This window comes from Cupressus sempervirens, chromosome 11 (genome assembly GCF_028749045.1).
Source record: "Cupressus sempervirens isolate cs-2001-9-10 chromosome 11, ASM2874904v1, whole genome shotgun sequence".
Lineage (NCBI taxonomy): Eukaryota > Viridiplantae > Streptophyta > Pinopsida > Cupressales > Cupressaceae > Cupressus > Cupressus sempervirens.
Window position 1 is genome coordinate 21,567,720 of NC_143128.1, and position 72,089 is coordinate 21,639,808.

Genomic DNA, 72,089 nt, shown 5'->3' on the forward strand with positions numbered 1-72,089 from the left:
CCTATGCATAGAGATGTTCCTTTGTCCTAGTATGACCATTGCTGGATGTCTTCACTTGGTACTTTGGGTTCTGAAGTATGCTTTCTTATAATTAATGCTTTCATTGGAATGCTTGTCTATCATGTTTAGATGATGTTAGTTATTGTCGTATTTCCTTATTATGATGATTAGCATATGATAGGTGATGTTATCTACTTTGTAGGATTATCTTATGCATTACTTCTAGCATGTTAGATTTCCTTATGCTTATATTGTACCATGTTTTAGTAGTGACATCCCTATTATGATAGTACAAACAATTTGATCGGTGGCTTGGGATGTTATATGTGGAGGATGGCTAGGGCTCATGATGGTCTTATGATGCTATTGATGGTTGGGAGGAACCACATATTTGGTTTGTTTGTACTGCTCATTGCAATTTTATTTCTATTCATTGTGATGTTATTACTGTTTGCTATGATGTTTCTTTCTATACTCTGTGATGTTTCCCTTATGTTCTTTCCCTTTTCTATATGGTTTAGATGGATAGATGTTCCTATTTCTTGTTTCATGGTATCTTTTTTTTATGCACTTGAGTGTTCGTTCCTCGATCTATGTGGTTCCGGTAATCCCCGGTGTGGAGGTTTGATTTCCTATTTTCCTCTTTTTTTTGTCCTTAAGAGTTCTTTTCTTATTTTCTTGGGTGACCATGTGTTAACATGAGGTGATCAAATAATGTGTCACACACCCATTAGAGTTCTATCGTGTGATACTAGAAAGTATCGCACTCCTCTAGAAGAAATATCATATGATATTTCACAGTATTGCACCCCCTTGGAAGAACAATCATACAACACTTGTGGAGTATCACATGCCATTTTGAGGAGTGTCACCCAAACTTTGAAAGTGCTACCCTCATTCTTGGTTAATGTCGTGCGATACTAGAAAGTATCACCTAGTGCTAATTTAAAGTATCACCTGGGTTTTGCATAAACCTATCTGGGCAGATAGTGGGCCTTTATGGTTTGACCCAGACTTTTTGTGAAGTTTTTTTGCTACCCTCTTAGGTTCTCTTTAATCCCTTGGCTTTGCATTTTGAATTCAAATTGTTTCAATTTGAATTTAGTTGTGTGTCTTCCATAGTTATTTGTTTGGTAGTGGCGTTTGGACATATGTTGGTTGCTCAGATTGTTGGTGAAGTCTTCCGTTGCAATCTTTGTGATCCATGTATGATGTTGTCATGTGCATTCATACTTGTGAAAAAAGTAATCTTGGCTTGAATTGAATCCTTATTATAAGGATCTTCGGGCATGGCATTATAGTAATGAAATATCTTGTGTCATACATGTGTTGAATGTTATTTACTCTCAAGTTATGAATGTATGTGCTTAATTTAGGATTTCAGTTTACATGCATAGATTGTGAGATGGATGCGTGGTGAATGATTTTAAGGTTGAAGTTTTAACTACTAATTCATCCCCCCCCCCCCTTAGAGTTTACTTTACCTACTATATTTCCAACAATTGGTATTAGAGTTTAGTTCTTTGGAAAGTAAAGCCTTGCAACTTTGAGGAAACATCTTAAAAATGGAAGTCTACAAGATGAGAAGGATTATTTAGAACTAGATGATTAAAATACAACTTGCCCTACATAAGCTGAATGAAGCAAGAGATGATTTAAAAAGATCATTGAAAAGAAGGAAATAGATAGCTATTGAAGAGAATGATGCACATTACCAAGAAATTGACACTACTAAATTATTTGTAGATGGAAATATAAGTGAATTCGACACAGCAAATTCATATCTGATGGAAAATAATGCAACCCTAACCTAAGAGGTCACAAATCTCAAGATAGAAAAAGAAGTCCAATTGGTATTGCTATGTGAGGTCATTGAGTAGAAAAAGAAAGATCAAGAGGAAAAAGTCATGATTGAAGATGACAAAAGGATATTGACCAACAATCTGGAAGAGAAAATATCAGAGATGAATAGGATTGCTCACATGCAATTGGAAACATTGAGTCAAATGATGATAACAAATAATGAATTGAATGGAAAATGTATTGAGATCACAACATTCAAGTTTTAGAATAAACAACTAAGAAATGATTTCAAAAGAGAAAAGGAGTTTGTTGAAAGCTTTAATAGACCTAGTGAAGCTATCAAGTATTTTGAACAATTGATAAGATCTCCTAGATCAAATAGTGATACTACTAGATTAAGGTATACCAAAACTAAGGAAAGCAAATCTAAAAGAGATGAGGAGAAAAGTAACAAAGGTAAGAACTCTGAACCTACTTGTCATAATTGTGGTAATATAGGTCATATTGCAAATGTTTGTAGGAGGAAGACTATGAATCAGAATCCTAAGTAGAAGTTCATGGGTCACTGCCACAAATGCAACAAATAAGGACATCAAGCACATGGATGTAGAACCAAGACCATAAGCACATAAATATTTAAAGGATACTGCTATAACTGGAAAAAGTATGGGCATAGAGCATATGCATGTAGATCCAAGCCCAAATGGTCATCAAATAAGAAGACAAAGGTAAAACACAATGACAACTCCTATAATTGGGATTATAATACTAGGTATAGTTGTCACTATTGTCAAGAGTGTGGACATATTGTTGAAAAATTGCATAAGAACACATTTCAGAAGTGACTACAAAAGATGGTTGAATCAAACTACATGTTTTAGTTGCCTAAAGACTAGTCACATAAGCATGACGTGTCTAATAAGGTCAAAGGCACCAAGCAGTGAGTTCTACAAAGAGAAAGGAAAGGTTAATGTTGAGAATGTTAGAGATGAGATGAAAAAGACATGGAAGAGAAAGGAAGATTGTAGAACATCAAGTTCAAATGGGATCACTTCACTCAATGGGTTAGGTGATCACACCACTTCCAATTAACCAATTAAGAGGTATGTGTGAGACTATTATTTAAAAGATATACTATACATCAGTTCTGAGGATTTAGTTTTGAAAAGATTATATTTTCATGAAGAAAGATGTAAAGTTTTGTTTAGAATTTGGAAGAGATCTTAAAGTTATGTTAGTTTTCATGTTACTGCCGAGCATGGAAATTTTCACTATGGTTGCTAAGTGAAATATAGTTGATGCCGAGCTATCACAAGTGATAGTGTTGACAGAGCTCATAGCGGTTTCCAAGTGTAAAGGAAACTACGTGGAAATTTAGTGAGTTGAAATTTCTATACAAGCTGAGATTACAACTGTGTAAGCACTGAGCATTAATTGTGAAGTTTTAAGGTCTATTTGATCAATTTTTGACTCATTTGACATCATTCAAAACTACAAAGAGCAAAAAGAGATAAAGGTGAATTGAAGAGATCATTCCAAGAATTTGCAGAGCAAATTGAACCACCATTGGACACCATTCAATAGATTTGAGAAGGTATTTATCATGTACTGAGCTAGGTTGTTTGAATTTGTGCAAACCCTAGGTATTGAATATGGCATCTAGTTCTTTTACTACTATGGTCAAAGAGGGAAAGGAAGTTTTAAATGTTCAACTTATAAGCATTTAAATAAATCAACGTAATTTGGAGGTGATTACCAACATTTCTTATAAAAAAGATCCATTTGGTGTGTTATCCATGATACCACAAGTCTTGAACATTATCAATAGGAGCCGAGCAAAGTGAAACACAATGGGTGCCAAGTCATGTTGAAACCCTTCAAGTGCCGAGTAGACAGTTGGCAGCGCAATAAGCATTAATTACTCTATTTTAAAGGGTACATAAATTTGATTTTTGATCATTTTCCCACCATTCAAATGAGAAGCAAAGCCGAGAAGAGTAGAGAAGATCAAGGTCAGCTCAAAATCCATTTGTGAAGATTTCAACAATGATTCAAGACAAGTTTCATCGATTTGAGGTATTTTACTTAAGTGCCGAGCTACGTAGAATTTATAAACTTGTTTAAATCATAAACCCTAGTTTGGAAAACAATGGTATCTGGGTCAGGAACCACTAAGGGTAGAGAGAGTCATCAGATATAGCTGGTCAGCAATGAAGTTAAACAACCTGAATTCAAGCCCATTCCAGAAGTAGCATACAAGAATGATCCTGCTGGTGCATTATCAGTTATTCCGGATAAAGTTGTTATGGTCCAAGATGTTTGTAGATGTTATAACTACAAAATTGGAGCCATAGGAGATTTAGAGATCTACAATGCATATGAAAATCTATGTGAGAACAAAAGACTGAAAGATGAGTTCTCAATAATAGAAAGAAAAGGACTAACTAAAACCCTAGAATTTTTGATTGTTTTCAAAACTGAATGGGTACAGATAGTTTTCAGCAGAATAAATGATGGAGCCTTTTGGTTAGAGTTAGGGACAGAAAAATTCACCAAGAAAACTATTCATAGGGTTACTGGTATTCCAACCCTAGATCGGCCAAAGACCCTGCGAAGTGACAAAAGGGAAGTAATAGAGAAAAACACAAGTGCTAAATGGAATAATAGAGGAATGACTATTGAAACAGTCATAGATCCCCTACTAGATTATGTTGTGAGAATCATTTCACAGAAATTCTATCAATCAAGCAGGTTAAACAGTGTACCTTGTATAGCAGTTGATGTTGCATACAAGATAATTAAAAAGGTTCACACTTATGATCTAGTGGAGCTCATGTTTCAACAGATTAATGAAAATCTGGGAGCTATAAGGAAGAGCAAGGGAGCTCAGTGCAAATTTGGATTAGTTTTGGTGTGCATATTTTTCTATCTGATGAAAGAATTTCCTTCTGTGGGTAAGGTAAGATGGAGTCCAGACAAAACAATTGTTGAACAAATCAATGGATACATTGAACAGATGGGTGAAAATTTTGATGCCCAAATGACTAGTTACTTTGAGGACTTCAAAAAGTCCATGAAACAAAGAATGAGGATTCCAATCTCATTGACTGAGAAATATGAAAATGACATTTGTTTTCTTGTAGATATAGATTATACCTATATACAAGCAGTTATATCTAGAGTAAGATGGCTTAGGCCACTAGGTTATGAACTTGATATTGATCAAGCTTCTGTAGCGATAACATCCTTCCTTGCAGAAGAAGTTGATAAAAATGCAAAATCTTTTGGAACCTATGACATTGTTAAATCAAGGGTGATAACAGATTTGAATACTACTTTTGTAGTAAAGAAGAAAGAAAAAATGGTGAGACAAATCAAGAGAAAATTTGGTGTTGAAGAAGAAGGAACAACAGAAGAGGAAGGAGAAGGCATTAAAGAAGAGGGAGATAAACCTCAAGGTCTGACTCAAGGGTTAGGAGAAGATAAAGAGGAAAGTGCTGAGGAAGAGGAAGCCGAGGAAGCACAAGTTAAAAGAAAAGCCACAACTCCTCCTGCTACTCAATCCAAGGGAAAGAAAGTAGCTGCTCCTGCACCAAAGAGACCTACCACAAGGGTTGCAGCACAAAAAGACCAAGAGGAGGCAAAAGGAAAAAAGAAAGACTCAAAGAAGACTGCTACTGAGTCTAAGAAAAGAAAATTTATTGCCTAGCCTGAAACAGATGAGGAGAAGATAGAGTCAGAGGACAACAGTCAATTTCAAGTGGTAAGACACAAACCTCAGACTGCTGTTGATAAGTTATGTTCAAAAATTAGGAATGATGATTTGAAAGGTTTAAAGAACTTGAATTTTTCTAAGCTCACCAAAGAAGAGAAAAATAAATTAGAGGAATCTGTGTATGCTATGATGGCTGAATATAAGCACACACCTCTAGAATTAGATGAATCAATGCCGAAAGAATTGTATAAAATTGTAGAGGATAAATGGCATTTTTGTTTACAAATGGAAAAGGAGATAAGGGAGTCAACATTAGCTAGATTTTTGCTTGATTTGACTAGAGATCAAGTAACAAATGCAGTAAAAAGGCATAATAATAGATTCACTCCCAAGCATAGAGCATTAAGCATATTACAGAATAAAATTGAAGAGGTAGTTACTAAATCCACAAGATTGTGGAAAATAGTTTACAAGAAAATAGAAGATGTTTATAATGAAGAATTTAAGGCAGAGGCAAGTGCCAAGATAAGAGAAAAGAAGATGTCAGGAACCAAGGAAAAAGAGAAGGAACAAGTGGAGAAGAAAAGTGAAGAAGAAAAGGAAGAAAAGGCACATACAGAGGAGAAAGAGGAAGAGAAAGATTCAACTGAGCCACAAGATCAAAGTATGCAAGACACACAGGTATCTCCTCCTAGTCCTCCTCATGCTACCATCACACCTGTAGATAATATAAAAATAAAATATGTTACAGACACTTCAAATCCAAACATCAATCCATTAATTGCAGAGGATTTAGAAATCCTTGACCAATCATCACTAGTAGCAAAATTAAGTTCAAATCCTGTATTGGTCAGTGTTGATGAATTACACAATCCAGAAGTTAAAACAAAGATAGTCAAGGTAAAAGCACAAGTTCCACCCTCGACCATACAAACTACTGGTATTCTATTTCTTCCACCACCACCTCCACCAAGTGTAGTCACTTATACACTTCAAATGCCAAGTATAGAAGCAAGGAAAATAAAAGAAACATCTAAACAACCAACAATTTCAACCCCACCTAGCGATCATAAAAGGGATACTCAAGCTGAAGAAAAAGATGAAACAAAGAAGAAGGAGGAGTCTACAATAAAAACATTGGTTGCATTACCAAAATTTGGTACTCCAACACAAACTCTTCAGCAGCTGAGCATAGATGGGTTACAGCTACAAATCAGGACGCCAAGCTCGAGCTCATCAAAAGCAGTTAGGAAACTTCACTATGGAGTTCCTAAGCTTGATGAAGAAATAAAGATCCCATATTATGAATCTAGCACTCTTAGTGAAGAGAAGATCAATGAAATTTAGAGTACATTGGATAGAAGAAGGAGACAACAAGCATTAAGAAAAGAACACAAGCATAAGCTTACCTTGAATGAAATCAAAGACATATTCATAGAAGCTTTCTGCTTACAGTCTCTAGATGAGTCAAGACCAATTATAGAGCAACTATGTGATATAGTTTACCAGGTGACTAGTGAAGACCAGGAAACAAATGCCAGATTGCTCGAATGGTCAAAAAGGAAGTTCCAAGGCAAGGTAAATAATAAAATATTTGGTGATATAGCACTGTCACAAGAAGAACTGGCAAAGAAAATTAAAATAGTTAAAACTATACTAGGAAACATCTTTTCCCTGTACAACAAGTTGTGTGATTTTTCCACATTCACACAGGACACTATCTAGAAAATACTGAGCTTGGAGAATAATCTGAAGATTTCTAGCATGCAACTCCCCACAAATCCAGCTTAGAGTGAGAAGCATTTTTCCCAATCACTTCACACACAAAGAGAGTTAGCTATCTTAGCAGTAGAGGAGGCAACTGCAAAAGCTAAATTGATGCAAATTCAATCCTCAATAACTCCTCATTTGGAACTACTTCACAAGGAGTAGATAAATGTAGAGACAGTCCTCAAGAAAGACCCCAATCTTTCTTCATATGATGGACTTGTACACCTAGCAGCAGAGATTGCCATCTAGCATAAGACATTAGATGTCGCACTAGCAAATTTGGATGTAGCTCTGAAGGTACTCCTTGAAGTAAATAGTATATTTTTGGCCAAGTATGGCATTTCCTTGTAAGGCCCTTGACATAAGTGTCAAAAAGGGGGAGAATAAGTATGGGGAATGATAAGAAGAGATTAAGTATGGGGGAGTTAAGTACATGAATGAAATGATAAGTATGATAAAAGGGGGAGATAGCAAATTTTGGGAGCAAATTTTGAGATAGCAAATTTTGATCAGTCAGAATGCAAAAATGGGACAAAACTCACTGAGTGTACATATAGGATCAACTAACAAGGAGACATAAGGATCTTAGTTAAGTGTTTTTGCCACTCATGTCAAAGGGGGAGATTGTTAGCTTAAAGAATAAATTTGACAACTAATTTTCAATACACTTAACCATTTTTCCACTAAACAATGCCGAGTGTTAACAAGTGCTGAGTAACAGTAGGTGCTGAGTGTTAACAAGTGCCGAGTAACAGTAGCTGCCTAGTGATACAGTTTTGTTTAGGTGCTGAGCTATCTAGGAAACAACATGTGCCGAGCATCAGCAATGCTTCAAGAGTTGAGTGACTCATAATATCAACATAAGAGTTTTTAATTGCACAAACTATGATGCAAATAGTTTTTGCAGTTGACATAAGATAAATCTTGAAAGATATAGAGATAAGAATGAATCTTTTACATTTCCTATGCAATTTGCATGCAACCAATTGGAAAACTTGGAAAGGCATGCAACCAATCAGCAAAAGACAAGTATTGAGCGGGAAATTGAGATTCAATGTGGATCATAGATCTATATCTAACCCTAAATCCTCAAATGTCTTTATAAGGAAGACAAAATTTCATTGTAAAAATATATATGAGTGGAAATATAAGGGTACACAAGGAAATCTATTTTCAGAAGTGAGGATTATCAGATCACAAAAGGATCAAGATCAGAGAAAGCGGAATAGGTGCCTGCATTCAACAATCAAGGATTGTAATCTATTAGGTTCATTATACCTAATACTTTCTAGCAATTGTATTAGAATGAAAATCCTATGGTGATAGGTTAGCTTAACAGCTATTTCGTAGATCCTTTAATTAGGTGATTAAATCCTTTAATAGGGTGACACTTCATGTTAAGTGTTTGAAATCCTTTAACCAAGTCACTATTGACACAGTGTAAAGCCTTTAATAGGGCAGACCATTAGAAGTGGTTGAACAATATTGCTGCAGTAATTTTTGTGGGTATCATCCCCACCCCAGTTTTACCTTATTATTCTTGGAGGGTTTCTAGGTTACCAAATTCTAGTGTTATGAGTTGTTGATGCATGTGTTTAGTTTCATGTTTACTTGATGTATTTACATGCATGCAATTTACTTTCAGTTAAAAGTTTTATTGGCTAAAGTGTGGTACTTATGATTCACACCCCCCCCCCCCTTCTCATAAGTACTCTTTCCATATTTGAACATTCCAACAAAACTATGTGAAAATGGGTTACTAAAGGAAGAATACAAGATTATAGCAAGAAAATGGTCAACTTGTGCCCTAGAATTTCCAAACATCTTTAAGACAAAATGGATTAAGATCTTCTTAAGTAGAATTCATGATAATTCTATATAGTTAGAGAATGGACTTATCAAGATCACTAAGAAGATTGTGTAAAGGGTAATAGGGTATCCAACCTTAGACAAACCTAAAACTATGAGAAGTGATGATAAGGAGGTCATTGAGAAAAACATAGGAGCAGTGTGGAAAAAAAGAGGAATGACAATTGATACCATCATAGATCCCCTAATTGCTTTTGCAGTAAGGGTTATTTCACACAAATTCTTTCAATCAAGTAGATTAAACAATGTACCATATATTGTTGTTGATGTAGGCTACAAGATAGTGAAGAAGTATCACACTTATGACCTTTCCAAGCTGTAGTTGCAATAATTATCTGAAAACTTGGGAGCCATAAGGAAAACCAAGAGTGCACAATGCAAGTTTGGATCAATACTTGTATGTATATTTTTCTATGTGTAGAACACATTTCCTTCCTTTGGAAAAGTTTCTTGGAAGTCAAATACATCCATTGCAATACAAATAGGTAAATTCATTGAGCAAATGAGAGAGAACTTTGAGTCTATTATGACTAGTTATTTTGAAGACTTTAGGAATTCTATGAAACAAAGACATAGGATTCTAGTGTCACTAGTTGAGAAAACATTTCAATGATGTTTAGTTTCTAGTTGATACTGACCTCACATACATTTAAGCTATAGTTCTAAGGGTAATATGGTAAAGACCTCTGGGATATGAGATTAATGTGGATGAGGCATCTACAACAATTACAACTTTTCTTGCAGAAGAAGTAGATAGTAGGGATATTGCCTTTGGAAATTATGATGTTGCCAAATCAAAGATAACAATGGACTTGAATACAAAATCAGTGATAAGAAAGAAAAACAAAATTTTTAAGAAGCTAAAAGAAAAATTTGGTGAAGGAGCAAAGGAAGATGAAGAAGTTCCTCTTCAAGCACCACTGGCCTAGACACAAGGTCAAGGAGAAGATCAAGATGAAGAGGAAGCCGAGCTTGAAGAAGGTGCTAAGGGAGAAGAAGGCAATGAAGCTCCTTTAGCCACAAAGAAGAAGAGAAAAGCTAAAGCTCCAGTAGTCAGCAAACTAAACAAGGTTCTAAAACCTAAGCCTATAGTACCATCTACTAGAACTAGCACAAGAGCTATTACTAAGAAAGCTCAAGAAGTGGTGAAGCCCAAAGAAACAAAGGCTACAAAAGCTATACAAGTTGATGAGTCTGAAAAGAAACAAAGGATAAAGTACATTACTCCAATCAAATTAGATGAGGAGAGGACAAAATTTAATGATAATAGCCAATTCCAAATGGTAAGTCACAGTCCTTTTGATTTGGATAATCTATGTGAAAATATAAAGGATAATGCAGATTTGAGTGGATTTTCACATATTGAATTTGATAAGCTTGGAAAGTTAGACATGGATAAGGTAGAAGAGTCAATATATGCCATGATGGCAACATTTAAGATAACTTCGATTGAGGTTACCAAATCTCTACCAAAGCATTTATATGATAGATGTTGGGTAAAAATGTGTTTCAAATTAACTTAAGATTTGGTCTTACTTTGGATGTTTAGTTTACTCCTATTGAATGTCAATTTGGTGTCATACATTGTTGAAAGATATTGGGGCAATTTACCGAAGGGATGAAGATAATGAGTTAAGTGGGGATGCAATGCAAGTCAAAGAAAATATCTAAATTTGAACTACACAAACCAAATAGGTATGAATGAATACTATAAGTAAAACAACACATCACATGAAAGCATACTCTGTATATAATGAAGATTTTATTCTTAAAAACACTATCAACCTCATTTATGATTAAATCATTAAAGTAATCATACATCTATCTTAATCACTACACTTAAATTCCATAAGAGATATAACTGAAGATTAATACTAACATAGGAATTGAGGCTTTAGTAATATAGTTTTGAAGAATGAAAAGTGATAGGGAATGGGATGCGGTAGGAACTATGTAAAACATAGTGTTTTACGATAGGAGGTAAGAAGAATTATGGTAGGAGCTTGGTAGTTATGTGAGGTGGAGCAAGAATTTGTGACAAGAAGTTATTTTATCTGTAATATAGCTAATGAGTTTATGATAGATTATGGAATTGTGGCAATTGAGTGTGCTATAATGATGAGTAATGACATAAAAATGAGTGAATGACTGTAGTATATTCAGAGTAGAGAAAGGAAATTATAAACAATGAAGTCCCATGTTTTAATCATAATGAAAAAGGAATAATTCAATTTCTTGCATGCAATAGTATTCACTCTAATTAATAATCACAGATTCATAATTCAATGAAAGAAATTGTACAACAAATATAAAACAAACATCTATAACTAAAATGATCTCACCAAGTTTCCCAAGAGGGGGCCCTTCCTCAAGTTCATGTGGTGAGAACTAAACTAACACACACTGCTACAAAGATTCCATGTTTCTAATATCAAGAACTCAAAGAGATAGTTTTAATAGAGATTTTTCATATATCACACCTTCATTCTATTTGTGATTTTAACAATTGCTTATATAGGTTCAAATTATCTAACTAATTAATAACTAAGCTATAATGGCCGATGGCCGTCATCCTAAACATAGATGAATCCAAATTATAGTTTTGGCTGCTAGCCACACATATTTGACTACAAAACAACTTGTCCAGAATAACATAAGGCCTTAAATTGATCTATTCAAACATTCAAAACTAATTTCCCAAAATAACATAGCAAAACTACAGCCTCCAAACTACTTCTTTAACTAGGTAGCTAGCTCCATATCCATTCATGCATCCTTAGTTCCTGTAGCAACATCAATAAAAATATATCATTTTCATATAATTTACAGCTTTTAGGAATTATTCTTCCAACTTTAAAGAGGTACCAAATATTCTACTTTCCTATCAATAATTTGGCAAAACGGTAGTTTCATGACAAAGAAGTGAGAGATGTAAGTGGTAAAAGGCTAATGAAAATATAGCACTATTAGGACTCATCAATAGAGCTAAGCAAAGATGGAAATATTGTCTCATAACAGAAAGAAATATAAGAAAAACTACACTTGCAAGAGTGATGTAGATTTGGATAAATCTAAGATGGAAAAGGCCATTAAGAAGTATGCATGAAGATTTTCTCCAAAGTACCGAGAATTTCATATTTTACAAAATAAAATTGAAGATGTTGTGCAATAGAGTACTAAAATTTGGAAAGTAATTTATTTGCTGATAACACCTAAGGCAATAGAGTAGATACCCATTGTGGTTAGTCATGAAAAGGATGGACAATAAGTGACTAAGGTTACTATAGTTGATACTAAGAAAGATTCACATGTAGAAGACACTAAGATAAATGTAGATGCACATGTAACAATTGAAGATGAGCAACAAATAGAACAAAGTATACTAGATATATAGATGCCAAGTGCTAATCCACAACATGTGACACAAGCAGACAGTGAAATAGTAAAGATCAAGGATGTTTTTGACGATATGACTTAGAACATTAATCCCCTAATAGAGAAGGACGTGCAAAAAATATTGCGAGAGACCACCACCAAGGCACAATTATGCAGTCATCCAAGATTGGTGAGTGTAGATGAACTTAAGAAGGTAGAGAAGACATTTATAGAGGTGGAAATACAAGACATATCAAAAAATCATCAATTTACTATGTTACAACCTACATTACCCATTGTAGTGTGTCAAAGAAAAGAGACATCAATGACAAATATCCACAAATTGGTACACACTGTATCAGTACCACAAGTTGCAATAGAAACACAGGATGGAACACAAGTTCAAATAGGTTAGGTGGATACTCCTATACCTACAACACAAGTTCAAGGTGTAATTGAAATTAAAAGACAAGAAGAGAAGAGGAGTGAAGAATTAGAACTAACAACAAAGCCTAAAGAACAATTAGCGATACAAACATTGGTTGCTTTTGTAGCAACTACTACTCCTCCAGGTCAAGTACTTCAAAGGCCAAGTGTAGAAGCTACACCACTATAGTCATCAAGGCCTAGTTTGAGTACATCCAAGGTAGATGAGGTTACATCATTTGGTCATGTCAACTTGGATGAATTGGTTGTTCTGCCAAAATTTGACCTTGCAACAATCACTATTGAAGAAATGGACATATTACAATATGCACTTACAAGGAAAAAGCAACAAGAACTACTTAGAAGGGAACTTGGGCAAAAGTAAGCATTGTAAGACATGAAGGATATATTTCTTGATGCATTTAGGCTACTAGCACCTACAAAAGACAAGCCTATCATGGAGCAGTTGGTAAACATTGTAGAACAAATCAGTGATGCAGACCTAGATTCCAATGTAAAATTACTTGAATGGTGTAAGAGAAAATTTCAAGGAAATGTAAATGAAAAGATATCAAGTACTATTTCACTTCATCAGGTTGAGTTAGAAACCAAGATTGATAGTGTAAAGAAAGTATTAGAGAATATTTTCTCACTTTACACTAAGTTGTGTGATACTACTCTATTCGCAAAAGAAGTGCAGTGCCACACTAAAAATTTGAAGGGAGACATGAAAAACAAAGGTACAACTCTAGCTCATTCTCTAGCTCAGAGTTAGAAGAACTTTAGGAATTTGATGAATTCCCAAGGTTAGTTGGCAGCTCTGCATGCTCAAGATGCAAATATTCAAGCTACATTGATCAACATCCAATCTATGTTGACCGCACACATGGAAATAATTCACAAGGAGCTAGCCTTTGCATAGACTATAATGCAGAATGATCCCCATCTTTCTATACCAAATCAAATCATTGGAGGTAGCTTGTGACAATTGGGATGCAGCTCTGAAGATCATACTTGAGGTCCACAAAAATTTCTTGGATTTTGAGGTATGACTAATGAGTCATAAGTTTTGCAAAATTTTGAAGTTTTGAAATTTTGTATGTAAATTGATATTGTCCAAGTTATTCTTGAAAGACTAAGGTTATTCATGCATGACCAAGTTTTTTTCCACTCATGTCAAAGGAGAAGATTGTTAATCTCTTATTGATTTTGACATATGAGTGACAATATACTTAAATTCATTTACTTAGTTTCGCAACCTTAACTTTAGGTTACCCTTATGATGAAGGGTGCTCCCCTTAATATCATAAACTCATAATAGAAACAAAGAAACAATAGCAAATGCAAGAAAAAAAATGGACTTCTTATTTGAGTTGCAAATGTAGAATTACAAAATTCACAAGTACAATGTTCTAACCCACATGGTTGCCTTCATTACAGTAATCTGCAAGAAAAGCTACAAACTATCACCTAGAATTGTTCTAGACAATGTTTGGGCCTTTCTTAAATAGGAAATTTTATGCTGCCTGGGAAGGTTCTAGACATTGAAACTTAATACTTAGGGCCGACAGACCCTAATAATACATGTACAGTTGGCCAAATATATCTTTGACAATTATTTTAGATATTTTAGATAGCTCGAATTTGAAAGGCCATAACTCACGAACTGTTGCTCCAATTGACTACTATAACCATTTCTTAGAAATGCTAGCACCTTTCCATCGATTTTTTAGACCTCATCTAGGCACTCTAAGGCCTCCAATGGTGAGCCTAACGATTTTTTTGGAAATGTTTCCACCAAAAATCTGCAATAACTTCTCTGATAATTAAGTTGGAGCAATGAGATTTTTATGGTAGGCTTATAGCTCTAAAATGAACCTTCATATTGAAAATGAGAACATTCCAAGCTCATATGAGAAACTTACTAAAAATAACAAGTTTCCATAAATAGTAACCACCCTATGTACTAGTCCTTATTAAAATTAAAAAGACTGAAATGAAAATATTTTTGAGTGATGCAAGATTTCTCTTACACCCAGGATGCTCCTGCATCACCTTAACTACCTGTGACCTTATGATTAATGATTTTTTCTACTTTACCATATTAACCTTAGGTCATCTTTAACCACTCATGACCATGTAATCACTAGCTTTCATTGCTTTTTCATGCTAACTCTCTATTTCATTTAACCCCTTGTGACCATGCGATGATCGTTGATATACTAAGATTTGACAACTGGGAAGATACATCTCTAAGGGCTGTTATAATTCCATCCTAAAACACCATCCAGTGATCTGAGCTTCATTTGATGATTTTTAATTAATGTCTAAGCCATTTGACTTCTCAACTTTGCAATGTAGACAAACAAATTAAATATAAACCATTGATTCGATTTCACAAAAGGTCACACCACCTTTAACCGAGTTGTTTCATTATTTCTAAGGATTTATCACTTCTATAGTTGATTCAACTTCTTTGATTTTCATGATGTTCTTGTGATCTGCACCTTGGACCTAAGCTTTGATCCATATGTTTTTAGTTTCCATCTATTATGAATGCAATGTGATCTTCTTTCAAATGTATCATGCTTTCAATGAAATACTTGATCATAGAGTTAGGGTTTTTGAACAATTTTCTTCTCATTTGGGTAATGCATAAACTTACCCTCACTTTCTTAATCACCTAATATGATTTTGACACAAGGAGGAGGTGAATAACTTGGCCTAGGGCATATCCAACTATCCAAATCAACCCTCAAGAGTGAACACAGTGGAAAACAAAAGAACAACACCAAGGAGGGAGAGAAAAAAATATTTATTATTGATTCATCAACTGATCAACATACATGCCTAGTTGTAAGGCCTTCTAGGTTATCACTGCATACAGTCAAATCTAGAAAGTTTGTATTCTAATCATCTAATTCTCCTTCTTTCTTAAAAAATGCCTAAAAAATCAATCTTAGAAGTCTTTAAATACTAGCCAAAATGGCTTACAGAAGATTCTAGAACAAGAAAGGCCACAAGTTAGCCTGATGTAAATAACAACTAATAAACTCTTACATGTGTAGCCACAAGTTGGCTCATATTAGATATTAACTACCTATACAAAATTTAAATGTCAGAAAAGTTAGCCCAAATTGGAACCAGACATAGACTACTCGATAAATGAAAGCTTTTCAAAAGTGGCACTCAACATCCACAAAAACTTGGCATCCAAAGGAATCACTTGGCAACAACTACAAACTTGACATCCTCCAACACTTGGCAACCACAAAGGACTTGGCAACCAAGAGAAATCTCTTGGAAACCAAAGGAACTTAGCAACCAAAGAAATCACTTGGAAACCAAAGGAACTTGACAACAATTAGAAATTGGTAGTAACTAGAACTTGGTAGCAACTAAGACTTGATAGAGACTAAAACTCGGTAGCAACTAAGACTTGGTAGAAACTAAAACTCAGTAGCAATTGGCAAAAAGATAAAAAGTGTAGGATTACAAGAAAACCGAGGATGCTCCTGCATCAGACAACTAGGGTTGGAGAAATGATTCTCTTGAATCATGCAAGTGTCACAACTTGAGTCGTATCCAAATCAGATTTAGAAATCCATGTAGCATCTTCAACTGGTTTATTTTTCCACTTCACCAAATATTCATAATAATCTCTTCCTCTTGTGCTTTTGCCAACTCTCTGATTCAATATTTGTTCAAATTCTTCAATTTACTTCTTAGGATAATCATCAGGCACAACAACTTCATCATTTGATTCATGATACTTATATAAATCAGCAACATTGAAAATAGGAGATATATCCATGTCATTAGGTAACTCAACTTCATAAGCATTACCACTATCAAACTTCTTGAAGATTTTACAAGGTCCAAACTTCTTCATCTCCAACTTACTGTATGTTCCAATAGGAAATCATCCTTTTTCCAAATGAACCATCACTTCATCACCAACTTTAAAACCATTATGTCTTCTATACGTATTAGCATTCTCCTTATACTTCTAATTACTTTGTTCTAACCTCAACTTCACTTCCTTATGTAAAGACTCCATAAAATTAGCAAATGCTTCCCCTGCAACACTTCTCTTTTCTTCACCAACAACATCCCTCAAATCTGATACTCCTCTAGGCTGCATTGTAGTAACAATCTCAAAAGGTTTCTTCCCTATACTTCTATTCACAAAATTATTATATGAAAACTCAACTTATGCCAATACCATGTCCCAATTACTTTGTTTATCTATAACAAAACATCTCAGCAAATTACCCAAGATTCTATTCACAACCTTTGCCTATCCATCTATTTGTGGATGGAATGTAGAACTAAAAATTAACTTAGTACCCATCTTCTTCCAAAAAGTCTTCCAAAAATAACCAAAAAACTTACTATCTCTGTCAGAAATAATGTTTTTTGGTAATCCATGCAATCTTACAATCTCTTTAAAGAAAAGTTCAGCAACATGTACAACATCTAATATCTTCTTACATGGTATAAAATGAGCCATTTTAGAAAATCTATCCACCATAACAAATATAGAATCATACCCCTTCACTATCTTCGACAGTCCAAGAACAAAATCCATACTGATGTCACTTTAAGGTTTCTTAGGAACAACAATAGGTGTATACAAACTAGTGTTCTGACTTACCCCTTTTGTAACTTGACAAGCTCCACAACTCTTCACAAATTTTTGAACATCCTTATACATTTGTGGCCAATAATACTTCTCCTTCAACAAAATCAATGTCTTATCGATTCCAAAATGTCTAGCCAATCCACCACTATGCTTTTCATTGATCAAATTAACTCTCATAGAACTTCTAGGGATAAACAACTGAATTCCTTTGAATCATATAGCTTCTTGAATGAAGTATTCATCATACTTACTTTTGTGATTTTTTAAATTTGGTTCTTTGCACTCTCTCCATGCCTTAGAAAAATTATGGTTAGTATCATAAAACTCCTTCATTTAATCAAAACAAAGAACTTCAATCTTCATTTTAGTCAACAAAGAATGTCTTCTTCTCAATGCATTAGCAACTCTGTTAGTAACTCCACTCTTATGCTTAATGACAAATGTGAAATTCTACAAGTACTCAACCCAATTCATATGTTTCTGATTCAATTTATGTTGACTTCCCAAGTACTATAAATATTTATGATCAGTATACAGTACAAACTCCTTAGGAATCAAATAATGTCTCCAATTCTTCAAGGTTTGAACAATAGAATAGAATTCTTGATCATACATAGAATACTTCCTTTTAGCATCATTCAACTTCTGACTAAAGAAAGCTACAAGTTTTCCTTCTTGACTCAATACAACTCCTTGTAGGACCAGAAAATAGACTAAATACATAAAATACTATGAGAAATCACAAAACCCAATAATCATATGCTAGCACCCTCTAGTCTACCATGAAAGCTAAACTAATAAAGAAAGCAATAGAAACCCCCTCTTTTGTTTGTAGCTCCCATGTCCTTTCTTCTCCAAATGATGTAGCTCCAACTTGCCTATAATGCACACAATATTGAAGAAAAAGTCTATGATGATGTTGATAATGCTATGAGAATACTTGAAGTTGTGATTTTAAGTGAGAGATAGAATGAACATACTAAAAAACTAAGGATCAAAGAACTCAAGAATTAGGACCAGAAATGAGAGGAAGAATGCTTATTTTATAAGTGGCATGGAGGATGAGAGCATTGGATTTGTCACCCTTAGATATGCCATGTGGCAAGAGATTCCTTTAAGAATCCATGACGCATATGAAAAAAGATTCCAAATCAAAGATTTTATGACACATGAAAGTCAAACTTGGCCAAATGTGGAAGAGAATCTATGACACATCATAAGACACCTCAATCCCACTTAAAGCCAAGAATCTATGACAAATAAGACAAATATGGATGTGCGTAAGACAATAAGAATATTTGATTATGACATATTTTATACAAGTGTCAAAGTAGAATCCACAAGGTGTCATACACAAGTGTCATGATGATGCAATATTTTGTTGAATATTTGAATTGAAAATCCTTTATTCCACAAAATAGAAATTACTAAAATAAATGCAACTTGAGAAATTAAGAATTTCTATGGTTTGGGAATGATGAATCAATTAATTAATAAAATTAATTAATTGAGGATGACAATTAAAAAGAATAATTAGTAAGAAGACATAGGATCAAATTATGGGTTATTTAATCCTATAGAGAAAACTAGTAGATGATTGGCCAAATTGATTAAATAAGTGCAATAGTATCCTTTGATGAAAATGTGATGATAATGGAGATTGACTAGGATGATAACAAGTATACCAAAGCCATGGTCAAATTGATTGATTGATTGAAATTGATAACATTCCAAGGACACAAGACATGAATTGATTGATACATAACATTTAACTGACATTGTAAATGCTATGGGATCGAGATTGGTTTATATGGTTGATCATAATAACATTGATGTATGCTATCAATACTATTAAAATGGTTGATAATGCCATGATTTGACATTGAAAGCCTTAGCAACATTAGATATTAGACGACATGAATGATAGTTTGACCTAGCACTGAGAGCGATGACAGTACTAAGGTTAGATTGATAAAATTGATAGATTGATAGGTTTCCAAGGCACTGAAAGCCACAACAATGCCTAGGAATGGATAGATGATGATTGGTTTGGGATGTTTGATATGTTTTGTGATGATTATGGTTGATTTTGGGTGATTCCAAGTTGATTTGAGATGATTGTGAGTTGATATGAAATGGTTTTGAGTTGGTTTGATATGATTTTGAAATGACATGAAATTGATGTGAAAGAGGATACAAATGATAAAGTATGATCAATTTGGCCAAAAGATCAGATTTAGTAAAATGATAAAATGGGATGAATTAGTATGAATAAGTGATGAAACTATAGATGTGAACCATTTTTGAGTGTCTACATTTTTCCCCTCTTTGAGACAATGTGATATAGAGCATTGTGTCAAAGAATAATTGATGAGAAAGCCACAACATGCCCCAATAGGGATGATATATATGGGTGCCCCCTTAATAAATTGACTAATATAAGCATATGAAAAGTAAATTTTTTGACAACAAGAAGACAAAACCATAGCAATTGATGGATCAAAAATCAGAGCTAAAATGTGAAATTTATGAGGTCTAAAGTGCAGAATGGGTCAATCAAGAGGCCGAGAGTGATTGAATGGGTTACCAAACAAGAAGGTAAAAAAATGATGAAAATGATAGTTCATTTTTTTCACAATGAAGATAAAAATCCAATGCAACTGACGGATTGCAAATTTGAGTTAAAACACAAAAGTTATGGCCTCCAGAGTGCAACATAGGGGCTTTGGGAGTAGTTTTGGGCATCCTACTGCCCCAAGTGTGACCAAAACTCATCCAATTGCATCCATGATGTAATTGGGAAGCCCAAGTGAACTTAGAAAGTGTGAAATGTGCCTTGGAAGGCTCCAAGGGGCCAAAATCAACATGACAAGGGTCATGCAGGAGCCTAAGAGTAGTTGTAAGAATGACCACTCAATAAAGTAACCCAATAATGAAAATGATAGATCATTTTTTTTCATGAAAAATATATGATCCCAACACAACTAATGGTTCATAAATTGGAGTTGAAATGCAAAAGTTATGGCCTTCAGAGTGCAACATAGGGCCTCTGGGAGAATTTTTGGGTATCCTACGTCCCCAAGTGTGCCCAAAACTCATCCAAGTGCATCTCGTGTACACTTGGTAAGCCCAAGAGCATCATGATAGTACCAAGTGCACCCAAGATGCACTTGGGAAGCCCAATTGTGCTCTAAAAGTGCAGACTGTGCCCTAGAAGGCTCTGAGGACCATAATTAGCTCGATTGGACTCAAAATGACCTGAAACTATGCATGCATGCCCAAAATGATGGAAAGATGTCAAAGCATGAGTTAAATTATCAAAAAGGGTTGGATTTGGTCAAATATGGTTAGAAAAATGTTAGAATGAGCTTGGACTAGGTGGAAAACCATAGAAGGTTGATTGATAGTGTAGGATGATGTAGGGAGGCATGAATGCAAGATAAAGATGATTCGATGAATTAGAAGACACAATCATGGTTATGGAGAATGAGATGAAGAAGAAAGATAAGATGAGGAGATTTTAATATGATGGAAAGACTTTTTCTTTTATAAAGTGCACTATATGTCAAATGGAGCTTTATTTTGATATGGAAAATGGAATGCAAAGCATCATGGCATAAAGGGCCAGAGTGCAAATGCAAGCCTTTTGTGTAAACAAGCATGATGTAGATAGAGAATGACCTTGTCCTTCCTAAGGAATATGTACATGCTTCAGACTCTCAAAGGTACATTGTAATAGATAGAAATAGAAAACTATGAACATGAACCATCCCAGCCACTCTCATAGATCAATTTATATCATCGAGTGGCATAAGAACATGATCAAAGAAAAAAAAAGCCAAAAATAAATCACTCACTAAACAATGTGAGCCAACAACTATTCTTGTCCATTATTACTTTCTTTTTAATGTTTGAAGATGTGTAGGTAGTGTTTGACATGTTGATGATGTGATATCTCTATTTGTGCATTTAGTTGAGAGATTCGTAGGGATATGTTCGATTGATTGTTGGTTCACGTTATTCAGATAGTGTGACTGTCTTGAAAGTGTAGTGCTTTGAGTTTTAGTTTGCAAAGTGCAAGTGCATATGCAAAAGGGGAGATTATCCATAGTGAGTATTTACATGATTTATTATATATTTTTGGTGAGTTTTGTGATTTTTAGGGTTTTTGAGGATGTTTTCTTTTTTTGTGTTACTAGTTTTTTCATGACATTTTACGATTTTTAGGTTTTACTTTAGGATGTTTTATGATTTTTAGGGATTTTTTCAGGACATTTTATGATTTTTAGTGCTTTTCTCAGGACATTTTATGATTTTTAGGTGATTATTTCAAGACATTTTATGATTTTTGGTGATTTTTCTAGGATCACGTTCGAATGTTTAGGATTCTTTTAGGATCGTATTTGAATGTTTAGGATTTTTTTAGGATCATAAAAGCATATACAAGTGTTAGCTCTAGTCTGTTATGTGATAGCTCCAATGGATAAAACGTTCTTAGGGATATGCCCCTAGTTCAAGTTCAAACTTATGCACCATGTAGGTGATATGCCCCTAGACAAGAGGCAAACTATGTCCAAAGGCCAATGACAAAGTATGTATAGACTGGTGATGCGTTAAGGAGGGTAATAGATATTAACTAGTTTGTGAGCCATGGTCAAGGAGCCAAGGATGTCTTGCAATAGGAAAGATATGATCAAGGAATAATAGAGAGGGAAAAGACCAGATGGAATCCTGATAGATGGAGGAGCAACAACTGATTACACATGGTGCCTATTTGCCAGGTTCTCACCATGGTACTTACCCAAAGTGCCTATTTGCTAGCTTCACTTGTGGATAGACTTTTTCTCTTGACTCAAATTTTGGTGTCAAGATGCCTGTTTGCTAGGTTTCCATCAAGGCATCCATTTTTTCATGACTTTTTTCACTTTTCTTTTCTTTCTTTTTTTAAGGACTTTTTGCTATTTTTTTGATATTTTTTAGAGACTTTTTGCCATTTTTTGATATTTTTTCAGGACTGACACAGAATCATGAACTTTGCTAATCAATGCTGAGAAGAAATCTATTGTTGTTGCTGCTAGCTAATAATCTCTGGATCCATGGCTGACCATAACTACATAGGAGTTGTTTCGAGTCTATAGATAAGATCAAACCATTAGAAAGATGTTGAGATATACCATTGTGTACCATATGTATGACAATTTTTTCCTCTTACGAATCAAGGCATCTAAGGATAATTGGGTCAAGATATATGTTGTGTGGGATATCACTGATGATGACATACACAAAGGCTTGTTGGATAAGGATTTGATCTTGGGTGTTTGGCAAATTAGGTAGCTAGATTTGGGGATAAACAATTGGATATAAGGGAGGGTTGGGAGGGTTGAGACCAATGACCTTCCACATGAATGCTAATCAAGAGAGCTCCAAAATACTTTGTGGCATGTTGAACATGGAGCACTGATATTGATGGCATCATATTTTTCATTTTGTATCCTTGGAACTTCTTAGATTTTTTTTTTTATGGTTTAATGGAACCTTTTGGTTTTCACCAAGAGACCTACTTTTGTCATTTTTTTCTTTTCTTTTAGCTTTTTAATTGGAAGATGGATTTGGCTCCCCAAAATATGCCAATGTGTTCTCTTTAGAAGAAATTGCTTCTTTATGATTGTCAAGCATAATGAATTCATAGATTTCAAAGTCTGTTGTGAGAGCGTCATCATTGTTGAATTGATCAAAAATTGGTGGTCCATGTTTGTCCCAATCTAATAGTTCAAGATAACTTGACAGGATGTCATCATCAATGTTCAGTGGGCTTTGGTTGAAGGTATATATATGGGCATTAGATTTAGTTGTATCAATGGGGTTATGCTCAGAAGCTAGAGGATTGTTGGTTTCAGGTGGGATACCCTCAAATGCCTTTTCATCATTCAAAACATCCATAGTCTTACATGAGGTATCGTAGTACTAGGAGGACCTATTTGTAATGGTTTAAATCCAAGCCCCAAACTACAAGGTCATTCTTTTATAGTGATAGGTTCAATTATACCATGTTTTTGAGACCCAAGACCACTATAGCCATCATATCCTTGTTTCTGCATGATAGTAAACCCAAGTTCGTACTAGCTTGGAGATATCAAAGTGGGTTCTTGGTCTTACTTTCTCAATACATATCAATGTATTCTCATTTAAAAAAGTGGTACTTTGTATACTGATCTTAGATTGTAGGTCTTGTAATAGTTGTGATTTACCATAAGATTGGGTATACATTGGTGACTCCCTAATGTGGGATACTTGTGACATGAGGCACTCTCCAAACCCATTGTCTTCAATCTTCATCTTTTCCTTGTCCTTATTGAGGAGTATATCAGCATCCACATACTTAAAGGGATTTGTGGGACGTGCTTCATTATTTGTTGGGACTTTGTATGTAGTAGCATCTCTCATATTAGCACAAAACTAGAAAGGATCTAGATCACCAGGGATGGTAACCTCCACGTTGTTATAGGAAAAATTTAGACATTGATGATATGTAGAGGGTACTACTTTCATACCATGAAGCCAAGGGTATCCTGGTATCATGTTGCAAATCATTTCTATATTTAGGACATGGAATAATGTATCTTTAGTAGCTGGACCAACTCTAACATATAATTTGATGACACCCTTGGAGAAACGTTCACCATCATCATAAGCTTTTATTGTGATTCTTTGAGAGGGATCCAGATCATCTTTAGAATAACCCAAACCTTTGACAACATTAAGAGGGTAGATGTTTAGTCCTACTCCTCAATCTATTAAGACACGTCTAACTTTGGCATTATGGATTAAGACTTTGAGATGAAGGGGATCATTATGGTTAGGTTTATCCTTAGGAATATCATGAGGGAAAAAGGTAATATGCTGTAAGGAAGATAGGTTCCCAATCATGGCTCGAAATTGGGAAATATCCATGTTATTTGGGACTACTGAATCTTTAAGGGCTTGATCCAAGATCTTTTGATGTTGGGGAGATGCAGGAAGTAGGTCCAAGATATATATTTTCACAGGAGTCTTGCCAAGTTATTTAACAAGGCTATAATTAGATGAAGTAGGAGCAGTAGGTCTACTAGGGGGTGTAGGTCTAGTAAAAGAATTAGGTCTAGATAGGGCTCCAGGTAGAGTGATCTTGGTATGACATGTAGTGATAGTGCAATGAGGGTCTTTAGCCTTTAAGGTGAATGTGGACATGCTACAATCTGACTCATTGAAATAGATGATGGTGTAGTCATATCCCATCTGTGTGTAATTCACTTTACCTTGTGAGTTTGAGTTTGAACTTGATGGTTTCTCTTTGTCATGATTAGCCAAAGGATCTTTAAATATAGTGTGGTTAGATTTGGATGCTAACCATGGTGGATCAACTGTGATTATACCATCATCAATAAGGTCTTGTATTACATGCTTTAATTGGAAGCTCGATGAAGTCTTATGTCTTTTGGTGCAATGGTAATCATAGTACTTTTTGTCATCTCACCAATTGGCTTTCATTAATGGTTCATCTTTGATTGGGGGTAACTGTAGGAAATTATTACTGAGCAACTATTGTAGTGCAATCTCAAGAGGTATCCCCAATGGTGTGAATTTCCTATCCTTGGTTCTAGGGTGTCTTCGGGGTTTTTCTTGTGTGGAAGTCTCAGTTTTCTATTGTGAGGCTGATGTTTGATTGGTAGTTTGTGAATTCATAGGGTTTTCACCTTTCAAAGTCAGTTGAGGTTGTGCTATGCTAATGGTGTGGGCATCCACAATGCCATCATTGGTCACATTCTTATTTTTTGAGAAAAAATTTGCCTTGTCATTAGATGAGTGGGTGTTTGTGTTGTCCTTGTTTATCTTGAGGATTCCCTTATAGATAAGAGCATCTTCAATACTAGCCCCTTTTTTCATCAATTTATAAATGGTGTTTGGACTCTTGATTTTGAGTTTGTAGATTAAGTTTGGGACTAAGTTTTCAATGCACAAGTTAACTTGTTGTTCTTCAGGAATGTCTAGTGAGAATTGACTGACTAAGCTTCTCTAATGAAGTAGGAATGTGATGAATGGTTCTCCTGCCTTTTTCTTGGTTGAGCACAAATTAGAAAGTGTCACCTCATATGTAATGTTAAAGGCAAAGTGGGAGATGAACTTGTTTGTGAGTTCTGACCAAGATTTGATATTATCGGGAAGTTTGGAGTACCATTCAAGTGTGCGCCCACCTAGAGAACACGGGAACAATCTCATGAGGTAAGTGGGCTGATCACTAAGTTCAATACATGAGGCACAAAATTCTCTGATATGATCAACAGGGTTGCCTTTTCCTTGATATTTTTCAAATCTTGGAGCCTCAAAGTGTTTTGGGAATGGAGGCATATACAAAATTTTGTCAAATGGATTACGACATAGGTTCCTTTCTATATATAGAGCTTGTTTCTTCTAGAATCCCAATGCCTTGACTTGTTTGGAAAGTTGTTTGAATTTTTTTAATAGTTCTTCATTTGGGTTTTACATGATAGTTTTTCCTTCAAGTCTTTTGTGTCTATGAGTAGACCATTTGTTGTAGCAAGAACTATGACTACTTGGTTATGACATTTCTATGTTTGATGAGTTTGGTGATGTGTCACTAGGTGGTGGAGGTATGTTGGCACCTCGAAGACAAAAGGGTCCTTAATGTGACACATGTTGGGGTACTTGTTGTGGTATTTGATGTGGCACTTTTTTTGGTATCGACTGCAATTGATGTGCCATGTGTTGATGTTGTGCCATTTGTTGTGGTTGTTGTTGGGATACCTCTATTGGTTGTATGTGAGTCAATGTATGTGATTGTTGTTGTAGAGGTATCTATTAAGGTTGTTGCGGCACATGTTTCTATTGTAACTAATGTTGTTGGTATGCAATTTTTTTCTCAAGGCATCTTTGATATTCCAACTATTGTTTGAGTTGCTCTTGTTGTTTAGCAAACATGGCTTGTTGTTGTTGATACATTGCATAGAAGTCAAGTGGGTTTACATTGGGTTGTGTATTAGGGATGTTGGATGTTTGTACCACTTGAGATTATTTTTGTTGTGGTTGATTTTGCTGTTGATATGTGGGATATGAGTTAAGTGGATGTAGACTTGGTTGAGGGTTGGAAGTGTGAAGTCCTTGTACCACCATAAGTTGATGTTATTGTGGGAGTTGACTAAGTCCTTGCGAATTGACCACCATGTTGGCATTGTTACTTTGGAACCTTTGTGTGTTAGAGGTTTCTCCTTGGGACATCATATTGACTTGACAATTAGGTGCATTCCTTTTGGGAATAGGTGTAATGTCAATAAGATTTTTCCTTTGTGCATCAATAGGGATTTTTGTATTTGATGTTTCACATAGCGTACTTGTGGGAGGCTCCATAACATTTGATGTCATAACACTTGGTAGAGTTAGGAACAAAGGTGCACTTTGTTGATTTGTCTTCAAAGGAGGTATGTTTTGTATCCCTAGAGCACAATTCCTTTTAGGTGCATCTTGTTGTTGAATCATGTGACTAAAATCAAGTCTTAATGTCCTCTTGGGATATTTAGGGAGAGTCTTGTTTATCTTTATTGGTTGTGGTTCATCAAATAAGGGATTAATGTTGATGTGTTCAAACATACTTTGAAGGATTTTGATTGTTGGTTCTTGATGAGACCTTATAGGTGCCATTATTGTGTTTGAAAATTCCAAAGGTTGCTTTTCCTTATTTAAGTCCAAATTGACCATGGGTTGTATGTTTTCAATTGTTGTATTGGTTTGATGTTTGGACTTAGGTCCCTCCACATTTGGGTTGAATTTGACAATTTCTTGGGCTGCCAAAAGTTTAAAGTTCTTGTAGAAATTTTTTTCTTGACATGCCCTAGCCATTTCTTCATTAGTGATGCCATAATCAGTGTTAGAGTCATCACTGAGGTGGATAGTACCTTGTTGTATGTTTGATGTGTTATAGTTGAAGGTACTTGTGTTAGGTTGGCTGAATTTGAAGGAGTGTGTTTTTTCATCCTTGGGTGTGGTTTGTACACTTCCACCTCTAGGTGGTATCGGCATGAATAAAGGTTTGTTGTGTCATAGCTTGATGATGATGCTCTTGTGGATACATGTTTAAGGGGTCTGCAAATAAAGGTTGTGATGCCTTGATTTGTTCTTCGTTAATGTTTTTTTGGGATTTCTTGCTCTTATTCTATCTTGGATGAGGTTTTGGTTGTGTTGGTGCCTTAGAAAATAAGAGTTGATAAAGTTCTTTGGGTCTCTGTGCTAATTGTGTCCTAGTAAGTGTTGGCATGATACCTAAGAATGTAGATGCAATCGAGGGAAACTTGAATGGACTTTCTACCTCCCAAGTGTGAACCTAAACTACCAACTATGCTTAGATATTACCAAGTGCACCCATGATGTAGTTGGGGGTCTGAAGGTAAGAAATTGGTAAGTTAGAGGCATGCAATTGGTAAGTAGAGGTGTTAGGGTGCCTAAAAATGCAAATTTTGAGTGTTTTGAGTGATTTAGAGTGATTTGCAAGGTTTAGGGATGTAATGCAAGATGTATAAGTGTAGATTAGAGTTATAGAACCTAGAATGAAACACCTAATTACCAAGTGCATCCTAAAACTACCAAGTGCATCCTGAAAACACCAACAACGCACTTGAAGTATGCAATTGGTAAAATAGGGTTGTAGTTGGTAAAAGAGGTCAAAACTTGATAACTAAGATGTGGGTATGCAAGATATGAGTGTTTTTGGGATTTTTAAGTGTTTAGGGAGTTTATGAAATGTGAGGAAATGCTAAATGAGCTATGGTTTTGATGTGAAAATTGTAAATGTATTAGGGATGTTATGAAAATGCAAATGCAAGTTGACATTTTGAAGGTATGCAAAATGAAGATTAGGGTTATGTTCTAGACTTGGAAAGGATGCTAAAGGTTGATGTATTCAAGGTAGAATATGCAAGGGATGCTGTTCAAGGGTTGATAATGATGTTTAGGCTATATGAAAATGAGGATAAGTGATCAAAAGGAGAATTTGGTTGATGGACACTTTGATAGAGTTTGGTAGTAAAAATGATGCTAGGATTTTGATCAATGCAAGATGAAGGGGATATACAACTAGGGTAAGTCAAAATGACATTTAGGAATATGATTATGCTAATTATAGAGGTATATGAAAGGTTTTGAATATAGGTGAAATCTTTACAAGGTATTAACCTAAGAGTTTTGACAATAGACTTTGGATCTTGACAAAAAAAAAAAAAGGACAAAAAATGATAAGATCAAAATGACAAAGCCAAATCTACATTGCATAGGTAGGATTTGACCAAAGAAAATGATAAAAGAAAAGGATAAAATGACCATGGTCAAGATCCATCATCCGTTGACATAATGTAATACTCTAGAGGTTACACTTTTGTTTAGATTTTTGACTAAATTCAAAGGTTTTGGGATTCAAGATGATGTTTAGGGGACTCAAAATGGTGATGATGCTGATTGGACATGCAATATGGACAATTCCTATGATGCAAAATGGGATTTTTCTTGCAAGGTGTGGTTTTAGGTCAAGTGCAAAATGGGGAGGTACAGAGGCTCCTAGATGTAGTTTTAGGGTTCCAAAGTCCAAAAATGGTCATGCAGGTGCCCAAGTGCACCCTGACAATTCCAAGTGTGCTGCAACAGTACCAAATACACCTATGAAATAGTTGGGGCCAGTTTGGGTGTAGTTAGTAGTTTTTGGGCGAAGTTGGTAAGCTGGGTTGAATGTATGTTGATTCTGAAAGTTATGGTTCCCAAATTGATATGCCAGGAAACCAAGATGCTAGGGTTGATGTTATGATGGGTTAGGAGATGTAGAATAGAGGTAATGACCTAAAAAATGATGTCTTAAGTGAAGGCAATGAAGACAAGGAGGTGTAGAATGCAAATCTAGGCAAGCTAATGCAATGGGAGCAAACCAGGTACTTAAGGACACTGTAAAAGACTCAAAATGTTATTTGGAATCCCAAATTGGGTCTTCAGACCACCAAGTGTGCTTAGATAGTACATAGGTGTAGCTGGGGCTAGTTTGGGCCCAATTGGTAGTTTTAGGACATAGTTGGTAAACTGGGCTAAAACTAAGGCAATTTTGGGAGCTATGTTTTCCAGATTGATGTCACCGAGAGGTAAATAGCAGGGGACAATGTTAAGACCAAAATGAATGCTCAAAATGATGTTTAGGACACCCATAATGAGGGTTAAAGTGGTCAATATGAAGGTTAGGTATGCAAATATATGAGATGGACACCACAACATGCAAGTTTTGAGATTGGAATGAAAAAAGTTAGGTAAACTAAACCCAAATGGATGCAATATGAAAGGTGATGGACATTAAATGAGGACTAAAAGGTGCAATATGAAGTCTATATTATGCAAGAATGAGGCCTAGACTATGGTAAATGCAAGTGGATTTTATGCAAGAATGAAATCTACATTTTGCCAAGCACATTTAGGATCACAATTTGCCATGTTTTCTAAGTTTTGAATGTGTTAAACCAAAGTTTGCAAAGTTTGGACAAAGGTTGAAATGTTTTGACAATGTATAATGTCTTGAAAAGATTCAAGGTGTAAATTTGAATGTTGGGTATTATCTTGATTAATGTTTCACACACACACAAGATACATTAAGACAAGAATAGCTGTTGTTAAAAGTGAACAAACACACCACAACCTAGGCTATAAGACTATATCAACTGAATTCCTAGTTGAACCAAAGTTTATTTGCACTTATCTAGAGTGGAAAACCTAGGATCTTGGCACCACAGGCTCCCCCTTACAACACACTCACTTCTCTGGGCTACCAAGATCTGCTTCCTAAGGGGCATGACTTCCCAAGGGACTACTGCCTCTACTAGGGACCATGAGAATGTAGGATGTCTTCACAGGCATGGGTTACTCCTTGAGCTATTGGATAGAAAGGATTTTGGCCACTAAAACATAGTTTTTAGTAAGGGCATTCCGTTTGACAAGTGAATGATAAATTTCCATAGAAGGTCTCCTAGCCTTGAGAATCGAGGTTTGACGCACCATAAGGGTACTAGAGGGGAGCTATAATGTAGCAATACCACCGACATGGCTTTCACCATAATTGAATTTTATATAGTGGCTAGAATGTTGACCTAGCTTTTGGCCCATTACCATTTTGAGGCCATCCCCTAGCATACCCAATATCGAGTATCTTGGTCCAAGGTAGGCCTCCTATAGAAGTTAGATAGATTTCTCTTACACCCAAGATCTACAAATGGCGAGGGGAGAGGATATGTCCAATGTAACCCATAGGGATAAAACACTATAGAAATGCTAGGTAGAAAAGAGAAAGTTCATTTTAAGCACCAAATGAAGTGTTATTTAACCTAAGAAATCCACACACATGGTTTTGACAAACACATAATGTCTTCAACAACGTCCTACAAAGCAAGCATTAGTAGTTTGGTATGATCATGTCTTCATCCCACAATTGCCACATGCTGTAAGTAGACCATTAGTAACACAAAATCATCTAAGCTATGTTCTAGAAGCAACTGGAAATATTACATGCAAATTCTGATTGATGTGTGTGTTTTATGTGAACCAAGTGCACTCTGAGAGAGCAAACTAAACCCAGAATGCCAAAATGGCTCAGAATGCCCACAAGTGCACCCAGATAGTGTTAACTATGTCCATGACATAGTTAGAGCCCAGTTGGGTGTAGTTTGTAGTTTTAGGAAGCAGCTGGGAGGTCAGGTGCAAACTGTGGGGAAATGGTGTTTGAATAAGACCTAGAAACTGCAAATTTTGAAACCTATACACCCAAGTGCACCCAAATAGTGTAGACTATGTCAATGATGTAGTTGATAATTTTTGGACATAGTTGGTAAGTTATAAATATCAAAAATGGGCTTTGGTGGCTCCTAGACTCTTAATACTGCTCCTAAGGGTCCCAAGTGTGCCCTGAAAGAGCAGAGTGCACCCTAGGAAAACAAGCTAACAAAATGTATGAAATGAGAGCATAAAAGAATTTTACTAGACCCCCTAATTAATCTAGGTGTGAAAGGAAAGAGTAGATAGTCATTACACCCTTCCAAGTGAGCTCCTTCCTTGCACCTACAAGCACAAAACAAGAAAATCCAAGTTAGATATGCATGTTCACATCGGGTTCAACAAAATGTGGTACCATAAAATGGGCTAAATGCATAACATACTATGAGAAATAAAAAAACCAAATAATCATATGCTAGCACCCTCTAGTCTACCATGAAAGCCAAACTAATAAAGAAAGCAATAGAAACCGCCTCTTTCGTTTGTAGCTCCCATGTCTTTCTTTCTTCTCCAAATGATGTAGCTCCAACTTGCCTATAATGCACACAATATTGAAGCAAAATTCTATGATGATGGTGATAATGCTATAAGAATACTTGAAGTTGTGATTTTAAGTGAGAGATGGAGTAAAAATACTAAAAAGTTAAGGACCCAAGAACTCAAGAATTAGGACTGGAAATGAGAGCAAGAATGCTCATTTTATAAGTGGCACGGAGGATGAGAGCATTGGATTTGTCACCGTTAGATATGTGATGTGGCAAGAGATTCCTTTGAGAATCCATGAAACATATGATGAAAGATGCCAAATCAAGGATTTTATGACACATGACAGTCAAACTTGGCTAAATGTGGAAGATAATCTATGACACATCATAAGACACCTCAATCCCACTTAAAGCCAAGAATCTATGACAAATAGGCCAAATATGGATGTGGGTAAGAGAATAAGAATATTTGATTATGACATATTTTATCCAAGTGTCAAAGTAGAATCCATGAGGTGTCATACACAAGTGTCATGATGATGCAATATTTAATGGAATATTTGAATTAAAAATCCTTTATTCCACAAAATAGAAATTAGTAAAAAAATGGAATTAATGGAGGAAAATGCGACTTAGGAAATTACGAATTTCCATGGTTTACAAATGATGAATCAATTAAGTAATAAAATTAATTAATTAAGGATGACAATTAAGAAGAATAATTAGTAAGAAGACATAGGATCAAATTATGGGTTATTTAATCCTATAGAGAAAACTAGTAGATGATTGGCCAAATTGATTAAATAAGTGCGACAGTATCCTTTGATGAAAATGTGATGAAAATGGAGATTGACTAGGATGATAACAGGTAGACCAAAGCCATGGTCAAATTGATTGATTGACACAAATTTATAACATGCCAAGGACACATGACATGAATTGATTGATACGTAACATTTAACTAACATTGTAAATGCTACGAGATCAAGATTGATTGATATGGCTGATCATAATAACATCAACAGATGCTGTCAATATTATTAAAATGGTTGATAATGCCATGATCTGACATTTAAAGCCTCAAAAACAACAAAGTTTAGATGACATGAATGATAGTTTGACCTAGTACTAAGATCCATGACAATACTAAGGTCAAATTGATAAGATTGTTAAGTTTCCAAGGTTGATTCTGGGTGATTCTGAGTTAATTTGGGGTAATTTTGAGTTGATATGAAATGGTTTTGAGTTGGTTTGATATGATTTTGAAATGACATGAAATTGATGTGAAAGAGGATACAAATGATAAAGTATGATAAATTTGGCCAAAAGATCAGAGTTAGTAGAATGAGAAAATGGGACAAATTAGTATGAAGAAGTGATGAAACTATAGATGCAAACAATTTTTGAGCATCTACATTCCCATTGCACTACCACTTGCATCACATTCAACTTGAAATACCTTATTGAAATCAAGCAAAGCCATTACAGGCAACTCAACAACCTTTTGTTTCAAAGTCTCAAAAGTCTTATCAACTCCATGTGTGCACTTGAATTCATTTTTATCCTCTCTCATTGTCTTAGTCATAACATTACAAATAGAATTGAAATTTCTTATAAACTTCCTATAAAAGCTATCCAAACCATGAAATGAGCTTACCTCACATACATTCTCAGGTGTAGGCTACTCCAAAGTTTCTTTAACCTTCTCAAGATCCATCTTCAAAATTAGCTAAAATCACAAATCCCAAATACAAAATCTCATCTTGCATAAAAGAACACTTTTCAAATTAGTCAACTTCTCTTTTAGACTCTACAATACTTGTCTAATATGCTCAAGATGTTCTTCCTTAGTCTTAATAAATATCAAAATATCATCCAAGTAAATAATCGCAAACTTACCCAAGAATCTTTTTAGAACTTCATTCATCAACCTCGTGAAAGTACTAGGTGCATTAGTCAAACCAAAAGGCATAACCAACCATTCATACAAACCATCTTTGTATTTAAAGAGGTCTTCCACTCATCACCTTCTCTAATTCTAATCTAATGTCAGCCACTCTTCAAATCAATCTTTGTAAAATACTTTGCTCCACTCAAATAGTCCATTATGTCATCCATCCTTAGCATAGGAAACCTATATTTGACTGTGATCTTCTTAATAGTTCTAGAATTAGTATACATTCTCTATTCTCCACTCTTTTTAGGTGCTAATATAATAGGTACAACACATGGAGTCAATCTTTTTCTGATCAAACCTTTCTACACAACTCATGCACTTTTTTGTTAAATTCTTCATTCTTTGTAGGTGTCAATCTATATGGTGCTTTATTAAGAAAACTAGCACTAGGAATTAGATCCATACAATGAATTATAGTTCTCATTGGAGGTAAGCCATCAGGTATATCCTCAGCAAAAATCTCTTTATACTCCTTTCGCAATTCAAAAATTTCTTTCGATACTTGGTCAATACTATCAGTTGTCACTCGGTCACCACTGAATGGTACTCGGTTAACATTTTTTTTTGGCACTTAACTATTATTATAGCAAATTGGTTTCCTTGGAATTATAGAAATTAAATTAGGGTTCTTTTTCATTTCCTTTTCAAACTATTTCCCATTAACCATGCAAAATTTTATAGTAGTACAATTAACCTCATGTGGACTTTCAATCAAAGGAAACAATACTTTATTCTTCCCATTCACCCAAAGAGTATGTTGATTCAATCTTCTATTATGTATAACATATCTATCATGTTACCAAGGCATAACCAACAAAATATGACAAATATCCATGGGCATAATATCATACAAAACTTCATCAAAGTAATGTCCAATTTTGAACTTCAGAAGGCTTTGCTCACTTACCAATATCTTATGCTCATCTTTGATCCATGAAACATGATAAGGTTTACGATGTTTCAGCCTCTGCAACTACAAATTTGTAACCAACTCTTCTAATGCCAAATTTTTTGAGCTTCCACTATCAATGATAAATTTGCAACATTTTCTAGCCATCTTAAAACTTGTCTTGAAAAGAGTTCTTCTAAGGACATGTTCCTCATCACTTACCTTATTACATAACATTCTTCTCACCATAAAATTTTCTCTAGCCTTAGGTCCACTTGCTGAACCCTCATCATCTCCATGAATCACAACATTTCTATTACCTTGTACACTTTTAGAAGATCTACATTCAAAATATCTATGTCCCTTTTTGCCACATCCGAAACAATTACCATGAAAACCACCTCTAGAATAAGAATTACCTCTTCCTCGATAAGAATCAACACCTCCTCAATAATGAATACCTTTCCACTTAGTCTTGCCTTTGTCATCATTCTTTTGTTTAGGTTTTCCTTTATCTTAAACAAAATTGTCAAATCTACTACTTTCACCATAGGATCTACCTCTACCTCTCTTGAATCTACCACCTCTACCTCTTTGTCTTTGTTCATGTTTCTTTGTCAAAACCTCTTTAGCTTTCAAGGTATATTGATATGCTTCTTCCACACTCTCCAATTTCAAAAAACTTATCTCATCTTGAATTCCAGATCTCAATCCATTTATATACCTCACAATTTTCTCAACATCATCATCAATATGTCCAGATCTGATGTCTAATCTATAGAATTCCTTTGTATATTCCTTCACACTCATGTCTCTTTGTCTCAAATTCTGCATCTTTCTCAACAACTTAAATTGGTAATCAGTAGGAAGGAATTTGTTCTCTATCTTGTTCACTATCTTCACCCAAGTTATGATCTTCTCCTTTCCTCTCCTTTGTCTATTAGATTGCAAACACTCCTACCATAGTGAGGCATGTCCTTTCAACCTAGTAATGGAAATCTTCACCTTCCTATTATTAGGAATGTTTTCATACTCAAAGAAATTCTCCATACCTAAGATCCAATCCAATATAGTATTGGTGTCCAAATTTCCATCATAATAAACAACTTCTATAATAGGCTTTGAATTTTCCCTAGATAATGCCCTCAACAACGTTTCTTCATCTTGGTTTTCTTTAGGTTTTGGATTAGGATTCGGTACTACTACTTCATCATCACTTACATCATCAAGATGTGCTCCTCTCCTCTGGGTTGTCTCCACAACATCTAATCTAGCTGCAATTTTTATCAATGTATCTAATATTGTATTATTAGTATTTCCTCTACCTCAAACCATCTTTTCAAATTAGGTTCCTGCAAGTTATAGGTCAAATCTGTAGATCTACAACCCTACAACCCAAATTCACTTAGGGTTCTACACAATTTGATCACCACAAGGATGAACCTAGCTCTAATACCACCTGACACAAGGAGGAGGTGAATAACTAGGGCCTAGGGCACACCCAACTATCCAAATCACAATACAAGAGTTAGCACAATGGAAAACACAAGAACAACACCAAGGAGGGAGAGAAAGAAATATTTCTTATTAATTCATCAACTAATCAACATACATGCCCAACTATAAGGCCTTCTAGGTTACCACTAGATACATTCAAATCCAAAAAGTTCACATTCTTATCATCTAAGTCTCCTTCTCTTTGAAAACTCCTAAAAACTCAATCCTAGAACTCTTTAAATATTAGCCAAAACATCTTATCGGAGTTTCTAGAACAAGAAAGGCCAGAAGTTGGCTTGATGTAAATGCCAACTAATGAATTCTTACATGTGTAGCCACAAGTCAACTCACATATGATATTAACTACCTATACCAAAATTAAATGTAAGAAAAGTCAGCCCAAACTAGAACCTGACATAGACTACTCGATAAATGAAAGCTTTTCAAAACTTGCACTCGGCATCCACACAAACTCAGTATCCAAAGGTATCACTTGGTAAAAACTATGAACTAAGCATCCTCCAACACTGGCAACCATGAAGGACTTAACAACCAAGAGAAATCACTTAGCAACCAAAGGAATTCAACAACCAAAGAAATCACTCGGCAACCAAAGGAACTCGACAACAATTGGAACTTGATAGTAACTAGAATTTTGTAGCAACTCAGACTTGGTAGAAACTGAAACTCAGTAGCAAGTGAGACTTGGTAGAAATTGAAAATTAGTAGGAACTGGTAGAAAGATGAAAAGTGCATTATTACAAGGAAACCCAGGATGCTCCTACATTAGAACCAATGCATTAGATTTCTTTTGAATGCCCACCTAGGTGTACAAAAAGGAATAAATAAGAAAAGATGTTCCTTAAAGGATATCTAGACATAGACATGACATCACAATTACTCAATCCTAATCCTACAATTTTGAAAAATAGAGGGGACTAAAATCATGACAACTAGTTCTGATTGGGGTGCTAGGCATGTTAGTGCATAGGCAGGAACCTAGCAATCTCTAGTTTTGCAAAATGTTTAGCAAAAAGACACACACAACAACATACTACCTACTTGCTTTATTACATAAAACAATAAATAGAAAAGATTAGTGCCTTAGCCAATTGGGTTTTGGAGCCTTAAATAGTATAGGGAGATGCTATGCATTTTGGGTGGTGGGGAATCAGCGCATCCAACACAAAAGAAAGAAAACACACAAAAAGTAGCAAAGCAAGGAAAGACAACTAAACAAAATACACAACCTACCTAACATATATATAGAGGTGAGATGAATTTTACCTTATGAAACCAACAAAAAAGGGTACTTATGTGAAGCCATTGAATGGTTGGAAAAATTGAAGCCCTTCCTCCATAATTGATTTTGCTTTCTAAGAAGGATTGCTACTTGTAGTAGCACCAATAACATGGTAACTCTACATGATTGTTTGATTACATGCACTAGCTATCCATATATCCGTTCATGTCTAAACAACCATGCCTGATCATAGTTTACTTCATTATCTCCCTTTTTATTTTTCATGTTATTCTCCTAATGATCATTTTTTGTGTCAAAGAGAGAAGGAAAGATATAAACTTCTTTTAAGAAAGTGAGCTTAGTTTTGTAATGGTCTATACTTTCCTCATGAATATGAAAATAGGAAGATGACACCTTCACGATGGAATCCACTAGTTGATGGTTAATCACCTTATTGCTTTGAAAAACCAAGTCAATTTCATTCCTCCCCTCTTTTAGTGTATCATTACTACTTACACAATTTGAATGTACAAAAGGAGTCTCACAATCTAGTGACCTTCACTTTTTAGTTCCATAGCTGAGTCTTCTTAAGAGGGTTCATCCATTTGGAGGGGTGATAGGAACTCATAGACAATCTCCTCTTCCTCACTATAAGAAAATGTAGTATCTACTAATGAAACCAATTCTTCTTCAAATTGATAGTTGATCTCAGGTCTCTTTTCTTCAATCACATCTTTATTAATAATAAAAGTCTTACCAGTAGATTTGTGAAGTTCCTTCTCATGCTGATACAACCAATTTTTAGGCTGAACTTCATTGCTTCCTTCTTCAAGTAGAGTCAAAAGTGTAGCTATTGGAAAATCACAAGTGGAATGTTCTAGTACAGGTAGATGATCATCAAAATATTCTTCTTCAGAGGACTTTGATGGAGTATTGTTAGCTTGATCTATAACATCATGAATGGCCTCTTGTCTATCAAAGACTACAATAGTATGAGAACTAGAATCAGGTGACATTACCATGGGAGCTTCATAATAAGGTGTAGATGTTATCTTCAACTTTAGCTCCTTTGTCTTGTCCTTTTGATGGTCCTTCAACTTGTGGAATCAGTTGTAGAGGTGGTCCCATATCTTCTTTTCTTTTGGCTCATCTCCTATGTTGAGGCTCTCTACAAGATTCAACAAGATCTTTTGAAAAACCCCGTCCTTAGTTGTATGGGGTTCTTCAAGAGTAGGCCCAGACCTTGGCCTCTCCTTGGTGATCACATTAGGAATGTTCACCTCCTCTTTAAATATTTTAAAACCATAAGGCATAGAGTTAGCTGACCTTACCAAGGGTTTTTCATGATCAACTATCTCTACTTGTTTTATCTTCCTTCTTCCACTTTCTGCTAGGTCTTTGAGTCTTTGGAAATGGGTATAGATGTGATTCCAAAACATCTTTGACATATGATCATCTTTTATGTTGATGTTTTCTTGTGTTGCATAGTAGATTCTTTCTCTATATTGGCCAAAAAGCTCACAAAGAACCTTGTCATTTTTGATGTGAAGTTCTCCAAGAGTAGGAATGAGCTTTAGCCTTACTTGCTTCAACCTCAATTGCTCTCTTTGCATGTCTTTTAGTTTATAGAATTTGGAGCACACACATTTCTATAGAGATGCATAAACATGATAATCTTCAATGCTAATATTCTTTTGGACATCATGGGAGCTGATTTATTTATATAGAAGCACAAGCTCCTACAACAACTTGTCAGTAATCTCATTAAGTTCTTGGAGAGTAGGTTTAGGCCTTGGCCTTAACCTAGTCTTTGAATTTGGCATGGCCATTGAGTTACACTAGACCTTCTCAGACCAAAGAAAGTAGGTCCTTCATTTAGAGTCACTGGTCTTCATCCTAGGGAAGACACCTTTAGATTTTTGAGAATGAGAAACTAAACACTAGGCTTAGATTCCAATCCTTAGGGAAGTCACCAAAAACTATTGGTTAACAGGTTGTCCCTCTTGCTAACTTGGCTTTACCTTGACTCTAGATACCCAGAATGTGAGGAAACAAAAGGATATCACCAACAAATGGGTCAGTGTATGTGTTATATCACTACCCTCTAAATTATAAGGTATAACTCCCTTATATGCAATATATGAAATGAATTGTGTTTTTAATAGATCATTGGGATGGGGGGTATGCTCTTAACCTAAGAGAAAAAGAGGATAAACCAAGATGCTCATAACTACAAACACCCTAGGCAGAAATAGATCTAGGAAACCTATAACACCCAATGGAATGAATATCACAATTTACCTCAAAGCCCTTTTAATACTACTCTTAATCTAATCTAAATGAAGATTAGTCCTACTAAAATGTAATCTAGGGAGAGATTTGAGATGCACATGAAAGATGAAATTGAATCTGCCTTAATTGATAACCCTTTACCAAAATGGAATTTGACAAGGAATTAATAGCTACAAATGCATGAGTCCTACAATCCCATAGAAACTATTTTAAGATGTAAGGTTAGCTTAGGTGAAGGAGAGAATAAAAGAAACCTAGGCATGCTAGTCCTAAATGGAATCATAACATTACATTACCTAATTGACAACATCATATAAATCCTTCATTCCATCTAACTCTTTGATTCTCACTTAGCATCTAGAAATGTATGGTGAAAAGTTGGACATAATTGCTAGTCCCTTCTATTAACTTAGAAAATTATATATATATGACCCCTCTTAGGGTTCTTGGCCAATTAAAAATTCATCAATTGTATTAACAACGCACATGAATCACTCAAAAATCCAACAATCATTGATTACAATTCAATTCATCAAATAAAGAAAGCATAAATGATTAGAAATACTCAAAATGGTTCATATTCTTCTCTAATCTGTTGGTGCCAAATTCATATAATTTGAATCTCAATGATCATAATAGGTTTGAATCTCTACTTCAAATCTCCTATCAATGATCATGATGAAAACCTAATAATCCTGTTTATTTCTCCCTTTTTGCTTCTTCACAACTTTCTCTCATTTAATATGTTTACTCAATGAGATCATGTGATCCAAAAATTATTATCATTTTGCAGTTTTGTAGCCTAAATTGTTTTGAATTCTTTTTAGCCTGTGACCTTGTGATTCCTCTTATTCACCACTTTGTAGCTTGATATGTCTCCATTTTACTAAATGTTAGCCTACTTTCAACACCCAAGATTTAAACTTTCAAAGGAAGTCTTTTGTGTAAATTTTCTTGATTGTTTTAGTGCTTTGACAGTTTTTATGGCTAACATTGTCCTTGTAAAAGTTCATTTTGTGAAAGATGCAATGTCCCAATACCAAGTTGACCTCAAACTTGAACCAAAGGTTTTAATTTCAGGTTTGAGTTAAAACTTTAGTCTACAGAATCAAAGTTTAACTTCAAGTTTAAAGTTCAATATAAAGTAGAAATTTGGATGTAAAGGTGAAAAATATAAGCTTGAGGGATTATGTTGTGATTAACAAATCAGGTTGATGATATGGTCTGGTGCTTTGACCTTAACACAATGGGTCCCCAAATTTCAAATTTAGACAAGTTCAAGATGCAAATACATAATTATTGATTTAAAAGTTCAAAATCAGAGGTCCAATTTCATGATTCAATACCAAAGGGCATATTAACCAAATTAAGAGACACAATTTGATGGCATGACCTGGTACAACCAATGAAAACAAATATAAATTTTTGGAGCCCATGATTCTTGGTGCCAATGTAGCTAGAGACCTCTTTTAAAATTTTATTTAGAATCAAAGACTCTCATGTTCAAACTCTATGAATTAGTTATCAATGAGTCTCATAGAATAAGTCATAATGAAACACCCAAAGCTCTTTCCATATACCCAACTATTTTGGATCAAAACCAATTATTGTTACACATGGAAGAACACATGATATTTGTAGCATGTTCACCCAACCATGTTGTTAGATGTCACCATCAAACTAGGTTAACTTGATACATACTAAGAAATCAAATCAGTATATTAAAAAAAAAGCTCCTCCATATAGAGGCCCATGCAGGAGAAGAAACATGAATTCAATATGTGTATGCATGGATAGTGATAAAAGCCTTCCAAAAGCCAAATGGAGAAGAGTAGTTTTGAAACTAATAGTTCCACAAAAGGCTAAGCTCACCAATTATATTAAGGAGGCATCATCATTGAATGGTCAGGAATTTAAACTAATTGTTTGACTAAACACTGATAGCAAAGGGCATGATTTAGGTGTAATCATGGTTTTGAAGGCATCATGTCTTGGTGTGTAAAGACAAGCACCAACACATAGAGCAGTTAGTGAAAAATGAATGGTCTTGTTGACTGACTAGATCTCATGCAAATTGTTTGATTGACTGATTGAACATGAATACCATTATGGAGGCAATTCTATGATAAAACACATAGAACATGGACTCCACATTGAGCCCCAAAGGTGAAGAATGAATGAGATTTACTTCATAGTTTTAAATCATTTTGATTACAACTACAAAGTATAGAGCATCAAAATCCTTATTGGATGTAAATGAGGTCAATTTTCTAAAGTAGCTTGATGAGATTCATCATGCATGGGCAACTACAAGAGTGTCTTACTCTTAGTTAAAGACAATATACCTTACATATGACTATAATTTTCAACATAACATTAAAGTATCAGGGAATTTCTAATTGCCCTTTAGAGTTAGTAAAAGATGAGATAATTTATGTACAAGAATTAGTTATTCCAACTAAAGGAGAAACTGATAGGAAAAAGATAAATACCCAACTCAAAGAAAAAGTTAGGGTTCTTGTTTTGAGGGGAGGGTGCTATAGGATCTGGAGCTATGGTTGTAGGGAAGGAGTACATTTTGATATCAAGGGAAGGAGTTTATGTTTTTATGTAGATTGATTGTAATAACATGGATGGAATGATACTATTGTCATTTTAGTTTAATTTTTGAAATACAAAGATATGTAGGTGCCTAATCCTATGGTTTGCACACTAGTATATCTAATTTAAGAAGATCTTATGGTCTTCTATTTCTAGTTTTAGATGCAATCCTATGTTACCAGATCGGATCCCATGTATATAGTTTTGTAGTTATGTACTCACATTTTTGCATAAAGATATTTATAACTTCTTGTTTCTCTCTTCTATGATATGAAAGATTGGCCAGGTAGTCTTGTGACTATTTCTCTATCTTTCTTCTTCTATATAGTTCATAAATCTAGAAATTGAATTCATTCGGTCTATGAATGAATGTCATAAAGCCTTAAGTACCTTTAGGTTAAAGGTACATCATATCATTTAAATTCATCGCAAATCTAAAAATTAGGGAGTTGTACCTCTTAATTTAGAGGACAGTTATCAATCAATAATAACTAATCCAACTATTAGCATATTTTGTTCTTCCTAATCAAGCATGTTGATGTTAGATTGTGGTGACTGATCAGGAAAGTACTTAGGGTTTAATACTTGTATAAAAAGGGCTTAGGGTTGGGTATTTTTTATGTGTGGTGATATGAAATTGGTTCTTGTGGTGGTATTGAGTTGTAAGGGATTACAGATTGTAATCAGGTTGTAATCACTGGATTGTAATAAGATCGGACTTGCTGTTTGGTGGACGTAGCCCAGGGATTGGGTGAACCACGTTAAATCTTGGTGCCTTGTGTTCATTTCTGTGTGTTCTATTTTTTTTGTTATTGGTTATATTTGCATGTAGTTTTTATTTCTGTCCATGGTTTATCCTAACAAGTGGTATCAGAGCCTAGTTGTTTTTCAGTTATCCTCCGCAGGAAAGTCTCACGGTTAAGTGGGAGTCTCACGGTTGAGTGGGAGCAATGACAGATGATGGTAAGCTGAGGGTTGATAGGTTTAATGGGCAGAACTTCCAGTTATGGAAGATGCAAATGGAAGACTATTTATATCAGAAGGATTTATGGAAGCCATTGGAAGGAAAAGCCAAGAATCAGGGAACTATGTCAGAGGCTGAATGGGATCTTTTGGACAGAAAGGCACTCGGAAGCATTCGGTTATGCTTGGCACCATCGGTGGCATTTAATATTACAAAAGAAAAGACGACAGAAGATTTGATGAAAACCCTAGCGACACTGTATGAAAAGCCCTCCGCTTCAAATAAGGTATTTCTCATGAAGCGTTTATTTAATATGAAAATGGCAGAAGGTGGATCTGTTGCAGATCATTTAAATGAGTTTAATACTATTACTAGTCAATTATCTTCTATGGGTATCAATTTTGATGAAGAAATTAGGGCTCTCTTGATTTTGTGTTCTTTGCCTGAAAGCTGGAATGGCTTGGTAATGGCGGTGAGTAATTCTGTTCCTGGATCAAGTACCCTAAAATATGATGATGTGATCGGTGTTATTTTAAGTGAGGAAACTCGTAGAAAATCATTAGGTGGATCTACATCAGGAAGTGCTTTAAATGCACAAAGCAGGGGCAGAACGACTGAAAGAGGAAGTAACTCTGGAAATCATGGGAAATCAAGAGGAAAGTCAAAGGGGAGGAGGTCTCAATCGAGAGGACCAAATGATTGCTGGTACTGTGGGAAACCAGGGCACAAAAAGAAAGATTGCTGGACTCGAAAGAAAAATGAAGGAGATAAATCAGATGGAGACAAAGAGGCAAATGTGGTAAGTCATAAATCCGAAGAGGATGCTTTGCTTCTGTCTTTAGAGAGTGTTGATGATTCATGGGTTTTAGATTCTGGTGCTTCTTTTCATGCTACACCTCACAGAGGTTATTTCATTGATTATGTCCAAGGGGATTTTGGGCTTGTTTATTTGGGGGATAATGAACCCTGTCAGATTGTTGGAAAGGGAAAAATTAAGATTAAGTTGCAGAATGGGAATCATTGGCTACTACATGAGGTAAGACATGTTCCAAAGCTGAGTAGGAATTTAATTTCAGCAGGGCAACTCGGTGATGAGGGTTGTGTAATTACTTTTAATGATAAAAATTGGAAGGTTTCAAAAGGTTCCCTTGTAGTAGCAAAAGGTGTGAAAGTAGGCACCTTATATCTTTGTACAGGTCATATTGTTCCTTCTACTTTGATTGTTTCAGAGAAAAATGAATATTCAGGAACAATTACTGCAGTTGAGCAGGGAGAAAAAATAGCTGCTGTAGATTCTGATACAGCGCTGTGGCACAATAGACTTGGGCACATGAGTGAGAAAGGTATGAAAGTACTTCATTCAAGGAAAGTTTTACCAGGTCTAAAATGTGTGAATATGGATTTCTGTGAAAGTTGTGTGTATGGAAAACAAAAGAGAGTGAGTTTTGTAAAGACAGGGAAGGAAAACAAAAAGGAGAAATTAGAGCTTGTGCATACAGATGTATGGGGACCGGCTCAGGTATCTTCCCTTGGTGGCTCTCATTATTATGTTACATTTATTGATGACGCAACTAGAAAAGTATGGATTTATTTCCTTAGACAGAAATCTGATGTATTTCAAACTTTTAAGAAATGGAAATGCTTGGTTGAAACTGAGACTGGTAAGAAATTAAAATGTCTCAGATCTGATAATGGTGGTGAGTATTGCAGTCATGAATTTGAAGATTATTGCTCCACTAATGGTATTCATAGACAAAAAACTATTCCAAGGACTCCACAGGAAAATGGAGTGGCTGAACACATGAACAGGACTATAATGGAGCGCGCAAGGAGCATGAGGTTGCATGCTGGGTTGCCCTTACACATGTGGGCAGAGGCTGTCAATACTGTAGTATATTTGATTAATAGAGGTCCCTCTACTCCTTTGGCCTGTGGTATTCCAGAGGAAGCATGGACTGGTAAGAAGGTGAGTTATTCTTTTCTCAAGACCTTCGGTTGTGAAGCTTTTGCTCATATAGACTCTGAAAATAGAACCAAGCTAGAAGCTAAATCAAAGAAATGTGTCTTTGTTGGATATGGCATCAATGAATTTGGCTATAGGCTTTGGGATTTTGAAAATCATAAAATTATAAGAAGCCGGGATGTCATATTCAATGAAAAAGTGTTGTACAAAGATCTGTTGCAGCAACATGAGAAGAAAGAAGATGATTACGTAGTGCTGGATGATACTCCAAAAGCTGATGTTCCATCCATTCCTCATGATGTGCAACAACTGCAACAACAAATACCACACACACCAGTGAATGTTAGATGGTCAAAAAGGCCAATTAGACCTCCACAAAGGTTTTCTCCCTCTTTGTATTCTATTTTACTTACTGATGCTGGTGAACCTGAAAGTTATGATGAAGCTGTGCAGGTGGATACTAAGATTCAGTGGGAGTCTGCAATGAAAGATGAAATGGACTCTTTGCTGAAAAATAAGACATGGGATTTGTGCAAGTTGCCTACAGGTAAAAAGGCTTTACAAAATAAATGGGTTTATAGGTTGAAAGAAGAGGAAGGAGGTAAGAAAAGATTTAAGGCCAGGTTAGTTGTAAAAGGATTTGCACAGAAAAAGGGAATTGATTTTGATGAGATATTTTCTCCTGTTGTTAAAATGACTTCTATTCGTACTGTTTTAAGTCTTGTGGCTACTGAAGATTTGCATTTAGAGCAGATGGATGTTAAAACAGCCTTTCTTCATGGTGATTTGGATGAAGAAATATATATGGCTCAGCCACAGGGTTTTGAGGTCAAAGGTAAGGAGAACTTAGTGTGCAAATTGAAGAAAAGTTTATATGGCCTGAAGCAAGCACCTCGGCAATGGTATCTGATATTTGACAGTTTTATGCATGAGCATGGATATAACAGGTGTCATTCAGATTACTGTGTTTATTTTAAGAGGTTGGATGATGATAGCTACATTATTTTATGTCTATATGTTGATGATATGCTTATAGCTAGGTCTAACATGCATCATATTCAGGGGCTAAAATGCCAGTTAGCACATGCATTTGCTATGAAGGATTTGGGGGCAGCAAAACAAATCCTTGGTATGAAGATTTGCAGAGATAGGAAGAATAGAATATTGACACTATCTCAAGCTGATTATGTTGAGAAGGTGTCTCAACGTTTCTCTATGGAGAATGCTAACGCTGTCAGCACACTTTTACCTGGTCATTTGAAATTGACTAAGGAGATGTGTCCCAAGACACAGGAAGAGGAGGATAAGATGTCCAAGGTACCCTATGCTTCAGCTGTAGGAAGTTTGATGTATGGTATGGTATGCACTAGGCCAGATATTGCACATGCAGTGGGAGTTGTTAGCAGGTATATGAGTCATCCAGGTTTTGAGCATTGGAATGCTGTCAAGTGGATTCTCAGATATTTGAGAGGAACATCCAATAAGTGTTTACACTTTGGGGGCTCTACTACTGATTTACAGGGCTATGTTGACTCAGATTTGGCTGGGGATATTGATACCAGGCGGAGTACTACAGGTTATGTCTTTACTGTTGGTGGGGCAGCCGTGAGCTGGGTTTCTAGGCTACAGAAGATTAATGCTCTCTCCACTACAGAGGCAGAGTATGTTGCTACTACAGAGGTAGCCAAAGAGATGATATGGCTTCAGTTCTTCTTGGAAGAATTGGGATATCCTCAGAAGGATAATTATTTGTTCATAGATAGTCAGAGTGCCATTCATCTTGCTAAGAATTCAGCTCTGCATTCTAAGACCAAACACATACAGTTGCGGTACCATTTCATTCGATCAGTTTTGGAGGATGGACAGTTAAAGCTGGAGAAGATACATACCAATGAAAATCCAGCAGATATGTTGACAAAGGTTGTCACAAGGGAGAAGCTGAACTCCTCTTCAACTTCAGTTGGTCTTTTAGACTAAATGTGAATAAAAGAACAAAAAAGTCCAGGGTGGTTTGATCCAGTGGGAGCCCCATGCGGTAGTTATATTCCTATAGGATCAGTCTCCAAGTGGGAGATTTTTGTTTAGTGTGGAGCCTGATCAGTCCCCAAGTGGGAGATTGTTAGATTGTGGTGACTGATCAGGAAAGTACATGGTAGCCGACATGGTAGTTGACATATTATGGCTGACATATGGCCGACATGTTATAACCCTAAAGCGGTTTAATACTTGTATAAAAAGGGCTTAGGGTTGGGTATTTTTTATGTGTGGTGATACGAAATTGGTTCTTGCGGCGGTATTGAGCTGTAAGGGATTACAGATTGTAATCAGGTTGTAATCACTGGATTGTAATAAGATCGGACTTGCTGTTTGGTGGACGTAGCCCAGGGATTGGGTGAACCACGTTAAATCTTGGTGCCTTGTGTTCATTTCTATGTGTTCTATTATTTTTTGTTATTGGTTATATTTGCATGTAGTTTTTATTTCTGTCCGTGGTTTATCCTAACAGTTGAGTCATTATTTATGTTTCTATCTGAAGGACAAATCTATTCACTAACACTAACTATGGCTACTTAGCGACAATTATACACTAACATGATTGTGCCTTCGCAACTTGAAACAAATTCAATGTATTCTAACCTATGATCTTGCGATGACTATTATCAGTTTCACCAGATTGCAACTTAAAATATATTGAATGCTTGTTAGCTAGTGACTTTGCGAAAACTATTCACCTTACCTTTTATTGTTTTTCGCACTTTCATTGCGATTTATCCCTTAACATTTTCTTAGTCTACGATCATGCAAAAAGGTTTAACTCTATTACTTTTCTTTGTCACAACCCTTACTCATGGTCAACTTAAAATTCTAGTGACAATGCGACCTTTATCTTTTCACTGCATCACAACCTTAACCATAGTTTACTCTCAACCCTCTACAACCATGCAATTCTTCAATTTTCACTTTGTCATTACCTTAACTCTTGGTTACCTCTAACTACCAATGACCATGTGACTATTTTTTTTAAGGTTTAACTATTAACACTTTCATTAGGGTGTACCTTAAAATGTATTATATGCTTCTTAGCTTGCGACCTTGTGAAAACTATTTACCTGAACCACTTTCATGTCTCGCACTATTGCAACCTTAACTTTAGCTTACCCTCAATTGCTTGAGACCATGTGATCAATGATTTTCAGTGCTTCACCAAATTAACCTCAGGTCATTTTTAACCACCCATGACCATGTGATCATTGTCTTTTTTTGCTTCATCATGCTAGCTTTGGGTTTCATTTAACCACTCGTAACCATGTGATCACTGGCTTTTACTACTTTTTGTGCTAACTCTGGGTTTCATTTAACCCCTTGCAACCATGAGATGATTGTTGATCTACTAAGATCTGACAGCTGAGAAGATGCATCTCTAAGGGCCATTATAATTCTATCTTAAAATACAACCTGTCAATTTGGTCTTAATCTAATGATTTGCACTTAATCTCTAAGTCATTTGACTTGTCAATTTTTACAACGTAGATGCATGGATTAAACATAAGCCATCAATTTGATTTCAAAAAAAGTCACACCACCTTTGACTAGGTTCTTTCATCATTTCTAAGGATTTATCTACTTCTCTTATAGTTGATTTGACTTCTTTGATTTTCATGATGTTCCTATGATCTGTACCTTGGACTTGAGCTTCGATTGAAACATTTGTAGTTGCCATTTATTATGAATGCAATCAAAAAAATACTTGAACATAGAGCTTGGGTTTTTGAACAACTTTCTTCTCATCTGGGAAATGCATAAACTTACCCTCCCTTTCCTAATCACCTAATATGAACCAATGAATTAGATTGATTCTGAATGCCAACCTAGGTGTACAAAAAGTAATAGATGAGAAAAGAAGTTCCTTAAAGGCAATCTGGACACAAAAATGACTCAATCCTAATCCTATAAGTATGAAAAATATGGGTAACTGAAATCATGTCAACAAGACTATAATGATGTATATGACAAACCTTAGCATAAATGACATTGTTATGTTGGATAAACTATTCATAACCTTCAACTTCACCAACAACAATACAACATAGAGAAGAGTTAATTGGGATCCTTCATAAAGGGTCATGTTTTCCTTCTCAAGTTGAGGTATATCATGGATGACCTCAATGTCATCCTCATCATAATCATCATCATCATTAGAAACAACAACACCACCAATACCAAATGTGTCATGGATCAATGCATTCGTACCAAATGTTTTTTCTGGAGCATGATCATCATCTTCCATGGGATCATGATCTTCTCCTTTAGTACTCACACCTCCATGTTCCTCTAAGATGTGGTGGTCCATATCATGTACTACCCTGGGGAGATAAACCTATATAAAAAATGATGATAATCAAACCCCCATTCTATTGTTTATATGCATATTAATTGATAACAAACAAGTTACCAATAGATGATAATCAAACCTCATTGCCGTGTGATCATTCTTCCTATAATGTCTCTTAGCTATTTTTATTTTGATTCTTCTTTTCTTTAAGTTGTTACAACTCTTGCAAGGACAATAACATTTGTCATCGCCTTCTCTTTGAAAGTTAGTCAAACATCTAGCAATTGTCTCCCTATTTTGATCAAATTCCCTTGTATTATCTAACATGATCCTTCTTCATGGGTATAACTTATTCTTGTACCCTTATTGAGTTGGTTGTATTTAATGTTTATATCTGCACATATGATTTTTAAAGAAAAATTTGGTTTAATTAATGTATATATCTCCAAAAATATTGGACATGTTGTACTTAATGTTTATATTTGCACATATGGCTATGAAAGAAATATTTGGTGTAATTAATGTGTATATCTACAAAAATATTGGACATGTTGTACTTAATGTTTATATCTGCACATATGGTTTTGAAAGAAAAATTTGGTCTAATTAATGTGTATATCTACAAACAATATTGGACATGTAGTACATAATGTAACTTATATTTGCACATATAGTTTTGAAAGAAAAATTTGGTCATCTCACTCAAATTCACCATTATTCATTTTCAACATCCCACCTTTGCATTTCATTCCTATTCATCACATTGCTCACCTAACTATTGACCCGTCTTAATATTGTTTCTACTAAACCCAACCAATTGTAGCTAGTTGATAGTCATTTGATATGAAATGCTTGTATATACAAACTCTAGAAAATAAAAGTTTATTATTGTTTGTATGTTTGACATGGAAATAGATCTAGATTCAACTTTGCATGCTAATGTGGTAGTCTGACATGCCAGTGTATCACCTAGTTTAGTAGAGTAAAATGAACACTAACTATTAAGGAAAGAATTAACAATACTAAAATGAGTAAACACTTAAGATAGGACTGATTTGTTATCACCACAAATGGAGGCAAACTAAGAATGGTTAGCTCCAAATGGTATAACATGATGATGCAATAGATATGTCCCCGATTTAAGGTATGTATGCTCATAAGTATTTCTCAAGCTTAGATGGATGGATGGAGTGAATGAGGCAAGGTTTCAACAATGGAGTCATGGAGTGATTTTTCCATTATAATGCTATTTTGGTAGTTTATGAGCTCTCAAAATAGAATTATAACTTTGTATGGAAGGTGGATAATTTTAGTGAAGGGAGAGGGTTCAATTTATAGGCTAAGGGCTTGAGGGATGGAGGGGTAAGATGCAAGGATGGCAAGATGGTGAGGGAGGGCTAGGATGCACTTAAAGGGGAGAACATGGATTGTGCTTGTTTAGAACTAATAGGAAGTGGACACTTGTCACAAGGAGGATGGGTGGAATCAAATTTAGGTGTCTACAGCTAGTAGTACATGTAGGTTTCTTATGGCTCATTAAGTTCATCACTCCTTGAGATTTTACTTCAACCTAAGAAAATGTCTTCTTTGCCATATTTTTCCTTGTTTATGAGTTGGGGATGGGAGTGTCAATAATGTCATAAAATCCTCCATAAGTATCCCAACACAATTTAAACTAGCTAGGTCTCATGTAATGGTTGTTGGTCAGTCTTTGGAAGCTTGACACAAATCCATTAACCAATCCAAATGAATTTGACCAACTAAATATATATAAGTAGGACCTTCTTATGATGATAAAATGAATAAAATTACATCCGGGTATTTGTTTTAGTTTACTCTATTTAGTATTGATACTAACTTTTTATACATTATTGCCACTGAAACAAATAATAAAGCAAGAAATTCAACAATATGTGATTTCTAAAACAACTTCTTAGGTTGAGACATTAAAGAAAATAATTCCCTATTGCTAACAAACTAATATATAAAATTTATATGGTAGGTCTAGTCATCAATAGTTTTCCATCATTTTTTGAAGCATTGTAAAGTATTTATATGTGTTGCAAAAGGGTAAGACTCACCTTTGAAAAAGTTAATCACTATTCAGATGTGTTACATAATGAATAGAAAAAAATAAAACCAATTTCAAACTACTTAAAGGCAAGGCAGATAAATTTGACTTCTAATTCCATATCTAAAAACAAAGAGCTATTATCATTGATTCATTATGTTTGGGCATATCAAAATATTATCCTAGAAACAACAATATGATCCACCCCATAATAAGTTGTGGACTCAAACTTGTGGCAGTTAAGGAGGAGAAGATCTTTGAAGAGGAATACTTTTATGACATTTTGTTGAGACAATTATGATGCAACTAGTTCCTAGTTCTTTGAATCTAGATTATTTTGGTGTTTCACCTTTGCTAAATACAACCCACCTTCAGGCCTAATGTGAGTGGAAAAGATGACATCACAAACTTTGATGAGAATTGGAAAAACATTCTCCCAAAAGATTTCCCAACTTCATGTTTGCATTATTGTTCACAAGGATTGACTAAGGAAGTGACAATCTAAAAAGGTGAATCTAGTTTGGATTAGTAGGGAATATTCCAACTATTTTTCAAATCAGCAATATAATACATACATATAACACTACTAACACATGGACATAACAAGCCTTATGTGCCTTGGCCTGGGTCACCAACTTTATCATGGGAACTCCAAACAAGTGAAAAGACATCCAATCCTTTGAATCAATTTTTAATTGCATATTTCTTTATTAGACTTTTTTTTGGTAACAACACCCTACCAAATCAGATTTTAAGTCACTACAATGATCAGACTTGCAAATGCTTTATAGGTTCACTTTTCTTTTGTCATCTACATCATTGATTACAATAGGACTCCTAAGAATCTTCTTGGATGAAAATATATATTATAGACAATAGTTACAAAATCCCTTACAAGAAATGGACAGCAAAAACATTGAAAAGAATAAGTTTTGAACAAGTTGTTAAAAAATATTGGACTTTCATGATTTACTATGAAAAATTAATTTTGGAAGATCTATTTTATTGATGATTATTAACATGTGTGAAGAATCCATATCCATTAAAGGGTAGAAATGAACATTTGAGACATAAATTACATGTCTTTTAGAATGATTACAATTTGAGAGATAACTTCAATAAAAATGAAAACTTTCTAGCTGTAGCAATCACTATTTAATGATAATTAGACAATATTCTCAAAATTAGAGGTATAAAAAGAAATAAAATCTTTTTCATGCACTAGGAAATGAAGAATTAGATCATCTACAAACTTTATTAATTTCAAATTTTATTGGAACTCTTCCCATATATTTGTAGTTAACAACACAATGCAATTTACTATTGTAGTTAATACAAATTGATATAACAGTCATGCTAGAGCCTCTATTTAATATTCATGGACTCAACTCCTAGGTATGAGAACTAGTCTATTTGAAAAAAAAACATTCAAAACACTAATAGACTCTAAAGATTCATAATTTTTGGAAGGTTAAAAAATAAGATATCAATCAATCTTCATCCAAGCCCTTGTTAAGAAGGGTTTTGGGACCCCAAATAACATTCTGGCTTGCTCCCAAATCAAAGAGGACCCCAGATAATGTGTCCAAAAAAAATCCATGAATTAAAAACTAAGAAATATGAAATATTCATAAAGAAAATATCAAAAAATATGAACCAAAAAAACTCATTCACTTGGATCAACATAAATTATAGGACTAGCAAAATGAAACATTGATGAAGCAAAGATTGAAACATATAAAGAGAGAGATCTTCCATATGTTAGATATACCATCATAGAAAATAAATTGTAATAGGCACTCACATCCAATCCAATGTATTTATTTTGTTAAATGCATAATTGGTCAATGATGTACCTTATAGAAGATAAAATTTTATAGGTATAATTACTCAATCTTGTACTAGACTAGATAAGATGTTCTCTATTATGCATAATGTTCATCTTTTCCATTTCTTATAAGAGTGTTTCAAGGGTGGGAACCACTTCAAAATCCTTTACATGGTTTAGAGGTAATGTCATTGTGGTAGAGGCTTCTACAAGGGAATGAGCATCGTGATTATGGCATTTACATAGAAGTAGAACTTGCTTCTTTAGCTCCTTACACTCAACTCTTCACTGAAGTTATTTTTTTGATATTTGATTGAAAAGATCATTTGAAAAGAGATTGTTAAGAAGGAGATTGTTGAAGAATACTACGTTTTTCAATCATTTTTTTCTCATTGATGTAAAACCTACTATATGTTGCTAAGATAAATGATTACAAGATTCAAGTACTATCACTTTGTTGATTGATGAGGAGTATTTGATCAATAAGATGTAACAAAATCACCTAGAGGAAAGGTTGATTTATGGTTATGTAATGAAGTACAAGGATTAGGTAAGATAGTGATAACATGATGTATTGATGATCTACTTAAGGTTGCAAAATGGATAGCTACACTTAGAAAGTTTAGAAGAATAAGTTAAATAAAACTTGTTTGCCAAGCTTGATTGAGTGGATAGTAGGTGACAAGCAAAGTTACTGCAAGATGAGTGGAAAGTTAGTTGGAGCTGAGTGAAAGAAAATTCTAGTGGATGTTGAGAAAAATAGTTGATGCTGAGTAAATATTAGTTGATGTCAAGCACCAGTAAAATCTAGTTGATGCCAAGTAATGCAGTATGTGATGAGCATCAAAAAATTGATAATGCCAAGTTGTTGCATTATGATAAAGATCAAAGATTCACCAAATATAAGCTAATTTTTTTTTTTGGAACTTGTGAACTAGGAGGAAGATAAGATTGATGATTTGGTGGTACAAAATTTGATGTAAATCATTTTTAGGTGAATTCAAATGGATTCTAGGATAAGTTTCTTGAAAAGACAAGATATGGGGTAGATATATTGTATCCTACCTAATCCATCAAAATTCCTAATTTAGATGATGGATAATGAGTGGGAAAATATTCTAGTTTCCTTTATATAGGAATTTCTATTCATGAAGCAAAAGAGTTAGAGAGGTTGGTGTCATGTCCAAGAATCTAAGGAGGAGAAGGAATTAGGGGTTTTGCTTCATCAAAAGACCCAAGAAGAGTCTGTAATGGCATACCAAAAAAGAAGGCTTATGGAGATCAATAATTGAAGGGTGAACAAGCTATTCAAGCTATAAATTATGAAAGCCAAGAAAAATTGAGGACTAAATAGAGCTCTATAATTTGCAAGTGAAGTTGTAAGTTGTATCAGATCAAAGCTCTACTATTAATCTCTAACAATTGTATCAGTCTACGGTAAATCCTTTTGATTAAGGTTGACCTAACAATCATTGGAAAATCCTTTAATAGGGTGACATTTCATGTGAATGGCCTAAAGTCCTCTAACAAGGCCCACTTTTAACAAGGTGATTGAAATCCCTTAATCAGGTCACATTTAACAGTGTGCATTGTAACCTTTAATAGGATTGGCCTTTCACAGGGCATCATTTCATAAGAGTGAAAAGTGGTAGCATGTTACTGGTGGTTTTTCCCAAATTGAGTTTCCATGTAAATCATTGTGTCAACTATTGTGATGAATGTGTTGTGTTTTATGCTTTACATTTCTGCAAGTTGATTTGATAGTAACATATAAATTTTAGTAAAAACTCAATGAATGGATGCATGGGCATGAATGTTTTATGGGTTCATTGAATAGTGGAAAAGTTTTATTTTGTACATCTAGACCTTGAATAATTGATTCACCCCCCCTCTTAGTTATTCTAAAGGAATCCCAATAATTGGTATCAGAGCCATCTGCTCAAGAGGACTAGTTTGAAAGTACTAGAAGCACAAAGATCAAGATGTCAAAAAGAGAAGTACCCAAACTTAACAATGATAATTTTTGTACATGAAATTTTTTGATGAAGCTACATCTTGGAGGACTTGGAGATCATAAAAAATCTACCATTCTAGTGGAACATGTTGATCCAACATGAGCCCTAACTATTGAAGATGTGAAGAAAAAGAAAGAACACAATCAGGTGATGTTGGAGATTGCCTCTTCCCTAAGCTATGCCAAATTTGATGATATCAAAGGATGTGACACTACAAAGAAGATGTGGGATGCTCTACCCACCATCTATGGAGGAGACAAAAATGTTCAAAGACCCAAGTTTGAGAGCCTTAGAGGTAAGTTTGATGATATGAGAATTGAAGAAGGTGAGAACATTGCTCAATATGTTGCTAGGATAAAAAAAGTTGTTAGTACAATAAAAGGTGCTACTAGTCAAATAGATGATGATACTGTGCTAAGTAAAGTCTTGAGGACATTACTACCTATTTATGCTATTAGAGTTTCTACAATACAAGAGTTTTGATATATACTAGGAAATAATCTAACCCTAGAAGGTTTGGTAGGTAGACTCACTACTTTTGAGCTACCTAATTTTGACAATTACAAACCAGAGAGTCTTGAATTTTCTTCCAAAGCTAAATTGTTATTGAAGGATTTTAATGAGGTGAAGCAGGAGAAGAAGAAGAGAAAGATAAAGCATGCATCTAGTGACAATGATACAAATGAGGAAGATATTGAATAATTGGAAGCACTATTGGCAAGAAGATTTCATAGAGGAAAAGACAAGTTCAAAGGCAACTTACCCATCATTTGTTTCAATTGCAATGAAGTTGGTCATATTGCTACAAGATGTACATAGAAGAAGAACTAAAAAGAAGGAAACAAGTACAAAAATAGAAGAGAAGATGATAGCAAAGATTACAAAGACAAAAGAACAAAGTCATGCTACATTATTGATGAAAATGATTCTGATGAACATGATGATGAAGTGGTATATGTTGCAATGAAGGATAAATTTGATGAGGATGAGGTGACTGCACTTGTGACTTGTGTAAACAAGAATGATAAATGGATCATTGATAGTGGATGCTCACATCACATGACTAGAGACAAAAGTAAGTTTATTACCTTAACTTGTTATGATGGAAATAGTGTATGATTTGGTAATGATGCAACATGTTTGATAAAAGGAAAAGGGTTGTCAAACTCACATACAAGATTTCATGTGACAGTACTTACTATGTTGAAGGATTAAATTATAACTTGTTAAATGTGTCACAATTGAATAATTTGGGATGCATGGTTGAATTTGAAAACAAAACTGCCAAGATATATGATACAAATGGGAAATTGATTGGAAAAGGTGATCAAACTAGAAGTAATCTATTCTATCTGGATATAGAGGATGCTACTTGTCTTATTGCAAAACTTGATGATGTATGGCTTTGGCACAAGAGATTATGTCATGTTAATTTTAATAATTTAGTTAGTATCAGTAACATGAAAAGAGTTAGAGGATTGCCTAAGTTGAAGAAACCTAATAATATAGTATGCAAATAATGTCAGCTAGGCAAAATGTAAAAGTCAAGCTTTAAGAGTAAAGCTTATACCTCTAAAGAAATACTAGAGATTGTTCATACTAACTTGTGTGGACCTATTGAAGTGAAAAGATGCAGAGGAGATAAGTACATAATATTATTTTTTGATGATTACTCTAGGATGATGAGAGTCATATTTCTAAAACAAAAATCTGATGCTTTTCAAATATTTAAGTAGTACTTGGCAAGAGTTGAGAAAGAAATAGGTAAGAGTCTGAAATGCTTGAGATCAGAAAAAGGTGGAGTAATCACTTCAAATGAGTTTGAGATGTTCTATAATGACAGAGGAATCAAAAGATAGACATTTTCACCTAGGACCCCTCTACAAAATAGAATTGCTAAAAGAAGAAACATGTCTATAATGGACTGTGCCAAAACACTTATGATGGAGAAGAATGTTGCTCTAAAATATTGGAGAGAATTTGTAAGTATTGTTGTATATACCTTGAATTGTGTGCAAGTCAAAAAAGGTACTCATTCAACACCTTTTGAACTATGGTATGGATATCCACCTAATGTGAAATACTTTAAGGTATTTGGAAGTAAGTGTTATATTCTAAAAGATGTTAGGAATGGAAAGTTTGATGCAAAAAGTGAAGAAGGTGTTGGAAATGCTTTAGAACAATTGAGAGGGGGGGTGAATTAGTTATTCAAGGTCCATATGTCCAAATAAAACTTTTTCACTGAGTATAGTAAGCCCATTAAACTAACCATGCGTCCAAGGTAAACATCCATCATAGAAAATTATTGCAAAATCAACATGCAAGAATAAAACATGAAAGATAAACACATGACACAGTGATTTATGTGGAAACCCAATTTGGGAAAAACCACTAGTAACATGCTATTCCTTTTTCACTCTTCTAAAGTGATGCCCTATTGAATGCCTACCCTGTTAAAGGCTACAAACACACTATTAAATGTGACCCAGTTAAAGGATTTCAATCACTCTGTTAGAAGTGAGCCTGGTTAAAGTACTTTAGAAAATTCACTTGGAATGTAACCCTATTAAAGGATTTACAACATGGCTGTTAAACAATTCTAAGTCTATAGGATTTATCCCTAACTGATACAATTGCTAGAGAGTAACAATAAGGGCTTTTGATCTAATACAACTCACAACATGACTTGCAAGTTTTAGATCTCTTTTCAGTTCTCTAATTTTTCCTGGCATATAACCATTGTAGCTCTAATAGTTTGACCTCCTTTCAAGCTTTGTCCCCTTGAGTCTCCATGCTTGTTATGCCAATGCAATCACTTCAGTGGTCATCAATTGAAGTAGAGTCTCTATACTCTCTTCCTTCTTCACAATGTCTTAACCTTGACACCATATACTCTATCTATTCAATCTTCTACTTCATGACCTGTGACTCCTTAAATAGAAGTCTGGAATACTTTCCTACTCTTGATTTTTAGGGTTCAAAAATGGATTAGGTAGGATATAATGTATCTACCCCTTATCTTGTCTTCATCATGAAACTTCATGAATAATCCTCCTAAAATTGCCCAAAAATGGTTCACCTAGAATTTTTTGCCACTAGGTCATTATCCTTATCTTTCACTTGGTCCACACAATTCAAGGTAACAAACTTGACAGCTTGGATCTAGTGATCTTTTGACTTTTCAAATAAGTCAGCAACTTGGCACTATTGATTTTTTATGCTCGACACATACTGTGTTACTTGGTATTATTGATTTTTTGATACATAGCACATACATCTAGGTTACTTAGCATTAAGAAAATTTTATTGGCGCTCAACACACAAACTTTACTCAACACCTTCTATTTCACTCAGCACACACCAGATTTGTCATTTTCTCAGTTCCAACTAAAAATTTTCTTGGCTTGAACTAACTTGCTCAGCACCCACTAATGAATTTATTCAAGCTTTGCAGACAACTTTGTTACAACTTTTTCTTCTAGAGTTTCCTAGTGTAGCCAACCTTTGTATGTATAAGTATAATGGAAATACATCACTTCACCATTGTCTTAATTGATCCTTTTAATTCATTACAAAACCATAAGTCAACCTTTCTCTTAGGTGCTTTTGTTACATCTTGTTGATAAAATCCTCTTCATCAACCAACTAAGTGATAGTACTTGGATCTTATAAACAATTTTCATTCCAACAAATAGCAGGTTTGACATCAATGAAAAAATAATGATTGGAAACATAATTTATCAATAATTTTCCTTCTTTAATGATCTCTTTTTAATCAGATTTCAACAAAAGGTATATTCCTTGGATACTTCACAAGAAGCAAAGCCCATAAGTGTTTAAATACTAACACTAACATATTCTGCTTCAACAAGAAACAAAGTTGTACTTTCCAATCTATTGTTGAAGCAGAATATGTTGCTACTACTATAAATTGCACAACATTGTATGGATCAAATAGCTACTCAAGGGAATGAAAGAAGAAATCACAGAACTAGTGACACTTTATTATGACAATACAAGTGCTATCAATATATCAAATAATCCAGTGATGCACACAAAGACAAAGCACATTGCAATCAAGTATCACTATGTAAGAGAGTTAGTTCAAGACAAAGAGGTGAAGTTGGAATATGTTAACTCAAAGGAGAAATTTTTTGATATCTTCACAAAACCATTACCTAAGGATGCTCACGAGTATCTAAGAGGTAAACTAGGGGTGATACCTCTACCTAAGGCCATGTAAGAAACATAAGTTGTGACCTACATCAAACAAGATGATGTTCATAGAATACAAATTGATGCAATGGATCTTACTTTAGGAACTACCTAAAGTAATTACAAAATTGGAACTAAAAATTAGTCATAAGAAAGGTGTCAGAGGGAAAAATTGAAGAACCTACAAAAGCCTATATTTTCATATATTAAAGATGCCAAGTGTTTGGTATATGTCTTTGGTATTATTGTCAAAGAGGGAGTAAGTACATTAAACTGATCATCATCACAATAAGAGTTTTATTGATCAAGAGAAAAGTGGAGAAAGTACATCATCAGAAGATCAAGAGAAAAGTGGAAGAAAGTCTTAAATTGACCTACTAATAAGAGAGAGAAAAATATCAAGAATTAGTCAGAACAAAGAGGGAGACATCTATCAGAGAACTAGAAAGAAAGAGCGAGAAATCATAATCTACCTAGTAAGAGGGAGTTTTAAGGAAGAGATTTTGTAACCTAATCAGAAGATTGAAGTTGTTGAAAGAGGAATACAAGTTCTTTCTTTGGTATTGCCTTACTATCTTAACCTAGTTATTTTGGTTGAACAAGATGTTCATCATTTGATGATATAGGTTGATTAGTTTGGTTTGCCATCAATGCCAAAGAGGGAGATTGTCGATATCTAGTTGAAAAGATCATTTGAAAAGAGATTGTTAAGAAGGAGATTGTCGAAGATGACTATGTATTTCAATCATTGTTTTGTCACTGATGTCAAACCTGCTATTTGCTAGTAAGATAATTGCTTACAAGATTCAAGTACTATCACTTAGTTGATTGATGAGGAAGATTTGATCAATAAGATGTAACAAAAGCACCTAGAGGAAAGGTTGAGTTATGGTTATGTAATGAAGTACAAGGATCAGTTAAGACAGTGATAACATGATGTATTAATGATCTACTTAAAGGTTTTAAAATAGCTAGCTACACTTAGAAATTCTAGAAGAATAAGTTAAATTAAGCTTGTCTACCAAGCTTGACCGAATGGATAGTAGGTGCCAAGAAAAGTTAGTGCAAGTCGAGCAAAAAGTTAGTTGGATCCAAGTGAAAGCAAATTCTAGTGGATACTGAGAAAGATAGTTGATGCTGAGTAAATTTTAGTTGATGTTGAGAACAAGTAAAATCTAGTTGATGTTGAGTGATTTTATAGTTGATGCCGAGTAACACAATATGTGTCGAGCATAAGAAAATTGATAATGTTGAGCTATTGCATTATGATAAAGATCAAAGATTCACCAAATATAAGTTGACAAGTTTTTTTCTTGGAACTTGTGAACCAAGAGGAAGATAAGATTGATGAGCTAGTGGTATAGAATTTGATGTAAACCATTTTTAGGTGAATTCAAATGGATTCTAGGAGAAGTTTTTAGAAAAGACAAGATATGGGGTAAATACATTTTATCCTACCTAATCCATGAAAATTCCTAATTTAGATGATAGATAATGAGTGGGAAAATATTTTACTTTACTTTATATAGGAATGTCTAGTCATGAAGAAAAAGAGTTGGATAGGTTGGTGTCATGTGTGAGAACCTAAGGAGGAGAAGGAATTAGGGGTTTTGCTTCATCAATTGACTCAAGAAGAGTTTGCAATAGCATACCAAGCAAGAAGGCTTATGGAGATGAATGCTTGAAGGGTGAACAAGCTATCAGATATACAAAGTATAAAAGCCAAGCAAAATTGTGGATTGAACAAAGATCTATAATCTAAAAGTCAAGTTGTAAGTTGTATCAGATCAAAGCTTTGCTGTTACTTTCTAACAATTATATTAGTCTAGTGTAGATCCTTTGGATTAAGGTTGACCTAACAGTCATTGGAAAATACTTTAACAAGGTGGCATTCTAAGTGAATGGCCTAAAGTCTTTTAACAAGGCTCTCTTTTAATAAGGTGATTGAAATATCTTAACTAGGTCACATTTAATAGTGTGTATTTTAACCTTCAATAGGATTGGCCTTCCACAAGGCATCACTTTAGAAGAGTGAAAAGTGGTACCATGTTACTGGTGGTTTTTTCCAAATTGGGTTTCCACATAAATCATTGTGTCAAGTTTGGTGATGAATGTGTTGTATTTCATGCTTTACATTTTTGCAAGTTGATTTGATAGTAACATATAAGTTTTTATAAATACTCAATGAATGCATGCATGGGTATGAATGTTTTATGGGTTCACTAAATAGTGAAAAAGTTTTATTTTGTACATCTGGACCTTGAATAACTGATTCAACCCATCTCTCAGTTATTCTAAAAGAATTCCAACATATTCTTCCAATAGTGAGAATAGTTGCTACAAATTCCTGGGAGCCAAGGGACCTTGAATCTATGCTACATTTTCTGGAGACATGGGAGAAGTTACTACATGCTTCAATACTTCTTAACATGCTGGATCATATAGTGATACCCAAATTAATAGCAGCAGTAGATACTTGGGATCCTCATATGGAGACTACTCCATTACATGCATGGTTACATTCTTGGCTTCCATTGTTGGGCCAACATATGGAGCCTTTATATCCAACCATTCATTATAAGTTGGGGAATGCACTTCATACCTGGCATGCAAGCGATGCATGTGCATATGTAATTTTATCACCTTGGAAAACTATAATTGATCCTAGTATCTGGGAAGAACTGATTGTTTGTTTTATTGTATCTAATTTAATGACAATTCTATAGGAATTTGTAATCAACCCAACTAATAAAAAAGTATAGCAATTTTCCTATGTTATGGCTTGTCTCTTTCTAAAAATATTTTCTAGGATATGTTTTTGTAAAATTTCTTGTGAACTTTTCCCATTTTCCCAGTTTGCATTATTTTTGTGCAGAATCTTGAGGTAAGTCAACTAGCGTGGGTTTAGTGAGTTTTATTGTTTTATTATTTGGATTATAGAATATGTATGCAGTTGGATCAATTTTGTTGTTGTGCTGATATATAATAAGAACCTTAAAAAAGATCTCTCTTTATATACAAAGAGAAGCCCTCAAACAACTAAGAAGTGGAAATAAGCCCTTCAATACTAGTACTGTGCTAAATGGCTAGTCTTAGACTTAATCATCCCTCATATAGTTCAGTTTCACATGTTTAAACATAAAGATGCTAGAAAAAGAGCCCTATTTTTTCTTGGTAGAATGTCTCAAAACAATTTTAGCTAACAAATCAAAGATTGTGAGATGTCCATAAATGGAACTTGTTAAGTATGCTTTAAAAAATTTCAAGAAACTACATTTCTTAGGTATGAATTATTATTTTATATTTACAAATTGAGTTCTAATATATTTTGAGAGTTTCATAAGGAATTGATAATGATAATGTAGACCATGACTAAAGTAATACTCATTGATAATATTTTGTGTAGGGAGAATGCTAAGCAAGGGCACATAGATCACAAGGTAATGGCACAACAATGCAATCATAGAGAAAGGGTACGACATGGAAAAAAAAATGAAATACAAGGGCACGGTTAGGAAACAAAATCATAGATCTCCACTTTCTTTTTCTCTATACCCTCATTCAGAGCTCTTCATGCACAACTCTCCATAATCAATCAAATGGTAATGATTAATGTCATATTTTTTTTTAATTTGTAATTGCATTGACATTGCATGTTTGGTATCAAATTGGAGCATAGAGATTGATCCAAAGAGATAATTGTGAATCTCCCTTATATGATTGCACCAAACTTAAAGAACCTTTTCCATTAATTTCTCTTGCCAATAATTATATAGGTACAAAGCATAATGAAATGGAGATCAATGTTTTAAGGAGGGCCCATTAATATGATGTGTAGATAGAAATCACGCTGGTTGAAGAAAACAAAGGCATTCCTCTCCAATTTGCTAGACACCTACAAAGAGGCAGGTTTGATATGTGGGAGGATGTTGGTTAACTTCTTATATGGATTTTAGGCATTGGTGGAATGTGGAGACACTAGAGACCAAAGATGAATGTAATTAAATCTCATTACTAGTATAGATTGGTATATGCTAAATAAAGAGGGTTATCACTATTTGATCAAATTGGGTCTATGTTTCTTGACTTGGTTGGTACCTCTTCTCATGAAGAGTGATTGCATATTGTGGTAGATCTTTCATGTTGATATAAAATGTCAAGCTGGTCATTACTTGAAATTATTTTGGAATAATTCTAGTGTGACCTATAGATTATTCATAGGGAAATCAATGGCTATAAGAAGTTACATATATAGAGATGCACATATCAATGAAAATACAGGCGATTCTTATTATTGGACTGGTCAAACACAGGTAAAGGAAATTAATTGTAGGAGGGAGTGCCATCTTATACTCTAGGAAGTGTTTTTTAATTCTAACATTGTAGGCCATCATTTTATTCTTCTTCTAATTTTCACACAAGAATAAAGAAATAAGTGGATGGTTTCAACTTTGCTCCATCTTATAGGTAGTGACAAGCAACATATCAAACATTGACACCATTTTAGAGATTTCAATACTAGATGAAAATACACCACTGGGTGTTGCTTTGAATGAACCAAATATTAACTCTTTTAGAAGGAATATAAAGGAACATCTACATACATCTTCTCCCATTGAATAAAATTGCAGAGCTGCAAGGGCATGAAGATCACAGAGGCATGACAACAAAAATCACCGATCACAAGGGCACAACAATGTTTAGAGCTCCCCACCCTTGTTCGGAACTCTCCACCTCTTTCATTGACAACTCCACAATCAATAAAAACAAATGGGGAATGATGTCATGTTTTTGTTTTTTTTATAATCACATTGACATAACAATTATGACACCAATGTCAGTATTGCAACAATGTCAAGGACAACTGAAAAAAAAAAAACATGAAAATCACTATGAATTACACTATCATCATAAACCACCATCACAATTTGACTCTAAATGTTGTAGTGACACACAACCAAAGTTTCAATACTAAGTAAAACCAAGATCTCCAAACCAAGAAGATATAAGCCAAACCAGGAACCAATCCTGTACTACCACTTGGTCACTGATACAAGGTCCCATTGAACCATGTATCCAAGCTATCCATGAAATCATGATGAAAAAACATCCTATAATCATGATAATAAATCAATGCATTAAACCATCAAAGAAGTCAAAGTGCACATCATGAGCTCCTCAAAATAAATCAAATAACCATGATCCTCAACAAAGAAGATATAAACTGCCATAACCAAATTATGAATCCTAGCTAATGAGAACCAACAAAGTACATGTATATCCAATCATGTCATGCCAAAACCCATGACACTATGATTATATCCATAAAATGACCGTTTAACTCTCAAAGTGTCAAACCTATTAGCATAAAATAGTCAACCACAATCCTCCACCATGACTATACCTAGTAACATCTCATCCCTTCTACATAAATATAAATCTTCAACTCATATGACTAAAGGAATAGACAACCCAAATCCAAGCCATCAATTTGAATTTGCATCAATAATGAAAGATTAATAGACAAATACAACCCATATCCAAGCCATAAATACAACCTATAAGTATATACCACTTACAAAATTGTATAGCTTGTAGACCCAATAGGTCATCATTCATATCCAAATCAAACACTGATGACTATATCATCATGAGACCAATATGAAATAAAAATTGAGCATACAATGGCATCAAACTCCAAATCTCCAAATTATACAATGTCATTAACTCACAATGTTACCATACTCATTATAATTATAAACCATTCAAATTAATATATCACCAAATAAACCATGCCAAACCTACATGAAATCTATACCAATGTGTAGAGCTCCTCAAGATCTTTCTTTTGACTATTTAATTTCTAAAATTTGACTCCATATACTAAAGTTATGCCCAAATTTGTGCTTAAAATAAATAACATTTGACTTTCAAGCTCTTAAAACCTAATAAAATTCCAAAATCATATAACAAAATCTACACCACGTTATAGTGCTCTGAATTAGGTTTTCAATGATATTAAGAAGTCCAAAATCTAATATCCTAAGTGGGAGTTATGACCATTTTACTAAGTCAATCTTTTTACCATTCTCGCTGCAATTTTTTATCATAATGAAAATTTTGACAAAATTAAATTTGACGGCTATTGCAAGCTAAAACTAATAACCTTTTACATTTTCTCTTTAAATAGCCAAACTACGACATATTATATATCAACATTTATGGAAAAACCAATCCAAATCCAATGGTGAGGTCAATTTTTGCATAGGAGGTTATTTTTTAAAACTCCACCTTAAAACCCCCATTTAAAGAAAACACCTAAAAAACCCTTTTGTACAATAATTTCACATGCCCAAAATCTGCCTATATCCCATCATAACTACAAACCAAAAACCTTCAAATTTATAACAAACATCCTACAAAATCCATATATCTTGTCCTTTATTTAATTCTCTCATGCATTCCCATAGATTGAATTTAGGGTTACAATAACAAAATCATAGCTCTGATACCACTTGTAAGGAAAATTAGAACAAAAATATTACCATTTCCACATAACCCATAATAGATATGAAATAAATATGCAATTAAAATCACCTAAAATCTAGATGCAAGAGAATAAACAACATACTCACAAAACATGTGACACAAGATATACCTTGGGAAACCCTCATTGAGGAAAAAAAAACCAAACATAAAAAATAATCCATCACCATGTACTACTCAACAAAATACCATTGAAATACAACCATGGAAGCCTTAAAAGCCATAGCCAAAACCAAACAATCCATGTGAGTAAGCATGAATCCCCACATCCCATGCCATGCTTCCAACCTTCACAAAATGCTCCCTTGACTAACCCGTCAAGCCTTGTCTTTCTCAAACTTCCTTTATACCTTTTGCCCCCTTCTCATACAACAACTACCCTTGTGGTTTCTTATATAGTAGCAAATCCCACAAAACCACCAAGTGGTATTTCATAAACCATCTACTACCAAGCCCATTGAACCCACATTTAATATTTTTCCCCAGTATTAAATAATTACACCAATATTATCACAATGTTACGATAGATTCATCAAGCATATCCCATGAGAACCACGTCCATCTAGGTGATCCTAGATGCAACATTACATAATAAAATAAAATAATGTGATATAAATAATATTATGCAAAGTGTGAAATTCACATAATCTCAACACAAAAGACCTTAGAAATTCACTAATTTGGGAGAAAATTTCTCATTAGAGATATATGTAGACACAAATTTCTACATAAACATTTTTACAGACTAATGCTCTATTCTATGAAATGAGGGAAAAGTGAAACCCTAGCTCTAGTTTCCAAAAATTCACATCACTTACCTAAAAATTTCAACACCTCTATTTTGTAGGATCATTTCAATCACCAATACATTGAAAACATATAAAATGGCTCATAACTAGTACTTAATGTAATGAAAATATGCGATGACTATAAAATGTTTGCTTTGAGCGCTCCTATCTAAGTTGAAAATAAAAAGAAACAAACATGAAATGTAATGCTAGATGAAATATAAGTGTAAATTAGAATCAATTGTGTTGGGGGGAGCCTGCATATATATCAAGGCCCTAGAATACAAAGGCTCATTCTCTAAGAAGTCGTCACTATAGCTTTCAATAGTCCCTCTACATTGACCATGACTAGAACCTGGGATTTCAATGGTAAATGCATTTGTCACCTTTTCTTACCCTTTCAAATTTTTTGGCTCAATATTGATATTTCTAATTTTTTTTAATTGTTATCAGTAGTAAGTTTGACCTATAATTTTCTGAGAGCGAGCATTCATTATACCTTATAGTACAAGAGATGACTTTTAATTATAATAATTGGAGTTTAATGCAAGTAATGTAGACTTAAGAATGATCATTTGAAACTCTTAATTATTTCAATTCATTTTTCAGCTCAGCCAAAGAAATTGTAATATTTTCATCTATAATTATTATACACTTTTGAATCAAGTTCTACATTTTGGTTTGTTTTTCTCAAAATTTTCCTTAGTTGATGCCTTCTATAAATTAAAATTATCTTGGAAATCTGTAGCAATATTATTTAATTATTTAAATAACTTACTCTTTTGGATTGATAAAAATTATATATTTTTATTAGAATCAAAAAGTTTGTATACAAGACCAAAATAGATCTCTGCCTTATCATCACCATCAATGAGCAAACTATGGAACTACCACAACACATTATGTATGTCTTTATAGATACCAATATAGAGACTATGGTATACCATATAGTCCTTGACCACAAAACATCTAACCTATACAATTTAAACAATAAAAACTATTTGTAAAAGCCTATTGATTACAAAATGGGTAGTGGTAAGAGATTAACTATCCAAAAAGAAACAACATGAAGAAAAAGAAACCTACATTTTATTCAATTTACCTATAGGGACATTGACATAATATTCTTTGATATGACTAGTCTAGGGTAATGTAGATAGTAGATCAACACTCCCAATAATACCCTACTTACACAAGTTACCCTTAATCAACTAAGAATAACATTATCCTTTGACTATCCTATCTATTCAGGCTTGCTCATCAGCTAAAATCTTCATTTTATGCCTCATTATTGGTTCTTTAGTTCTTGCAAGGGTGGGAGGCTCTTCCTAGGGTGACTTGGACTTCTTTTCATCCATTTCCCATACTTCATTCATTAGGGTTCTATATTATCCCTTCAAATCCTTGAAAATCTCCAATTAGGCCTAGTAGCCCTCAATTAGCCCTCTTGTTTGATTAATTTGTGATTTGTGTAAAATTTTCCTCAAAGATTCTCCAAACTAAATCTAGACTAGAATACCCTTTTCCAAGGTCTTCAAGATTCTTGAGGTCTCAAACTCCCAAGTTCTACTTGAGTCCCTAACCCTATTTTTAAGGGTTTGTCAGGGTTTAATGGCCTTTTAGACCAGTCAACAACAAAACCACTCTTTCTCCTTTCCTAGGTTCCTTAGAAACTTGTTCTTTCACATGGAGTGACTCCATTCAATGCTCCACCATGCCATAACACCCATTCAACCCAAATAACTCTACCCTTACAAGAATACCTCTTTCCTTGGCTCAATTTCTAGCCGAGCACACCATTACCTCACCTAGGGCTTCCAAGGAATTGGCTTGTCCCATAATGTTGGAAATAACAATGGGAAAGTAAACTCTGAGAGGGGGGGTGAATCCATACTTCAAAACTTTAACCATAAAGAATTTACCACCCATCAATCTCACAATTTTGCATGTAAATTGAAATAGCTAACTAGACATGTTCATCCATATCATGAAACAAATAAATGCATAACATAATAAATTTATTACCCAGAAAACCTCCAATGAGAAGGTAAAACTAGGGTGGGGATGACACCCACAAATCTTCACTACTGCAACTGTAAAGTGTAGTCAAATAAGGTTGCAATAAGTTTGACAATAAACTATGATCTACCTTGTGAAAGGTCTACCCTATTAAAGGCTTACAAAGACTATTAGGTGTTACCCCGTTAAAGGATTTAAACACCTTGCTAAAAGTGTGCTTTGTTAGAGGACTTAAACTTGCGATAGAAAAAACACTCGATTAAGAGATTTACACAAGCTTGTTAAGACTACTTTGTTAGGAGATTTTCTTTGCATCAGTTGTTAGAATGATTCAACACCATGATCCTTTGGTTAGTACTCTATTGCTAGATATCAAATCTTCTCTTTCCTAGTGTGTAGTTGATCCTTCTGATCAGATATGTCTCTTGTGTCCTCTCTCTTCTTTCCTCTATTCTCTCTAATTGATTCTACAATTCATAAAATTATCATGACCTTCATAGCCACTATTAATGCTCTCTTCACTTAGCATTCATTTATCTTATGCCTCATTGTCTTCCTTCATGCACTTACAAACTATTTAGGATTTGTCTCCTTAAGTAAATACAAGTTGGAAAGGGTTAGGTTGGAATCAATGGCCAAGGTTGATCCATTTTGCCACTTAGAAAATCCCTCAATTTGATTGGTTGGATGTATTGGATAGGGATTCATAATATACATCTAGTTACATCTTCTAGAATCATAAAACAATCGTTAAGTTAGCCCAAAAATAGTTTACATAGAAGTTTGTTCTATTACAAATAATTGTGTCCAAAATTGTTCACTTGACAATTAAAGTCTCTAATTCTCGACATTCACTATATCTTCTATTGGTGTTTTTCAACTATTAAGCAATACAATTCTTAATACCTAGATAATAAAGATCACATAATATAAGGATCAGCTACTTCCCATAATCAATTAGATGTGCTTCATATCTAGGCCCAACTTCAACAAAATCAAGATAAATTTTCTGCTCTTTAGGCTCTACAAAACCTAGGCAGATATACTTGAGGGATGGAAGAGTTTCAATTTAATATTACATATATACTTTTAACACTACATATCCCTTATAGTAGATTGGTCACAATTCTTCTTAGATCTATAGATAACTTTGGATAATAGCAACTAACTAAGATTTAGAAATTAAATGTAAATAAGTGCTGACCAGCTTTGATACTCTTCAAACAATCAAGTATAATTGATTTTGATTTTAAGCTTTGATGCTTATTCACGATCTTTCCACCTACAAACTAAATTAATAGATCAGTTCCTTATCCATTGGGATTCAGAGTCCATTCAATTTCTAGATCTAATTGACTGCATTACAATCAATATTATCAACAATTCTTTCTAAAATTATTCCTATAGACATCCTTCCTATTACTATGGAAACCCTATTAATATCACTGAAGCATTTACTTAATTCATTTAATTAAAGGCAATAGTGGATTGGCATAACACTTGAATTAATTGCATTCAATTGAAAGCCTTGCTCATACAATTTAAAAAATAACTAGGTAATAAAAATGGAGACAAGATTCAACAAGAATAGATATGGGGACAATTCATCTTTGTATTAATTTCCTTTTGACAATTGTAGACAACTGAAATGAAACTCAGAATGACTTAAGATAAGACAACAAGATCTTGTAAGATTATTGTATTCTCAAGACATTCACAGAGAAACATATCACAAAAATTTACACCAAGAAATTGGACCAAAAAAGCGTAGTAAGGACTAAAATTATGCAATAACTCCGACCCCTTCTCTAGACCTAGAATCTCACTTATATAGTGTGAGATGCAAGAAGCTTCCGACATAGAGAACTGACAGCTTTTCTTTAGACAAAAATTATTTACTTTTATTGCTGTCACAAAAAAACAAAAATTTATGCAATAGAAAAAATTCACATCAAAATATTTTTTAGTGGGCCCATTTTCTGTTACATTTTTAAACAATACAAATTCCATGATTGGCTCTTTTTATCATTCTAACTCCTTAGAATATGTAGCCATTGGTTTGCCAATGATGTATCTAGCTTTGTTCTATGTATCTTTACTTTTACATAAGGCTCTCCACTTTCATCATCATGAACTATTAAGGTAATAGTTATTTCTGAGTCCTTGGCTACTACATCATTAGTTGGGACCACTATGCTTTCCATTTGATCTGATTGTTCCTCTTTGTCTTCTTTTGCATGTGTTGATATATCATCTATTTAGTTATCACCTTGGTCCACATCCTCTTCTTCTATCTCCATTTGTTCTAAAGACACAAGGACTTCCCTCCATTTGTTAAAAATAGTATCATCAGGCCAATCAAAATTAAGGATTTCATGCTACTTTTTGATTACAAAGCCTCCTAATTTGTTTATTTCAAAAACTTATTTCCTAATGACATTGTAGAATAGCTATACTTTGATATATTCTTCATTAGTCATTGCCCATAATACATGTCTTTTTTCATTAATAACCTCATTCATTCTATGGCACAATGGATCATCTATTTCTTTCCCCCATTCTTCTTTTCCTTTTAATTGTTTTTGAGTGCACCAGGAAAAGGATCAAATTTCTCACCTATATATTTAGAAAGATAAATCATTATTCTTTTTTGAACAAAAACCCTTTTTTCATCAAATTTTGTCAAATTATTGGTTATATCAAAAGTTTTCTCTATTTTCTCACAAGATAATTGAATAATTGAAATACACATGAGATTAATATCTTTGTCTCTCTCACTCCATTTTTGAACAATGGGCTTCAAAGTGTCTTCAACACTTTTTATTTCCTCCCACATATTAAGGATCGCCATCAACTGGTCATAGAAAGCTGGCTAGTCAATCTTATCCACTAAGTATAAGATTGTTTTCCTGAGTTTTTCTTCATATTGATTATTCAATTC